This window comes from Hyla sarda, chromosome 4, assembly GCF_029499605.1.
Source record: "Hyla sarda isolate aHylSar1 chromosome 4, aHylSar1.hap1, whole genome shotgun sequence".
Taxonomy (NCBI): Eukaryota; Metazoa; Chordata; class Amphibia; order Anura; family Hylidae; genus Hyla; species Hyla sarda.
The window spans coordinates 118,709,728-118,781,816 of NC_079192.1; positions in this window are offsets into that span (position 1 = coordinate 118,709,728).

Sequence of the window (72,089 nt, forward strand, 5' to 3'; positions counted from 1 at the left end):
TAAATGATATAAAAAGTGACCAAAAATGCACTATATTGGACTTTGGAATTTTTTTTGCGTGCACGCCATTGACCGAGCGGTTTAATTAATGATATATTTTTATAAGTCGGACATTTCCGCACGCAGTGATACCATATATGTTTATTTTTATTTACACTGTGTTTTTTTTTTATTGGAAAAGGGGGGTGATTCAAACTTTTAATAGGGGAGGAGTTAAATGATCTTTATTCACTTCTTTTTTTCACTTTTTTTTGCAGTGTTATAGGTCCCATAGGGACCTATAACACTGCACACACTGATCTTCATCATTGATCACTGGTTTATCATAAGAAACCAGTGATCAACGATTCTGCCACATGACTCCTCATGCCTGGATCTCAGGCACTGAGCAGTCATTCGGCGATCGGACAGCGAGGAGGCAGGTAGGGGCCCTCCCGCTGTCCTGTCAGCTGTTCGGGATGCCGCGATTTCCCGCGGCTATCCCGAACAGCCCGACTGAGCTAGTCGGCAACTTTCACTTTCACTTTTAGCCGCGCGGCTCAGCTCTGAGCGCGCAGCTAAAGGGTTAATAGCGTGCGGCGCCGCGATCGGCGCTGTGCGCTATTAGAGGCGGGTCCCGGCTTCACTATGACGCCGGGCCCGCCGTGATATGATGCGGGGTTACTGTGTAAACCCGCGTTATATCAGGAGAGCAGGACCAAGGACGTACCGGTACGTCCTTGGTCCTTAAGGGGTTAATGCAAATTTCAACAATGATCTTTAAATTCTCGGCGTTCTGCCAGGTCCTTCTCCTACCCCACCAGGGCCGATCCGAGGACCTCACTAAACCATCCAATCGGTAGTAGAGACATGCAGTGTGTACAAAGGGCAGGGACTTAATGAACCCGAGCTTATGACCCGCACTTAGTTGTGATTCTTCTTTCCTGGCAAATAATTGCAGTCCCTGATCCCTATCGCAAACGGGGTTCAGCGGGTTAAACACATGCTGGTCCGTTCAGTATTTTGCGCGTGCAGCCCAGGACATCTGAGGGCATAACACACGTGTTATTGCTAGATCTCGCAATTGATCTTGCAATGTAAGGGGTTATTGAAGCCTCTTGGGTACTGCTGATGCCTACTCCTGACTGTTCCTGTGTCTTTCTGGAACTACTTGACTTCATGATGCTTCTGGGCTTGGGCCTTCAATTTTAGGATTTTTGAAATACATACATACATGCTTAATTAAAATGTCAACATTTATGGTGCAATGTATTGGGTTACTAAACACTCTTGGGTAGTGTTTTTTTCAAATTATCTGATAATTATCACAGTAATAAACTTGAATCTTCCAGAATAATAACCATTACACCATTGATCGCTTGTTGCGTGTGATTTTTTTACGTAACATTTTCAAAAAGAATACGGAGAGGGATGAACTCTGCTTCTTTATTTCATAAAAAAATATTTTATAGAAGAATGTCTTTTGGTGGTCCAGCGTCCTGCATTATAGAGTCTTCTGGACTCTTGGATATGCGCTTGTTCTTAAACAAAAGTACAAAAAACAAAAATGGCTGGTCAGGGCTATGGAGATGTTGCGCCTACATCTTACGGCCACATGAGCCCTGTGGGTACTTGGGAGATTAGGTCGTTTGTACCCACAAATAAATACAAATTTAGATTTAAATTTCAAATAAAAAATCACACATTTCAATGGTCTCCTCATGCTGCAGCCAACTCCAGGCTGCATCATTCTGGTAATATATAGAGAGCATTCGCTGTCCTAAATTTTCGTAAAAAATTTTCGGCAAAAATGTTTGTCTCTTTTATTAGGGATTGTGAAGCTTTGGTGCGTACTCATGCATCAGCCAACTCCAGCCTGTGTCATTCAGGCAATATATAGGTAGCCCCCGCTGTCCAAAATATTCTTAACTTTTTTTATAAAAATGGTTGTTTTTTCTTTGGGATTCTGAAGCCCTGGTGTGTACTCAATGCTGCTTCCTGCTACACTCGATCAGCCTGTTGGTCCTGTGACAGTGTGCTACTCCGCCTCCACATCCTCCACTGTGTCTTAAACCTCCACTGCTCGGACAAGTCTCAGTGGCCCTTCAGCATACCATGTGTGCAGGGCACGGCGGTGTCACACTGTTCTTCACATGGTTTGCCTTGGCGAGAAGTCTTGGAAACAATGGCCGGTCAGGGTAATGGAGACGTTGCGCCTACATCTCACGGCCACATGAGCCCGGTGGGGGCTTATTGCATTTGGTCCTTCGTACCCACACAAAAAATGATGGTTCTTTTTCAAAAATTTCTAAAATTGTGGTTTTTTTGGGGGGAATTGTGAAGCCCTGCTGTGTACTCATGAATCAGCCAACTCCAGGCTGTGTCATTCAGGCAATATATACCTTACTGATGTTGCTGTGGGGGCTTGTTGGATTTGGTCCTTCGTACCCACACGATGGGGTCCGAGACACTCAAAGTTTGTTTTAATTTTCAAATAAAAAAAATTATGGCACTGCTGGGCCTGGGTCTGGTAATTTCAAATTTTCTCTTAGGTAGCACCAGCTATCCAAAATCTTTTTCAAAAATTGTTGTGTTATTGGGGGGGATTGTGAAGCCCTGCTGTGTACTTGTGCATCAGCCAACTCCAGGCTGTGTCATTCAGGCAATATATGGGTTATTGATGCCGCTGTGGGGCCTGGGTCTGTGAATTTCAAATTTTCTCATAGGTAACACCCACTATCCCAAATTTTTTTCAAAAATTTCTAAAATTGTGTTGTTTTTTGGGGGGAATTGTGAAGCCCTGCTGTGTACTCGTGCATCAGTCAACTCCAGGCTGTGTCATTCAGGCAATATATGGTTTACTGATGCCGCTGTTGGGCCTGGGTCTGGGAATTTAAAATTTTCTCATAGGTAGCACCCGCTATCCAAAATCTTTGGTTTAAATTTCTTAATTCATCTTTTAATCTTAGGGATTGTGAAGGTCTAGTGCCTACTAATGCTGCTGGCAACTCCGGGCTGTGCCATTCATCCACTATATGGTCTCCTCATGCTGCCAACACCTCCACGCTGTGCCATTCAGCCACTATATGGTCTCCTCATGCTGCCAACACCCCCATGCTGTGTCATTCAGCCACTATATGGTCTCCTCATGCTGCCAACATGTCCATGCTGTGTCATTCAGCCACTATATGGTGTCCTCATGCTGCCAACACCTCCTCATTGTGCCATTCAGTCACTATATGGTCTCCTCATGCTGCCAACACCTCCTCATTGTGCCATTCAGTCACTATATGGTCTCCTCATGCTGCCAACACCTCCACGCTGTGCCATTCAGCCACTAAATGGTCTCCTCATGCTGCCAACACCTCCACGCTATGTCATTCAGTCACTATATGGTCTCCTGACACTGATGCCACCACCAGGCTCTGTCATTGTACTGCTGTGCGGCAGTGATTCTAAAAGCAATGCCGGTAAACTGCTGAATAACAGTATTATTTCACTACCCCAGCACACTCCATATGCATTTTTGAACACATCAAAGTGTTCTATACCCCTATAGAGGCTGTATGTAGGCTAGAAATAGCCTTTTTTTTTTTTTAGATTTGCCGCAAAAAAATTTGGATCGAAACAAACTTTTTCGGAAAATTCGGCGAATCGGCCAAATCAAATTTTTGAAAAGTTCGCTCATCTCTAGATATTGCTTTTTTCAAGTTCTATAAAAATATTATTACGTGTAGCAGTCTATTCAGCAACAAAATTGTGTGAAGTATGTAGAAATAGCATTTTAGACAAAACTGCTGCTACTCCCATTCACACATCGATGATTGACAGATTTCTCCTTAAAGGGGATCAGAAAAACATACTTAATTTATTCCAAAAACTGCACCACACCTGGCCTTAGGTTATGTGTGGTATTACATCTTGGCTCTGTCCACTGCAATGAAACTAAGCCGCCAGATCAACTAAGAACAGATGTGGTGCTGTTTCTTGAAGAAAGCAGCTATGTTTCCTAATCCTGGATAGCTCCTTCAAGTCCAGTGATATAAAGAAATCTGTTAATCATTAGTGGGTAGGGATCAGTAGTAAATCTTCTCTGGCCACCCACTGCCTGCCTTCAGGTGTAGGATATCCTAATCTACAGTACATTATGGTGTAAGGGACAGACCACTGAAAACAACATGTCTGTCCCTACGTTATGCTGCAGTCAGATAGGAAAGTGACAGGTTCACTTTCAACCAATTGTATTATTTTCAGACATACAAACAAACTGCTTTCCTATTTATGCCTATGTTATTAAAAATAGATTTTCAACAAAACCAATTTAAATAATTTAGTCATATTAGCAATGGTTTGAAAGATTCAGATATGCATTGAAAGCTTACGAACATATAGAGAAGAGTCTGCTATCTATAGGATCAAGCAGAAGTCCTTCATTTAAAAGGCAAATCAGATGATACTATATATATATATATATATATATATATATATATATATATATATATATATATATAAAATCACTATTATACACAAAGGAATCTACAAACTATAAACCGAGGTGATAAAATAAAAAAATAGCTACTTATGTGTGTAAACCCAGCCATCAATAACAAGTGATGGTCAGTATCATCTTTTGTCCAAATCTCAGACAAACATGTAAATTACAGTAATACTTCATGAAGAAGGTGGAGCAAAGACAACTGCTACTCCCCCATCCTCCATTTCTGTACTTTACAATGTGTAACAGTACAGTACACTGATCCCTCAAAGTACAATTGTCTCATGCTACAATTTTAAGCACACAATGGTCTTTTCTAAACCATTTATTCAACATACAGTGACACAGACATTGGTGATCTGTGCTTTACTGGGAGATACAGCATATCAGCATGGTGAAACACTTTTATCATTGAAGTTCAGGAAATTGGCTCTCTAGTAGTACCTCTAAAGTTCATGTCCTGTGCCTGGATAAGCTGTTTCGTTGGACACCAAATGTGTGGGGCTCCATATTACATTTCTGGTACACTATATATACTGTACCGGGCCCCAGAGAAGCCCTGATCTCTTTACAGCTTCCACCAGGTCTTTCTGAATTTTATATTTAGGGACTTAAAGGGGTACTCCACCCCTATCACGAGCATAGGGGATAAGATGTCTGATCACGGGGGGTCCCAGTGGCTGGGACACCGGCTTTGGGGCTTCCATGTTCGTGACATCACCACAGCCGTGCCCCCTCCATTCATGTCTGTGGGAAGGGGTGTGACAATGCCCCCTCCAGTAGGCATGAATGGAGGGCACGCAATGGAGGGCACACGAGTTTGTTCTGTGCACCTGATTACTGGGGTGCTGTGCTGGAGATCACCGGGTGTCCCAACGGTGGAACCGCCTCAATCAGACATCTTATCCCCTAGCCTTTGGATAGGGGATAAGATGTCTAGGGGCGGAGTACCCCCTAATATCTAAATGAGTTAGTTTTAAGATTAATTACTAGTGTTCTTCATAGTCATGTTTTCTAATTATAATAGCTTTAATTTATAATGGTTATCCCAGAACTAATTAATATTGTAACTATGGGAACACAGTACTTGAATTTCTTTCAACAGAAGTTATGATACAGTTTAGGAAATTGTTTACTGTAATGGTGATTTTCAGGACTGACAATGATACATTCAAAAGGAGCTCAATGAGATGCAATGGTAACACACACACACACAAAAAAAAAAATTCAAATTTAAGTTTGCCTTCTTATGTATCTTTTCCAACAGATCACTATATACAGTATCATTGTTTTATAAGGGCAATGTAGGAGGAAGTCTGTTTACCTAGTTATAATGTGTTATTTAGGTTTTGTTTACACTGCAATGCAATATTATGCATCAATTACCAAAAACTGCAGATGTAACAAGCACCTGCTACCTATGCCAGCCATTGCCATCAACTTAAATCACAAGAAATGCTTAATTGGGTTCTCTCATTAAACATAACTTTTTTCATTAAATAGATTATGCATAAATAAAAAAATATTCTAATATATGTCATTTAAAAAAATCTCTCTTTCACCCTTTTATTTACAGTTGAAATACTGGCCACTAGGTGTCACCCTACATGGTCCAGGAATCATTCCCCTTCCCCCCCCCCCTCCCTTTGGGCACATACGGACCACTGCTGGCCGGGCAGCATGGTCCAACATGGTCCGGAATACGCGTCTTCAGCTCGCTTTCTGCCTGTATATGAAACAGGCAGAGAGCTAGCACAGTGCTCGTGCACCCGCGGCATGCGTAATTAAAATATCCCCACCCCCTGAATCTCCCCCTTCTCATTGCAGGGCACGGCAGGGCACGACAGCTCAGTCCTCCGACGTTCCTCCTCTCAATATGGCACTTGTATAGCCAAACAGAGAGGAGGAGACTGAGAGGTTGCCGTCCTGCACGAGCACTCCCGAGAGGGAGTGCAGCATACAGGAAGAGGGCGGAAGCCGGCCCTGGCAGGCCTCAGAGGATGTTGCTCCTGCTGGGCCCGCCCACTTCCTGACCTCGCACACAGCTCAACACTGAGCTACCGAAGATGCTATTAAAAAGGTATTTAAATGGGGTTTTACATAAAAATAAATGCAGGGATAGAAATAGTTAGTGTCAGGGACAGATGGGGAGGGGGATTAGGGAAAGTTTAGTTGATGATAGCTATTCTTGTGAAGTGAAAAGTAGTAATTTGTATGACAGCTTGTGCCATTTGTAAACTAGCTTTTAGTAGATTCTATGGAGTAATGCTCATTGTTGGCAATAATTCTAATGCTAATTCGTGCAATTGTGCAATATTTTCTATTAAAATACTCAACTAGTGCATAGTACAAAAAGTTACAAAGGTATCTGAACAAAATACATTGGTGAACTACAAACTACAGACAGCATGAAACATAGTCAGGATTCCTTATCACAATGTTGGACATAAGACTCTTTGAATGGCTGCTCTGTTTAATAAGTTTAGCCAAGTTATAGAGGTGGTCCCCAGCAAATTAAAGGGGTACTCCGATGGAAAACTTTTTTTTAAATCAACTGGTGCCAAAAAGTTAAACAGATTTGTAAATTACTTCTATTGAAAAATCTTAAAGGGGTACTCTGGCCCTGATACATCTTATCCCATATCTTATCCCGCTGGGGACCCCCACAATCTGTCATTGCGCACTCACCTTTGTGAGCTCTCTGCATCACTGGAGGCTCTGAGTGTGTAGTGTGATGACCACAGAGCCGGAGTATTGTAACGTCACGACTCTGCCCCTGTCTGATGTCACGCCCGCTCCCTCAATACAAGTCTATGGGAGGGGGCTCACAAAGGTGGGTGTGCAATGACAAATTGCAGGGTCCCCAGCAGCGGGATCGTAATTCAGGGACAATCAAACACAAATGTGTAAGAAAAAAGTACCAAAGGCACTGTGTTTATTTCCAATAACGTGTTTCGGAGGGTTAAAGAGGTACTCTGCCCCTAGAAATCTTATCCCCTATTCAAAGGATAGGGGATAAGATGTCAGATCGCCGCGGTCCCGCTGCTGGGGAGCCCCGGGATTGCCGCTGTGGCACCGCACTATCATTACAGCACAGAGCGAGTTCGCTCTGTGCATAATGACGGGCGATACAGGGGACAGAGCATGTCTAGGGGCGGAGTACCCCTTTAATCCTCTTCCCTCAGATTGGCATGATGTCAAACTGAGGAAGGAGGATTGATCCTCCGAAACGCATCACTGTAAATAAACACAGTGCCTTTGGCACTTTTTTCTTACACATTTGTGTTTGATTGTCCTGGAATTAGGAATAAGGTTTCTTTTTTCTGCTGCTCCTTTCATCGCTACATGGGAGAAGATTTGATCCTCTTCTTTTGGAACCTGGGCTTTGCAGTTCGTTCTTGGCTCCATGATAAGTACCCCTGAGGAGTGATATGCTTGTTTTACTGTCTATTTGGTGAGCGGCCATCTTGAAGAGATGACGCCTTCTCAGTCCCTCCTGGGACTTTGGTGTCTTGGTTAATACACAAGGTGCTGACCTCTCACCCCTTTTTTCTTTTTTTCACAAGTTCCTGACATGGACAGAGGTGTCAGAAGAAAGCACTGTGGACAGACAGAAAATAAATCCAAAAAGAAAAGAACTTCCTCTCTAGTATACAGCCGCTAATAAGTACTGGAAGGATTAAGATTTTTTTAAGACAAGCAATTTACAAATCTGTTCAACTTTTTGGCACCAGTAGATTTAAAAAAAAAGTTTTCCACCTGAGTAAAATGATAGATCAATCTCTTTATAGATCTATCAATTAAGGCAGGGGTGGGCAAAAAAAACCCTCTAGCATCTGATAAGGGAAGTCAGTATAGTCTGCATACAGCAACAGACACTGAGAAAGCAAAGGAACGCTTAAAGGGGAACTCTGGTACATAACCACTGGGACTCCCCTGAATCTCCTGCCTGGAGCCCCAGCTCTCCTCATGCACAGTGTGATCTCTGCTCCGTGCAAGAAGACTGTTGATCCCTGCACAAACCTGGGGTCAACACCCCTACCCCACTCCCTTCCATGCATCTCTATGGGCGAGCTAGAAATACACGAGCGCTGTATCTCCGGCTCTCACATAGAGATGCAAGTAGGGGGCTTGTCGGCCATGGCCGCTCCAAGCAAGAGAAGAGCTGATATTCTTAACACAAATGTGCAGAACAACGAAGCAGCGGGCAGGAGATCACACGGGTCAAAGGCTAAGTTTCCACTTGGTTTTTTCTGGCAGTTTTTGGAATACTGCCACTGCAGTTTATGAGCCAAAGTCAGAAGTGGATCCATAAAGGAGGAGAAGTGTAAGCCCTTCATTTATATGTCCCATTCCTTTTGAATACATTTCTGGCATTGGCTCAAAAACTGCAGTGGCAGTATTCCAAAAACTGCCAGAAAAAAAAAACAAGTGGAAACTTAGCCTAAGCGGTCTGACCTCCCATGATCAGACACATCCTCTGTCCTGTAAATAGGGGATAAGATGTTATATACTGGAGTTCCCCTTTAAGAATGCCAACAAGGTAAAGCACAAAAATTGAAAAACACATGGCTACATTCTTCTGAAAATTGTGTCACACTTGTCCATGAAGTGTTTCTAGTTTTGCAGCTTCACTTCATTTAAGTGAATAGGGCTGAGCTGCAATACCAAATGCAACCTGTGGATAGGGATGGTGCTGTTTCTGGAGAAAGAATCCATGTTTTTCTAAGCCTGGACCACCTCTATTATCTGGAATTGAAGGTAGAGAACAGACATTGTTCATATGATGTGCTAAACATGAGGTGATGTTAACAACATCTTCCTACAGCATCAATACTAACCAGGTCATCACTGAAATAAGTGGTAAGGAACTAACATGGTGGCTATGGTTGTCATCTATCCGTGTTCATCAGCTTCAGGGCAAACCTCTGCAACACATTATATTTTTTATGGCTAACAAACAGTGGTTCTATTATGTTCCTATTGGGAAATATATCTTATATAAAAATATATAATAATGAATAAATAAATATATAAATTACGATTGTGAAATGTATTAATTGGAAATAAATAAATGTGTCATCTGCACTCTACTCTTATAGAGGACTTTGGACTAAATCTACTACTTTAGTTTTTCTTATATTGTTAGCACATTGTATGAGTAAAAGGAAATGCAATATTAATAAATATTTTGCTGGGCTATAAATATAAAACATTGTACCCGCCTAAAATATTACAGGTTGAGTGTGTATATCAGTGTTTTCCATACAGTGTGTCTACAGCTGTTGCAAAACTACAACTCCCAGCATACCCGGACAGCCTTCGGCTGTCCGGGCATGCTGGGAGTTTAGTTTTGCAACAGCTGGAGGCATGCTGTTTGGAAAACACTACATTACAAAGGAGTTAAAGTCATTATAATAGTCGTACATGGATTACTGCACACTAGATGGCGCCAGAAAGCTAGTATACCAGTCCCAGATTCAGGATAGAAGTCTACTAGCCTGTAAAGTTAGAAGCTGCTGGTTTGTTAGGCTTTCAGTCAGGGTGAAATTAGGAATGAAATGCAACACTCACGGCACATACAGCAGCCCAGTTTTATGAGAGCGCAAAGTAATAATAAATAGAATCTATCATAAAAAAAAAAAAGGGTCCATGGAATTTTTCCACTGAACATTTTTGATGCTATTCCTGATCTAGAGCGACAATGAAGTGGTGAGGCGGTACCATGTAGTATCTGCAGCCTGGAACAATCCTAGACATTACAAGAAAATAATAATAATTATATATATATATATATATATATATATATATATATATATATATATATAAATATATATATATATTGCCATAAAACCATAAAACTCCTTGAATGCGCACATAATTCTGCTTTGAATGCACGCTATATGAAATCAGGGTCGAAGAGAATAAAAAGTCCTACAGACATGATTATGTTTTTACCTTGAAAGCTGGATTCAATGCTAAGCATCATGAATTAAAATGATACATATTGAAACTATTTATTTAAATGGCCACTGTCAGCATTAAAAAACAAAAAAAAACTTTTTTTTATATGTTGTACATAGTGGCAAAATATTAACCTGTCTAATATACTTCATAAAAACATGTTATCTCCTTTTTAATGGTAATCAGGGATTCTAAAAAAAAAAGACCACTAGGAGTCACTATACCATCTAGAAAATGATCCTCTCCGGCTGCAGCATCAGCTTTATCCCAACGTAAGCACAGGCCGGGACAAAGTCCAGTAAGTGAGGGTGGAACTAGCACTCCTCTGTGCTCACTCCTGTCCTATCAGACTGCAGCATGAAAACAGAGAGGAGGGGGTTACACAACAACCTGCTGTGATTGGATGAAGAGACCCAGCACAGCAGACTCAGGGAGGAAGTGAATGCGTGGTGAGGCAGGGCACGCTCAGTGCTTGCCTTGAACATGCCCCTTCCAGAGCAGTGGTTGTCAGAATGAGTGAGCAGCAGAATGGAGGGATTTGTCAGTCAAATTCAGAAGCTAGACACATAATAAAAACATGTTAAGAATCTGCATGACTTAGTGAGTGATGTATATAATCATTTATATATATATATATATATATATATATATATATATATATATATATATATCAAGGCTCACCAGAAGATACATTTTCCATTAGGCCTAATTTGTACTTTTGTATAGTTGAGTCTGTATTCTTAACATTCATTACAAAACATTGCTTATACATTGAAAAAGTGTATTCATTTATTATGCATGTTTTAATGCACGCGGCATTCTTTTCAATACCCGTCTAAAAATAGATCCAATGCAGAATGACTTATGGAACAAATTGTTTCATCTAATGAATGTGATATTAGCAGGATCATTGCAGAATACATGTTTTATTGGATACATGTAGCATTCTGTAATACAGAGACTAGTGGAATAAACTGCCTGTATTATAGTTATTCATAGCAGTCAGAGCAGCAGCCACATTTTGTACTTACAGAAATACTGCTATTTTCTTGCTTATTTGCAGTGGCAAGAGGAAGTGAAGAAAAATATATATATATATATATATCTACCTCTTTTTATATGTTATAATAACATATGTATTGCACACCATATTACTGCATGTGAATTAGTTGAATTAGTTGAAAGGTCAACTTTTTTAATGGTTGCCTAGGTTTATGACTTAAGTAGTTCAGCTTCATCTTGCTGGTCGCACATGCTCTAGTTGTTATATTAGTAAGAGCTCAGCATTCATATCTTAACCTGCTTTGGTAAAATGAGACTTCTGACTGGTTGCTATATGCGACAAAGATGGATTTGGTACATAAGGCACTGAGCAGAAGACAGTGAAATACGAGGAAAACAGCCTGGAGTAGATAGCAATGCATGGTTGGAACCGTAGTCTGCTACCCTCATGAGATGCTGCTGAAGCCCTACTCACTCAGGCACATAGAGCACATAGGGAGCAACATGTATCAAAAAGGTAATGATACATATTTAAGATATAGGATTAGTGATCTACTGTTGATCTGTGTACAGCGACCGCTGACCCTTGGAATACTCCTTTAAATGGAAGACAGTTCTGGGTAATGTCAGACTGTGTTGTGAAATCATGTATAGTTGCTCATACAACATCATGATGCTTGACGGCGTTTGGGCCCAATGCAGGTATACTTTGAGCTGAAAAGGAGTTTCAGGGTACTCTTCACCATATGGTCCCGGACCTTACCACCTGTACATTACCTGTCTATTTTCTATCACTAGTATCCTCACAAACAACAGAGTTAGGCTTTGTTTACACTATATTTTTCAACTACAGTTCCCGCATACGTTTTCATTAGTGAAAATGTATGAAACGGTATTGAAAACCGTATACATAGGCAAAGCATTGCAAACCGTATGCATCCTGATGCATACGGTTGCGTACGGTTTGCTTCCAATACGGTTTTTAACAGTACTCCAGTGTTCAACCACGGTTTTGACTCCAGTTTTAAAACCGTATTGCAACCGCATACCTTTTTTTTTTAACATGGACGTCAATGGGAAACTCACATGTATACGGTTTCATACGGCAAAACCGTATGCGTTTTTTCTTTGCACATGCGCATTTGCATCCTAAAGTCCCAACCAAATACCCCTCCCATTAAAAATGGACAGAATTTTCAAAAACGTACGTTTTTTTTTTTATAAAAACGGACGGAACAGTATGCACTTTTAAAAAAAAGTATACTGTTTAAAAACGCATACGGTTTACTTTTTCCCATACTGTTCCATCCGTTTTTTCCCCATATGGTTTTTGATAGAAAACGTATGTGGGAACCGTAGTTGAAAAACGTAGTGTGAACCCAGCCTTATCCTCAAGAATGCCAGGTTTCCTCAAAAGAGCACATCAAAACTCCCCCATGTGGCACCCCTCCCGAACAAAAAAGACTTCCTCTTAAACAGCCCCATTAGATACAACCTCTTTTAAAACATGCCCACCAGGGTGTTCAGTTGATCACCCGGGTCATGTTCATGGTATTCCCTGAAAAACGGCTGATTTTGCCTGGGGAAAGTGCGACCAACCAGGAATTCTCTTACCATGGCCACTCATAGTGAAATTTCCATTCACTGCTTATAGACATTGCGATCTAGCACATGTCTTGAGAGGAAGCCATAGCTAGGCAGTGATGATGATAGGCAACAATAACAACTCCTCTCTTCCAGCCGTAAGGATCATCCATCAGATATTCACGAGTGACTTTTATGGCTATAAGTCACATTGTAGCCAACGTGGTAATAATGAGCTCATGTGAATGGGTGGCTAAAATGCTTCCATGCTGATTTCTATGATTACATTGAAATATTTGACATATGTATAATACCTTTTATAATCATTCTCTTTCTCAGTATGAAGTCATTGACCTTTGATGTAACTTTTGGTTTATAATGGACTTGATGAGAGACACATAGACCACATATAAAGAAAATGTACCTGAATACATATCTAACATGCACAATTATTGGACACAGACTATCGGTCATTTGGAGACCCTACTATTGAATGTCTGTATGTCTACATCTACACGTATATCCCAATATAGAACAGAGAGAGCGCTTTCACAGGGATGTATCTGGACAGTGTGATCCCACTTTCTGATACAAAAGACAGGTAAGAGCAGTGTATTGAGCCATCAGTGTACACATTGTGCATGTTTGGGCTGGTGCTGGAAGCCCAATAACCAAATATTCACAGCACGGTGCTTATAAAAAACCCTTTTCATACATCACACAGAAGAACAGTTGTTTGTGGGCCCAAACCTCTCCCCTCCCACCCTCACGTCTCTTCCCATCTGGGGACGCTTGTCTGTTTGAAATATATGGAGGCCATAGTGAAACACGGGCAGTCGTAATGAAAGCGAGGATTGACGACTACTGTTTAGATGCAGCTCTGGGCTGAGATTCAAATGCAGCTCTGAAGTATGGTCTGTGACTGAGCTCCTGTGGGGAGCAGGGGCACAATCTCATCAAGGAGATCTCTGTAACCCGCTGACGCCAGCAGCACTCAAGGGCTGGAGAAACCTTCCAAGCAGAATACACAGATGTGACCATTATACATGAAGCTCTGCGTAAACCAAGATGCTTTATTTCTCAATACATCTATGAGGCGCTTCTTTTTTTTTTCTTTTTTTTCTAAAGAACCCTGGCTGCACGTCAGCACCATGTAGGCAGCTTTTTTGCAGATGCCAATAAAGGCCCATGTTTTGGAGCAGCAGGGGTGTAAAACTTTATTTTTCTTAAACAATAAGCAATTAGGCTGAACAAACTGTTTATCATGTCCTTCTGCATACCTGCAGACTCTCCTGGGCTCTGCAATCTGCTTCTTATTCCTGTGTTTGACAGGCCGGTAAAACAGAATTTATTATTAAGGTAGTGCTGCCATGTTGGGCTTTAAAAAAGTGTTTCTTAAAGTTCTGTCAGACTACAAATGCCAATCTATACTGCCAATTAGGATGCCCTTACATCCTGCTGAGTTCTTCAAACAACATAGAGCTACCTGATGTTGTAGATTAGGCATGTTGGTGTTTCTAGATCTGGTCAAGAGCTCCTATTGTTCAGGCTGATGTATTGAAGTCAGAGCAGAGATTGTATAAAAAAAAAATGTTTTCTCCCTTTTTAGAGCCACTCCTGTCTTCAGAATTAGATTAGAAAGCAACCCTTTCACACAAACCTAAATGCAACATATCTTTAATATTTTGTTCTATGGATGAACCTAACCCTGTTTTGAGGCCCACAACGATTCCTGCTGTAACCATTTCCTGAGGTAGACTGTTCCATACCCTTGCTTGCTACCACTAATAATCCTATTCTCCATTATGTATTCCTGCCCCTTATGAGCCCCTTACATAGTGTTAACACAATGGAGGTTATGGTTACTGGTCTATAATTACCTGGGGAAGATCTAGAGCCCTTTTTGAAGATTGGCACCACATTCGCCTTGCACCAGTCCCTCGGCACAATACCAGACACCAGAGAATATCTAAATATCATGAACAAGGCTACAGAAATAACTGAAGCTCTTGGGTGTAATATGTCTGGCCCCGGAGCCTTGCTTACATTTATTTTATTTTATTTACCTTGGATCCTATCTACATTAAGTCAGTTCAGTACATTGCAGTAGCTCTGCCTTCTCTTGATTACCAGTGACAACCTCCCAATTATCATTATTTAGGAGAACTATATGCTCTTTTTTTTTCGGTTGCATTTAGATTTTTTTTTTTTTATAAATTGGAATTTGCTTTGCCTTTTTTTTCCACCTGCCTATTATTTATGAATTTCTGCTGCTTTTATCACTCCTTTACAGATTTTAAGTTCTTTGTAATTTTTAAAGGCTAAAGCTGACTCCTCTATTTGTATTTTTTAAATGCTATTTTTTTGTTGTTGTTTATTGTTATTTTAACATCAGTTGTCAGCCATGTAGGATTTAGATTTAATCATTTATATGTGTTTCCCATAGGGAGAAATTAAGCTGTATAGTTATTCAGTATTGAATTATAATTGTCCCATTTACCGTCTGTATTTGAGAACACCCCCTCCCAGCCTATGTCCTGAAGTGCAGCTCTTAGCCCAGGGAAATTTGCCTTTTAAAAAAATCATATGTTCTTGCCCTCCCAACCTGTCTTTGTTTTCTACACTTTAAGCAAAAGGTAACTATATTGTAATCACTATTACCAAGGTTTTCACACAGTTACATTCCGAACCAGCTCTGCCACACACTGGACCCAGGTGCTTCCTAGGCCTGACACGTAAGGCTGCTGCTCAAGAAGACGCTCGCTGCAGGCCTGGATCAGGACACCAGAGGCATTGCTGGAGGGCAGGAGGTGAGTAAAGGTTTGTTTTGTTATATACTACAGAACAGATATGCCAGTGATTCCCAACCTCTCCGGGGTACTGCAACGTTCTGGCAATTTTTTTTAAACCCCTTAAGGACTCAGCCCATTTTGGCCTTAAGGACTCAGACAATTTAATTTTTACGTTTTCATTTTTTCCTCCTCGCCTTCTAAAAATCATAACTCTTTTATATTTTCATCCACAGACTAGTATGAGGGCTTGTTTTTTGCGCGACCAGTTGTCCTTTGTAATGACATAACTCATTATATCATAAAATGTATGGCGCAACCAAAAAACACTATTTTTGTGGGGAAATTAAAACGAAAAACGCAATTTTGCTAATTTTGGAAGGTTTCGTTTTCACGCCGTACAATTTATGGTAAAAATGACATGTGTTCTTTATTCTGAGGGTCAATACGATTAAAATGATACCCATTATTACATACTTTTATATTATTGTTGCGCTTGAAAAAAATCACAAACTTTTTAACCAAATTAGTACGTTTATAATCCCTTTATTTTGATGACCTATAACTTTTTTATTTTTCTGTATAAGCGGCGGTATGGGGGCTCATTTTTTGCGCCATGATCTGTACTTTTTTTTGATACCACATTTGCATATAAAAAACTTTTAATACATTTTTTATAATTTTTTTAAATAAAATGTATTAAAAAAGTAGGAATTTTGGACTTTTTTTTTGTTTTTTCGTTCACGCCGTTAACCATACGGGATCATTAACATTTTATTTTAATATTTAGGACATTTACGCACGCGGCGATACCAAATATGTCTATAAAAAAAAATTACGCTTTTTGGGGGTAAAATAGGAAAAAACGGACGTTTTACTTTTTTATTGGGGGAGGGGATTTTTCACTTTTTTTTTACTTTTACATTTTTTTACATTTTTTTTTACACTTGAATAGTCCCCATAGGGGACTATTCATAGCAATACCATGATTGCTAATACTGATCTGTTCTATGTATAGGACATAGAACAGATCAGTGTTTTCGGTGATCTTCTGCTCTGGTCTGCTCGATCACAGACCAGAGCAGGAGACACCGGGAGCCGGACGGAGGAAGGAGAAGGGACCTCCGTGCGGCGTTATGAATGATCGGATCCCCGCAGCAGCGCTGCGGGCGATCCGATCATTCATTCAAATCGCGCACTACCGCAGATGCCGGGATCTGTATTGATCCCGGCACCTGAGGGGTTAATGGCGGACGCCCGCGAGATCGCGGGCGTCGGCCATTGCCGGCGGGTCCCTGGCTGCGATCAGCAGCCGGGATCAGCCGCGCATGACACGGGCATTGTTCCGATGCCCGCGGTTATGCTTAGGACGTAAATGTACGTCCTGGTGCGTTAAGTACCACCGCACCAGGACGTACATTTACGTCCTGCGTCCTTAAGGGGTCAAATCTCCTGGCCCGGCCTGTGCGCCTGTGAATCACAATGGTGCAAGGGGAAAGGAAAGGGAAGCCTGTGTGCGCATTGCTTGTACGTGCGCACAGCTTCCCCCTCCCCTGCAGCCCCGTGAGTGAGTCACAGGCGTGCAGGCCGGGAAGGGGATATGTGTAATGGGGATGGTGCGCCGGCCATCCTCCCAGGAACATCTTCCGGGCCCTAGGACCAATCTCCCGGCCCCAGTACCATCCTCCCGGCCTCTGTACCATAATCCCGGTCCCAGAACCATCCTCGCGGCCCCAGGACCATCTTCCTGGCCCTAGGACCATCTTCCTGGCCTCCTGCAGAAGGACACTGAAAAACAGCTCAGCTTAAATAAGGTACTGCACCCTCTTCCCTCTGTTACCCCCTTTCACCCTTGTCTACTTTCCTGTCATCCATGTTCACCTTGTCCGTCCTTGTCACCCATGTTTACCACCCCTCTGACCCCCATCCTCCCGGCCCCTGTACCATCCTCCCGGCCCCAGAACCATCCTCCCGGCTCCAGGACCATCTTCCTGGCCCCAGGACCATCTTCCTGGCCTCCTGCAGAAGGACACTGAAGAACAGCTCAGCTTAAATAAGGTACTGCACCCTCTTCCCTCTGTTACCCCCTTTCACCCTTGTCTACTTTCCTATCATCCATGTTCATCTTGTCCGTCCTTGTCACTAGAGCGGCATAGGCCATATTCGAATTCGCGAATATTCGCGAATATATGGACGAATATTCATTTATTTTTATTTTAAATGTTTATTTTCGTATATATGAATATTAGCATATACAAAATTAGCATACGCGAAAATTCGCATATGCGAAACTTAGCATATGCTAATTTTCGCATATGCGAATTTTCGCACGCCAGTCTCACACAGTAGTATTACAGCCTTCTTTACACCACACAAGCTGGAAGCAGAGAGGGGTGATCACTGTGATGTGTACTGTGAAAAAAAAAAAAAACGAATATTCGTAATTACGAATATATAGCGCTATATTCGCGAAATTCGCAAATTCGCGAATATGCGATATTCGCGAATAATATTCGAATTGCGAATATTCGTGATCAACACTACTTGTCACCCATGTTTACCTCTGACCCCCAGTCTACCCCCCATCACCAATGTCCAACCCCCACTATTCACCCCTCTGTCCTTTTGTCACCCCTGTCTACCCCTCTGTTACCACCTAGTCATTCCTGTCCACCCCTGTTTAACCCCCTATGCCCTGTGTCACCGATGTACAATCTTCTACACCCATCTGTCACCCATGTACACCCCTCAACCCCCCTCTGTCAGCCATGTACACTCCTCTACACCCCCAACATCCATGTTACCCATGTATACCCCTCTGTCACCCCCTACGCCTCCCTGTCACCCATGTGCACTCTTCTATACCCATGTACACCCCTCAACACCCCTCTGTCACCCATGTACACTCGTCTACACTCCCAACACCCCTGTTACCCATGTACACCCCTCTGTCCCCCCCTTCGCCCCCTGTCACCCATGTACTCTTCTACACCCCTCTTTCACCCATGTACACCCCTCTACACCCCTGTTACCCATGTACACCCCTCTGTTACCCCCTATGCCCCCTGTTATACATGTACACATTTCTACACCCATGTACACCCCTCTGTCACCCCTACACCCCCTGTCACCCATGTACACTCTTCTACACCCATCTTTCCCCCATGTACACCCCTCAGCACACCTCTGTCACCCATGTACACTCCTCTACACCCCCAGCACCCCTGTTACCCCTGACCCCCAGTCTACCCCCCATCACCAATGTCCAACCCCCACTATTCACCCCTCTGTCCTTTTGTCACCCCTGTCTACCCCTCTGTTACCACCTAGTCATTCCTGTCCACCCCTGTTTAACCCCTATGCCCCGTGTCACCGATGTACAATCTTCTACACCCATCTGTCACCCATGTACACCCCTCAACCCCCCTCTGTCACCCATGTACACTCCTCTACACCCCCAACATCCATGTTACCCATGTATACCCCTCTGTCACCCCCTACTCCTCCCTGTCACCCATGTGCACTCTTCTATACCCATGTACACCCCTCAACACCCCTCTGTCACCCATGTACACTCATCTACACTCCCAACACCCCTGTTACCCATGTACACCCCTCTGTCCCCCCCCTTCGCCGCCTGTCACCCATGTACTCTTCTACACCCCTCTTTCACCCATGTACACCCCTCTACACCCCTGTTACCCATGTACACCCCTCTGTTACCCCCTATGCCCCCTGTTATACATGTACACATTTCTACACCCATGTACACCCCTCTGTCACCCCTACACCCCCTGTCACCCATGTACACTCTTCGACACCCATCTGTCACCCATGTACAACCCTCAGCACGCCTCTGTCACCAATGTACACTCCTCTACACCCCCAGCACCCCTGTTACCCCTGACCCCCCAGTCTACCCCCCATCACCAATGTTCAACCCCCACTATTCACCCCTCTGTCCTTTTGTCACCCCTGTTCACCCCTCTGTTACCACCTAGTCATTCCTGCCCACCCCTGTTTCACCCCTACGCCCCCTGTCACCCATGTACACTCTTCTACACCCATCTGTCACCCATATACACCCCTCAACACCACTCTGTCACCCAAGTACACCCCCAACACCCCTGTTACCCATGTACACCCCTCTGTCACCCCTACGCCCCCCTGTCACCCATGTACACTCTTCTACACCCCTCTTTTAACCATTTACACCTATATGCCCCTGTATTCCTCTTCACTTGTAAAAGGGGAATCTGGAGGCTGATGAAGGAAAAGTGTGGATCCCAATAGGCTTGTTTTGCAGGTTTAGCAGTGAAGAATTGTGGCTGGAAGAAATCGTTATGATGACCCGGAGAAGAGAAGGGAACGACACTGATTTTAGAAGACGTCACTTGTGAGTTGCTGTATAAATCAGCACTGTAATATACATAGCCAAAAGATAAATTGATGTTGTGCATTGCAGCTATTTACCCCTCGTCAAATTGTCCCATCAAATTCAGTAGGGGTACCCCGTGGAAATTTTTTTTTCCAAGAGATTCCCCAAGCTGAAAAAGGTTGGGAAACACTGGGATATGCTTTTAAAACCAGATCCCAAAGTCAGACCCCAAACATATTATAAAATGAATTTAGACCTCATCCTGACATCATACTGCAGACCCGACCTAAATAAACCAAAACATTTGACCAGGCCATAAAAGTTATTTCAGTCCCTAGATCAAACTCTAAATTAACACAAACCCCAATCTAAGTAATACAGATCTCAGTCCAGACCCTAAACCTAAGTACAACACCAGACATGACCCTAAAATTTATACTTTCGGCAAGACCCCCCCCCTAATTAAAACAAACCCCAGATATAGCCCCTCAAGACACTGCTCAAAAAAATAAAGAGAACACTAAGATAACACATCCTAGATCAGAATGAATGAATTATTCATATTAAATAATTTCGTCTTTACATAGTTGAATGTGCTGACAACAAAATCACACAAAAAAATTATCAATGGAAATTAAATGAATCAACCAATGGAGGTCTGGATATGGAGTCACACTATAGATTAAAGTGGATCAAAAACCACACTACAGGCTGATCCATCTTTGATGTAATGTCCTAAAAACAAGTCAAAATGAGGCTCAGTAGTGTTTGTGGCCTCCATGTGCCCGTATGACCTCTTGCCTGGGCATGCTCCTGATGAGGTGGCGGATGGTCTCCTGAGGGATGTCCTCCCAGACCTGGACTAAAGCATCCACCAACTCCTGGACAGTCTGTGGTGCATGGAATCGAGACATGATGTCCCAGATGTGCTCAATCGGATTCAGGTCCGGGGAACGGGCAGGCCAGTCCATAGCATCATTGCCTTCCTCCTGCAGGAATTGCTGACACACTACAGCCACATGAGGTCTAGCATTGTTTGCATTAGGAGGAACCCAGGGCCAACCGCACCAGCATATGGTCTCAAAAGGGGTCTGAGGATCTCATCTCAGTACCTAATGGCAGTCAGGCTACCTCTGGCATGCACATGGAGGGCTGTGCGGCTACCCAAAGAAATGCCACCGCAGACCATTACTGACCCACCAACAAACCGGTCATGCTGGAGGATGTTGCAGGCAGCAGAATGCTCTCCACGGCGTCTACAGACTCTGAAACATCTGTCACATGTGCTCAGTGTGAACCTGCTTTCATGTATGAAGAGCACAGGGCGCCAGCGGCAAATTTGCCAATCTTGGTGTTCTCTGGCAAATGCCAAACATCCTGCACGGTTTTGGGCTGTAAGCACAACCCCCACCTATGGACGTTGTTCATACCACCCTCATGGAGTCTGTTTCTGACTGTTTGAGTTGACACATGCACATTTGTTGCCTGCTGGAGGTGATTTTGTAGGTCTCTGTCAGTGCTCCTCCTTGCACAAAGGTGGAGGTAGTGGTCCTTCTGCTGGGTCGTTGCCCTCCTATGGCCTCCTCCACGTCTCCTGATGTACTGGCCTGTCTCCTGGTAGCGCCTCCATGCTCTGGACACTACACTAACAGACATAGCAAACCTTCTTGCTACAGCTCGCATTGCACTACCTGAGCGACTTGTGTGGGTTGTAGACTCCGTCTCATGCTACCATTAGTGTGAAAGCACCGCCAGCATTCAAAAGTGACCAAAACATCAGCTAGGAAGTATAGAAACTGAGAAGTGGTCTGTGGTCACCACCTGCAGAACCACTCCTTTATTGTGGGTGTCTTGCTAATTGCCTAAAATGTACACCTGTTGTCTGTTCCATTTGCAAAACAGCATGTGAAATAATTGATTGTCAATCAGTGTTGTTTCCTGAATGGACAGTGTGATTTCACAGAAGTGTGATTGACTTGGAGTTACACTGTGTTGTTTAAGTGTTCCCTTGATTTTTTTTGAGCAGTATATGTAAGTTAAACCAACAACACAAGATGAAAAATAAAAGTAGAACACAGAAATACCTTCAGATTACACAGTCAGAGGCAGACATACACTTGGTCTTGTAGTCAAAGACAGGTGTATTGTACCACCATGTGAAGACCAATGTTTGAGGAGGTTGTGTGTTCTGTTAAGGGGGGATTGTGTGTGTTGAGAAAAGGGACAATGGATTAGCACAATAAAGAACAAGCAACAATGGGTTCTTTACATTGGCATTTGGTACAGAGGGTGATCTGTAGGGTCTTGTACAAGAATTAAAGGGGTTAGTGTGCAAATGTTTTGGAAAAGCGAAAATACTCCGACCATTTCTCTACATTGATAAGAATGAAATCCTAAAAGTGGTGCTGGAAAAAATTTCAACTGGTGCCAGAAACTGGTGCCAGAAAGATAAACAGATTTGTAAATTACTTCTATTTAAAAATCTTAATCCTTTGCTGCAATTCACAGTCCTATTGATTATTAGCTTTCCAGGACAGAATTTTGCTGAAAAAATCAACATGTTCATTCTTTCCTTGGAATCCACATACTCGTCAGAAGTTCCACTATGGTTCCATACTGTGCACTGAGCAGCTGAATCCAACTGAAATCAATGGGATTCTGCTGCAAGTGGATTCTGCTCAGAATAAATTAAAACATTTTTGGAATTGTGAACACTGGCGCCTATAACATTTTCATCCTTGATGGCATCAGGACCCATTATGATTGCTCCCAGAGCTGAAGAGGAGGTCAGTAGTGAATCACTCCCCATCTCCTTAAAGGGGTACTCTACTGGAAAACATTTTTTTAAATCAACTGGTGCCAGAAAGTTAAACAGATTTGTAAATTACTTCTATTTAAAAATCTTAATCCTTCCAGTACTTATCAGCTGTTGTATGGACAGAGGTTTCAGCAGAGAGCACTGTGGTCATACAGAAAGGAAATTATGAAAGAAAAGAACTTCCTCTGGAGCATACAACAGCTGATAAGTACTGGAAGGATTAAGATGTTTAAATAGAAGTAATTTACAAATCTGTTTAACTTTCTGGCACCAGTTGATTTAAAAAATGTTTTCCAGGGGAGATGTGGATTGATTCACTACTGCCCTCCTCTTCAGCTCTGGGAGCCGTCATAATGGGTCCTGATGCCATCATCAAGCATTAAGATGTTATAGGTGCCAGTGTTCACAATTCCAAAACAAATGTTAATTTATTCTGATCAGAATCAACTTGCAGCAGAATCCCATTGATTTCAATGGGATTCAGCTGCTCAGTGCACAGTATGGAACCCTAGTGGAACCTCTGACGAGTATGTGGATTCAAATGAAAGATCGAACATGTTGATTTTTTTTTGTCGGATTTCTGTCCGGAAAAGCCGATAATCTATGGGACTGTGCATTGTAGGGAATAATTTCCACTGCAAACTTTGAACGAAATTCCACGTTATGAAAGAATTTGCCTTCTGTGCATGGGTCCTTAGCACACAGCTGCCACTTGGCCTACCATTGCTGCCCACCTGCACGGTTCTACACAAGGACAAGCAGTTTAAACAAGAGTGGCAAGTTCTGGGAATATTGCTACTGTAACCCCCATATCCCCATATTGTGCTAGAAAATACAATACAAAAAAAAAAACCATAGAAACAACACATAAGTGAAGTGAACTACTCATTTTATATGTCAAATTTTCAGGCCTTAATTTTTCTGTTACATTTGCAATTTCTCTTAATTATTATGAATTTTTATGTCATACGTTACTTTATGTTCTGCGTGTGTGGTATTAAGTACTATTAAGTAGAGCAAATGTCTTATTACTGCATTCAGACACGTAGTTTACACAGGTTCAGACCTTTCCCCCCAACATAAAATTTTTTTTTCCATGATCTTTTTTTTATTCATTGCATGAATGAATAGATTGAAGCTGACAATTTCTATTGAAATTATTTCTCGTTTTCCTTGCATAACAAAGCAGAGTAGACTAAATCTAAAGCATTTCAAGCATTTCTGTCAACAAAACATTGATTGACTAACATATTGTAATCCCATCAGAATCTCTAATTTCTCTACCCCCCTCCCCCCCAAGCCGGCATATTCTACCACTGTGTATAGTAGAGTGATTTTAATCCAATTCCGCAGCGTTTCATTGTATGACAGGGGCACAGCGGGTGTCCTTTTACCTCACTCGGCAGGGTACAACTACATGGAGAGGGTTAAATGTGTGCCTAGTCCCTCTGCAATTTCGCTCTAGTAGCCCCCCTGCATAATGACATGAATAGAATTGCATGGTATGACAGCAGTCACTTTCACATATTGTAACGGTTACTATGGCAGCAGATGTGGATTAAGGCAGTTGTGTACCAGGTTACTGGATGGAAATCAATGCTGGTAATGTAGTTGTAATAACAGCCTTGAGATGCACACAACACATGGGCCGCTTTGCGCTCTTTCCACACCTTTCCATATATATATATATATATATATATATATATATATATGTGTGTGTGTGTGTATTTTTACTGTAGTAACTATTTGTTACCTGTATGACTTGATGAGTACGGTAGAATACTTTATCCATGCCTTTGTGCCCCCCCCCCCCCCGACATCTGCAATGTAAAAAAGGCAAGAGCATGACAGAATGAATAAATAATGAAATCACAATAATTTATGGAGACGTAGCCTATTAGCTCCTAATGATTCTTAAAATTCACACGGAGAAAACATTTATATTCACATTCTTGCCTATTGCTTGCTACAAGCTAAAGAACACCTTCCATTGCTGATCAAAAGTTGTCTCCCATTGGGACCTCCACAGATAGCAGTGCCTAGCGCTGTGACCTCTCCAGGCTTTTACAAGACACAGCACCACTCTAGCCAATGGCCTTTGTCTTGTGTTGCAGCTTTTTGTGAATGAGAAGCAAACTTAGGCTATGATCACATGGCAGAATTTCTGTGATTCCACTCAAATTTAATTCTGCAAAGCTGTCTGCGGATTTTTTGCAAATTGTGCGTAGAATTTATGTAGAATTTTTGTGCATTCAACACACAGATTCTGTCCGGAAATCAGAGCCCCGAATGCAAAATGCGAAATTTCCGCTGCAGAATTCCGCTGTGTGAATGGGACACTGGAATCCCCATTCAACACAATGGCTCTGATGTACTAAGAAAGGAGTGTAGTTTTCTTTGTGATATATTTTTCGTGACAGGTATTTTTTTCTAAATTTTGCTTTTTTTTACAACTGCTCTGAGATGTCAGGTTTTCCAGAGCACAAATCCACCACATTTTATGTAGAATTATTAATAAATTTCTTGGGAGATACACCCCCTTTTTAGCGGCCATGCCCCTTTTCCTGGTGGCCACACCAAACCGAGAATTGGTAAAATTTTTAGAATTTTCTTGGTAGCAAATTTTGCAGAATTTCCAAGCTTAATTTTTCCAGCTGATTTAAAAAAAAAATTCCACCATTTAGCTTTTTAAGGACGCCGGGCGTATGCATACGCCCTGCATCCCGAGTCCTTAAGGACGTGGGGCGTATGCATACGCCCATGGGAATTCCAGTCCCCGCGGCTAGCCAGTTGGGGACCGGACCAGAATGCCAGCAGGCATCCCGGCACATCTCCGAGGGGGGTCCTGAGACCCCCCCATGCCGACTATTGCAGAAAAAAGATTTTCTGCCATTCCGGGCTGATCGGGTCTCTGGTGACCCGATCAACCGGAAAATAGGGATGATCTGAGCTGTCAGTGATAGCCCTGATCATCCTGAGGGATAGGAGTGAGGTCGCAGTGCTGCGATCTCCTTCTATCCCCTGACATTGGTCAGAACTGATTCTGACAAATGGCAGGGCAGGACGGTTCTGCCCACCCCTGGATGTCGAGGGGAACGTGGGGAGAAGATGGAGGCCGGTACCTGGAGAAGAAGATGCCTGGGGACCCCCGATCGTCGCTGGAGACTGCTGGATCCTGGCTCAGGTAGGGAAACCACGTTGGGGGGGGGGATGAAAGTGAAAGTAAAGTGATCTTTACTGTGGCAACCACTAGGAAGGCCAAACTGCCACTCCCAGCATGCCCAGACAGCCAAAGGCATGCTGGGAGTTGTAGTTCTGTAACATCTGTCCCTTCAGAGTTTGCAATTTTCTTGAATTTTTTGAAAATTGCTGCCCTACTTTGAAGCCCTCTAATTTTTTTCAAAAAACAAACATAAAAATAACATTTATTGGGAATATCCATTTTCCTTACAAGTAGAGAGCTTCAAAGTTAGAAAAATGCAAAATTTTCAAAATTTTCATGAAATTTTGGGATTTTTCACCAAAAAAAGGATGCAAGTAACACCGAAATTTTAACAACAAAATAAAGTAGAATATGTCATGAAAAAACAATCTCAGAATCAGGATATTCGGTAAAAGCGTTTTCGAGTTATTAATTCGTAAAGCGACGGTGGTCAGAATTGCGAAAAAGGGCTCAGTCCTTAAGGTGAAAAAAGGCTGCATCCTTAACGGGTTAAATATAGCTTTATGCAGATAATATGTCAAAAAAGCCTTTTTGTTATCGTGATAGGCACAAATCCAAGTGTTTAGACTCCCACTAGTCTCAAAGTGTTGCCAGAAACACCCCCCTCCCTTTAAAAAGGATCTATTAATTTTATATTCTCCATAGCATAATTCATATATGATAACTGATATTGGGGACTGCATCCTTATCATTCTAAATAATGCAAACTATAAAAGAAAAATATAATAACACCTCTTTTGCAGAACTCTTTGTGGATAAGCAATTAATTTAAATAACTTTTTTTTTTTAAACCTTTTTTAAAATAATTTTTTGCATATTAACCCCTTAACCCCTTAAGGACCGGAGGTTTTTCCGTTTTTGCATTTTCGTTTTTTGCTCCTTGCCTTTAAAAAATCATAACTCTTTCAAATTTACACCTAAAAATCCATATGATGGCTTATTTTTTGCGCCACCAATTCTACTTTGTAATGACGTCAGTCATTTTGCCCAAAAATCTATGGTGAAGCGGGAAAAAAAATCATTGTGCGACAAAATTGAAAAAAAAAACGCTGTTTTGTAACTTTTGGGGGCTTCCGTTTCTACGTAGTACATTTTTCGGTAAAAATGACACCTGATATGTATTCTGTAGGTCCATACGATTAAAATGATACCCTACTTATATAGGTTTGATTTTGTCGGACTTCTGGAAAAAATCATAACTACATGCAGGAAAATTAATACGTTTAAAATTGTCATCTTCTGACCCCTATAACTTTTTTATTTTTATGTGTATGGGGCGGTATGGGGGCTCATTTTTTGCGCCGTGATCTGAAGTTTTTAACGGTACCATTTTTGCATTGATAGGACTTATTGATCACTTTTTATTCATTTTTAAATGATATAAAAAGTGACCAAAAATGCACTATTTTGAACTTTGGAATTTTTTTGCGCGCACGCCATTGACCGAGCGGTTTAATTAATGATATATTTTTATAATTCGGACATTTCCGCACGCGGTGATACCACATATGTTTATTTTTATTTTTATTTACACTGTGTTTTTTTTTTTATTGGAAAAGGGGGGTGATTCAAACTTTTAATAGGGGAGGAGTTAAATGATCTTTATTCACTTTTTTTTTTCACTTTTTTTTTGCAGTGTTATAGGTCCCATAGGGACCTATAACACTGCACACACTGATCTTCTATGCTGATCACTGGTTTCTCATAAGAAACCAGTGATCAACGATTCTGCCGGATGACTGCTCATGCCTGGATCTCAGGCACTGAGCAGTCATTCGGCGATCGGACAGCGAGGAGGCAGGTAAGGGCCCTCCCGCTGTCCTGTCAGCTGTTCGGGATGCCGCGATTAGCCGCGGCTATCCTGAACAGCCCGACTGAGCTAGCCGGGAACTTTCACTTTCACTTTTAGCCGCGCGGCTCAGCTTTGAGCGCGCGGCTAAAGGGTTAATATCGCGCGGCGCCGCGATCCGCGCTGCGCGCTATTAGAGGCGGGTCCCGGCTTCACTATGACGCCGGGCCCGCCATGATATGACGCGGGGTTACTTTGTAACCCCGCGTTATATCGGAAGAGCAGGACCAAGGACGTACCGGTACGTCCTTGGTCCTTAAGGGGTTAAGGACGCAGGACGTAAATGTACGTCCTGGTGCGGTGGTACTTAACGCACAAGGATGTACATTTACGCCCTGTGCATAACCGCGGGCATTGGAGCGATGCCCGTGTCATGCGCGGCTGAACCCGGCTGCTGATCGCAGCCAGGGACCCGCCGGCAATGGCCGATGCCCGCGATCTCGCGGGTGTCCGCCATTAACCCCTCAGATGCGGGGATCAATACAGATTTCAATGAATGAACGGATCGCCCGCAGCGCTGCTACGGGGATCCGATCATTCAGAACGCTGCACGGAGGTCCCCTCACCTTCCTCCTTCCGGCTCCCAGCGTCTTCTGCTCTGGTCTGAGATCGAGCAGACCAGAGCAGAAGATGACCGATAACACTAATCTGTTCTATGTCCTATACATAGAACAGATCAGTATTAGCAATCATGGTATTGCTATGAATAGTCCCCTATGGGGACTATTCAAGTGTAAAAAAAAATGTAAAAAAATTTAAAAGTAAAAGTAAAAAAAATGTGAAAAATCCCCTCCCCCAATAAAAAAGTAAAACGTCCGTTTTTTCCTATTTTACCCCCTAAAAGTGTAAAAAAATTAATTTAATAGACATATTTGGTATCACCGCGTGCGTAAATGTCCGAACTATTAAAATAAAATGTTAATAATCCCTTACGGGGAATGGCGTGAACGTAAAAAAAAAAAAAAAATCCAAAATTGCTACTTTTTTAAATACATTTTATTTAAAAAAAGTTATAAAAAATTTATTAAAAGTTTTTTATATGCAAATGTGGTATAAAAAATACAGATCATGGCGCAAAAAATTAGCCCTCATACCGCCGCTTATACGGAAAAATAAAAAAGTTATAGGTCTTCAAAATAAGGGGATTATAAACGTACTAATTTGGTTAAAAAGTTTGTGATTTTTTTTAAGCACAACAATAATAGAAAAGTATGTAATAATGGGTATCATTTTAATCGTATTGACCCTCAAAATAAAGAACACATGTCATTTTTACCATAAATTGTACGGCGTGAAAACGAAACCTTCCAAAATTAGCAAAATTGCTTTTTTCTTTTTAATTTCCCCACAAAAATAGTGATTTTTGGTTGCGCCATACATTTTATGATACAGTGAGTGATGTCATTACAAAGGACAACTGGTCATGCAAAAAACAAGCCCTCATACTAGTCTGACGATGAAAATATAAAAGAGTTATGATTTTTAGAAGGCGAGAAGGAAAAAACGAAAACGTAAAAATTAAATTGTCTGAGTCCTCAAGGCCAAAATGGGCTGAGTCCTTAAGGGGTTAAACACACACCACAAAGTATATTATTGCAAAACATACGAGCAAACGGCCTTTATCTTAGGACCGATTCCGAAAGAAGTTTCGAATAACTGCAATAAGAGCAAAGCAAAAATCACAACATAGAAACCTACAACAAAACAAAAGAAAACACCTCCCCAACCCTTAATCCCCTTCGCTATGCTTAGACTCATTAGCTACAACAAAAAAATAAAAATAAACATTAAAAAGGCAGTTTTAAAGGGATTATCCAGGAATTGAAAAACAGAGCCTGTTATTTTCAAAAAACGCTCCCCGTCTGTCTCCAGATTGGGAGCTCAGTCCCATTCAAGTGAATGGAGCCAAATTGTAATACCACACCCAACCTGGAGACGGGGAGTGGTTTTTGAAAGAAATTACCTCTGTTTTTCAAATCCTGGATAATCCTTTAATTTAGGGGATAGAGAATTTGCTACACCCCAAATTTTATAGAGTTTTGTCAAGGTATTTCTATGATTATAGACTTTAAATTTTAACTTTACAACCCACTCCATTTTTTATAATCAACTAGCTGAGTTGCCCATAGCAACCAATCAGATCGCTTCTTTAATTTTTCACAATGCCTCTGCAAAATGAAAGAAGCGATCTGTTTGGTTGCTATGGGCAACTCAGCAGCTTTTCCAGGAAAAGCTGCTGAGTTGCCCATAGCAACAAATGAGATCGCTTCTTTCATTTTTCATAAGGCTTCTGCAAAATGAAATAAATGATCTGATTGGTTGCTATGGGCAACTGGACAACTTTACCTTTGCACAGGTTTTGATAAATCTCCCCCTATGGGGAGATTTATCAAAACCTGTCCAGAGGAAAAGTTTCTGAGTTGCCCATAGCAATCAATCATACTGCTCCTTTCATTTTTGAAAAGGCCTCTGAAAAATGAAGGAAGCAATCTGATTGGTTGCTATGGGCAACTCAGAAACTTTTCCTCAGGACAGGTTTGGAGAAATCTCCCTCTATGGGGAAGATTCATCAAAACCAGTGTAGAGGACGAGTGGTGCAGTTGCCCAAAACAACCAATCAGATTGCTTCTTTCATTTTTAACAAGGCCTTTGAAAAATGAAAGAAGCAATCTGATTGGTTGCTATGGGTAACTGGGCAACCTTTACTCTGCACAGGTATTAATAAATATCCCATTATGTTCCTTAACCTCCCATTCATTCATTCATTCATTCATACCCAGCCTTACACATTACATCCAGTTTCAATTAACCCCAATACCCATATTTGGTACCCCATTAATCTAGTTCCCACAGTTCAAAGGCTTTCTTAATTACCAATTGACCTACATTTGTCAATCGCGAGTAAAAAAAGTTAAACCACAAAACTGTAACACTCCATCCAACTCCCGGAATCAAACCGCATGGTCTCCCATCCACTGTACTGCCGAGACCCTCCTGCTTATCTTACAGTTTTGCATACCATGAGATCCCCATAGACCACAATGGGCCTATTGGTTTCAAGGGGCAAAAAAATCACAGAGTTAATGTACTAGTGTAGTGGTCTCCAACCTGCGGACCTCCAGATGTTGCAAAACTACAACCCCCAGCATTCACGGACAGCCAATATATAGTGCTATATTCGCAATATTTGCAAATTTGAATTGTGAATATTCGTGAGCAACACTAGACCTCATATCCTGTCCCCATATCACAACTAGAGATGAGCGAACTTTTGAAAAATTTGATTCGGCCGATTCGCCGAATTTTTCGAAATAATTTGGTTAGATCCGAATTTATTCATGGCGAATCTATATTAAAAACAGCTATTCCTGGCCTACAGAGAGCCTCAATAGGGGTGTAAAACACTTTGCTGTGTTCTAACACACAAATGGAGTGTGCTGGAGTTGTGAAATAATACTGTTATTCAATATGACATGCAGATTACAGGCATCGCTTTTAGAAGCACTGCTGCAGAGCGGCACAATGACAGAGCCTGGAGGTGGCATCAGTATGAGACGACCATATAGTGGCTGAATGACACAGCGTGGAAGTGTTGGCGGCATGAGGAGACCATATAGTGGCTGAATGACACAGCGTGGAGGTGTTGGCCGCATGAGGAGACCATATAGTGGCTGAATGATACAGTGTGAAGGTGTTGGCAGCATTAGGAGACCATATTGTGGCTGAAGGACACAGCCTAGAGCTGGCAGCAGCTAGTGGACACTAGGGCTTCACAATCCCTAAGATTAAAAGATGAATTTTGAATATTTTTTTTTTTAACTGTAATTTTTATTAAGAAGTTTTGCAAAGACATTAATACAAAAACAAAGTAAGTAAGAACCATCACAGCGGCCAGGCCCAACACCTGTAATGGGTTACAATAACAGTACCAGGGCCGAGACCCAGCAATAAGTAGCAGAACAGGGATCAGAGACCAACAAAAAGTACTGCCGAGGCATGCAATGAAACCATAGGCAAACTGGAGAAAGCCTCCTGTACAAAACCATGATGCTACCAAGACCGTAACACAAAACATATGGAACACATATGCATGGGCTACCACATACCACCAACAAGTCCACAAGACGACAAAGTCCACAGACAAAAAGGAGGGGATTGGGGTAGGGAAGACAAGCAACGAAACACAAAGACAAACATAGAACAACCACAAAAGGTACAAGAGAGAAATGGGATAGAGAAAGAGAAGGAGGGGGGAGAGAACATGAGAGAGAGGAATATCAAGGCTGACTCAGGAGGGGGGAGAGTCCTCTTCCAATGCTTGGCTACCAGGGTTTTGGCAGCCAAAACAACACGTTGGAAGAGCTTGAAAAGCTTCTTAGATAAGGAGGGGTGAGAAATATGGAGGAGGTAAATAAGGGGGTCTAAGGGGACCAATATACCTAACACATCATACAGCAATCTCTGCACCCTTTTCCAATAATCTGTTAATAGGGGGCATGACCAAAATATATGGAACACTGTGCCCAGTCCCACCCCACACCGCCAACACTGAGGAGGAATATCAGGGTTAAGTCTGTTCAATAATTCTGGAGTATGATACCAGCCCATAATCAACTGATACTGAGTTTCTTTATAAGCCATACAAATTGAAGCCTTAGAAGCCCTCTTCCAAATAGCCTGCCACTGAGGGAGGGCAATAGAAGTGTTGAGAGCCTCCTCCCAGCGACCCATATATCGGTGCGTCGGTGGGGCTCCCCCAGTGGGATGGAGAAGCAAGGAATAGATGTCAGAGAGAAGTCCCCTCGCCTGAGGCCCATACGGGCATAACCTTTCAAATCCAGTAGGCAATGACACCACAGTAGAGCCATGCAGAGATGACATATAATGTCGCAACTGCAGGTAGCGAAAGCGCTCAGATGAGGAGAGATCCCAACGACTCATCAACTGGTCAAAGGGCAGGAGAGAACGTGAGAGAGGGTCAACCACATCAGCCCAGCAGAAATGCCCCTAGAACCTCATTCCCTTACCATAGCAGAAGACATACCAGGGGGAAAGCAGGGCGGTAAAGAAAGGAACGCAAAGGGGAAAAGGGAAAAAATAGTCTGAACTTCACAGAGCAGTATCCCCAGACATATTTAGAGAATGCCATAGGGCCTAGCAGAGGAGGAGAGGAGACAGTAGAAGCCGAGGGAGACCAGAGAAGGGTGTTAGGATGTATGGGGGCTAACCAGAGCTTCTCCAGCTCCATCCAACGGCTATACGCACGATAAGGGGACCAAGCTGCGCAAATGGGCAGCCCAATAATATTTGCCCACGTCCGGGACCGCCAGACCCCCCCAGGCCCTACTGGCCATCCAGTTCAATCTTTTTATTGTTATTGTTATCCATTACCATCAGCACACAAATAATTCCATATTAACAGTTATCCACCTTTCCCCTTACTGGGCCCTCAAAGCCTTGGCACCGGAAAGGGAGAGGAAGCCAAAGAAAATATATCAAAAGAAAAAAAGAAAGAGAAAGGAAAATAAAGAAAAAGAGACAGATTATTTATTATGGTTCAGGATTTCAAAGTGTATAGCCAAGCTAGGATTTAGGCATAGTTTAATCTCATATTTATATCCCATATGAAAAGAGGGCGAATATTAATTAAAACTCAATACTAAAGAATATATAAGCAAACTAAAATATAGGTATGATTCACCTCACATTTTGGTGAGTTAGGTATGTGCCAATCTATCTACTTCTAATCTCTTCCACTCTTGCCAGACCCGTTCTGTAGCTATAACATCATTTTCTACCTGTGCTATTGCCTTCTCGTATTGATATGCTAATTTAATATGGTTTATTACTTCCCCTTTTGATGGAATAGAGGCCGTTTCCAATATCTTGTTATCGCAGTTTTTGCGATAGCCATTATTTTACAGCTCAATGTTCTCTGTCTGGAGGGAATATGTTGGATGCCTATCCCCAATAGAGCCAATTGAGCTGTTAGTTTAGGATATGAACTGAATAAATCTCTTAGAAGAGTCTCCATTCCTCCCCAAAATTGCAGAAGCAATGGACACTCCCACAATATGTGTAACATTCTTCCCTGTCCCTCACACCCCCTCCAACAATTTTTGTTTGCATTTTGGTACATCGTATGTAACCTCATAGGGGTTAAATACCACCTCAACCTGGTCTTTAACATGGACTCTAGATATCCACTTCGTCGATTCTTGACATTCTACCTGTGTGATTGTGCAGTTTAATTCCTTCTCCCATATAAGGTAGGTACTAGCATTATATGCGGGTATAGTATCATCTAACATTTCATATATTGGCTTCAAGCCCCCCTTACGAGTCTGGAAAATGCGGAAAGCATTCTGTAAATATATTTTCCCCACATTCCCTTTCCTTAACAACAAATGGCGTATTTGCTAAAATTTATAGAAATCAGATCTATGAATATTATATGTTAAGTTCAAATATTCAAATGAATGTAAAAATTCTTGATTATACAATTGACTAATCGTATTTAAACCTTTTTGTAACCAATCCGTGATGTTTAAATCTGAAATCAAGTATTGCATTATTGTTAATGGGGTGTGGGGAAGAAAGTTTGTCTGAATATTACATTTTTTATTGTGTAATTTCTGTCAATATTTAAGACCTATTTCTGTTAGTGGAGAGGATGTGTTAGGTAGGGGTATTCCGCAAATATGTAGATACAGCAAGGTCTTTGATTCCCTTACTCCTGCTAGCTCCCTTTCAATATGTAGCCATGGCATATCCAAAGCTGGGCAATCGTAGTAGCCTTGTGATACCTGTGGAGGTCGGGAAGGCCTATCCTTCCTTTTTCCCTGCTTCTACTAAGCAATTTATATGTTATTCTAGGGCTCCCCAACTTCCATATATACCCCAATAGATCCTTTCTAACTTGTTTAAAAAAGGTATCTGGAAGGTGTATAGGTAGGGTACGGTATAGATATAGGAGTTTTGGTAGTATCATCATCTTAAATGCAGACAGACGTCCTAACCAATATACTTCTACTCTTCCTAGTTTCTCTAACTCCCCTCTTAGAGTCCCAAGAAAAGGAATATAGTTATATTTATATACATTTTGAAAAGATGCTGGAATCTTAAGGCCCAGGTAATCTAAAGCATCATTCCGCCAATCTAATTGATAGTTCTCCATCAACATTCCGCGTACATAGCTAGGCAGATACTGTCCATCATTACGGACATAGGGAGTCGGTGCCTCTTCCCGTCCCAGATGAAATGGAAAATAGTCGACTGAAAAGAACGAAGGGCAGACAGAGGCACACGAGTCGACAATGTTTCGAAAAAATAGAGGAGTTTCGGGAGAATCGTCATCTTAACCGCCGCAATACGGCCAAAAAAAGGATATGTACAACGAGCGCCACTTCTCTAAGAGGGCTCGAAGTTCCCGAAAAAGCAGATGATAGTTGGTAGAGTAGAGGGAGGAGTAGCGAGAAGTAATGTGAACCCCCAAGTATTTAAGAGCAGAAGAAGACCACTTGAAGGAATAGTTAGAACGCAAGAGAGTGGAAAGGGATATAGGAAGGTTGAGAGGAAGTGCGTCCAATTTAGAGAGATTCACCTTATAGCCTGAAACCACCCCATAGTCATGAAGAGCCTTGTATAGAGTAGGAAGAGAAAGCAAAGGACGGGGGAGCGTGAGAAAAACATAGATGAGCGAACAGAGATGAGCGAACTTTTCAAAAATTCGATTTGGGCGAATTTTCTGAAAAAGTTTGTTTCGATCCGAATTTGTTCGTGGCGAATCGATATTAAATTAGGCTATTTCTAGCCTACATACAGCCTCTATAGGGGTATATAACACTTTGCTGTGTCCTAAAACGCATATGGAGTGTGCTGGGGTAGTGAAATAATATTGTTATTTAGAATAGCAAGCAGATTACCGGCATCGCGCTTAGAATCACTGCCGCACAGCAGCACAATGTGGAGGTGTTGACAGCATGAGGACACCATATAGTGGCTGAATGGCACAGCGTGGAGGTGTTGGCAGCATGAGGACACCATATAGTGGCTGAATGACACAGCGTGGACACGTTGGCAGCAAGAGGATACCATTTAGTGACTGAATGGCACAGCGTGGAGTTGGCTGATGCACCTGATACACCAGGGCTTCACAATCCCCCCCCCCAAAAAAAAAAACAACACAATATGAGAAGTTTTTGACAAATATTTCTCATAGGTAGCACCCGCTATCCAAAAATTTGAAATTCCCAGACTCAGGCCCCACCTCTGCGGCATCAGTAACCCATATATTGCCTGAAGGACACAGCCTGGAGTTGGCTGATGCACCAGTACACACCAGGGCTTCACAATCCCCCCCTCCAAAAAGAACACAATGAGAAATTTTTGTCCAAGATTTCTCATTGGTAGCACCTGCTATCCAAAAATTTGAAATTTCCAGAACCAGGCCCCACCCCTGCGGCATCAGTAACCCATATATTGGCTCAAGGACACAGCCTGGAGTTGGCTGATGCACCAGTACACACCAGGGCTTCACAATCCCTCCCCAAAAAATAAGACCTTGAGAAATGTTTCACAAAGATTTCTCATAGGTTGCACCCGCTATCCCAAATTTTGAAATTCACAGACCCAGTCCCCACCTCTGCGGCATCAGTAACCCATATATTGCATGAAGGACACAGCCTGGAGATGGCTGATTCAAGAGTACACACCAAGGCTTCACAACTCCCCCCCAAGAACAACATAATGATAATTTTTTGACAAAGATTTTTAAATTTTTTTTGATAAAAACTATCTCAAATGAACGAGTTGATGAGGCCCCAAAATTAAGGACGGTGGACCACCAAAAATCATAATTTTAACCAAAACAGATGAAGAAGCAGAATTAATCCCTCTTTGTATTTTTTAGTAAAATTTTACGTAATAAATCACATGCAACAAGCGTTCCGTTGTGTAATGGTTATCCTTCTGGAAATTTCAAATTTATTACCCTGTTTCCCCAAATGTAGGACATCCTCGGAAGATAAAACTTACTATACCATACCAAGACAAGCTGGCTTGCAATGGCATCTTGCACGTTACCCTTTATTTTAAAACGTGCATCCCTGCAAAAAAGTTTCCAGAGAACGTTTGATGCCCTTCAGAAGATTGGCGTGACAGATGCCCTGAAGCTAGGCATGAAGGATGCCTGCGAGAAAATGGTCACCAAAGCTGCACGTTTCAGAATAAAGGGTAAAGTGCAAGATGCCCGAGAGATGTTGAATTCTAAAAAGCAGCAGGTGGGTTTTGCAGTAAAACCGCCATAATTGATGGATGCCCGGGAAAATATCAGCCTGAAGAGGAGTGCATCGGCCATCACTATGAACTCCGCCATGGCTCAATGGTCCCCATCCATAAACATTACCAAGACCATCCAGATTTCACAGCAGAAAACCATTACCCCAGGTCTTAGTAACAGCGTTGAGGGAATGCAAATAAATGTTGTCAACCATCAACTGAATGGCACAGCGTGGAGGTGTTAGCAGCATGAGGACACCATATAGTGGCTGAATGGCACAGCGTGGAGGCGTTGGCAGCATGAGGCACCATATAGTGGCTGAATGGCACAGCATGGAGTTAGCTGATGCACGAGTACACTACATACCAGGGCTTCACAATTCCCCCCAAAAAACAACACAAAATGAGAAATGTTTGACAAAGATTTCTCATAGGTAGCACCCGCTATCCAAAAATTTTTAATTCCCAGACCCAGGTCCCACCTCTGCAGCATCAGGAACCCATATATTGCCTGAAGGACACAGCCTGGAGTTGGCTGATGCACCAGTACACACCGGGCTTCACAATCCGCCCCAAAATCAACAAAATTGTATACATTTTTTTTTTAAATGTATACCTTTGTGTGAGAACATGCGCATATCCAACATTTCAGAAGACTCTATAATGCAGGACGGTGGACCACCCAAAGACTTTCTTCTCAAAAATAATAAACCACACAATGTTAGAAATTATTTTTAAAAAAGTGCATCTGTCTCCAAAAGATCAGATCACCAAAGGATTTTTTTCGCCAAAAATTATTAAGCAGAGTTAATCCCTCCCTCACAAGCGTTCCGTTGTGTAACGATTAGCATTCTGCAAATTCCAGTTTTATTACTGATAAAATTATCAGTAAATTTAACAATAACACTATCCAAGAGTGTTTAATTACCCCATACATTGCACCAGGAACAGTCAGGAATAAGCCTCAGCAGTACCCAAGGGGCTTTAATAACCCCTTACATTGCCCAATCAATTGCGAGATCGAGCAATAACAGGTGTGCAACAATTGCGAGATCGAGCAATAATAGCGCTAAACTGAACGGATTAGCGTGTCTCTATCTTTCAAGGACAGGTGCGTGTTACATGCTGAAACCAGTTCATGATAGGGATCTGGGATTGCAATTATTTACCCTTAAAATGAGGAATTACCAGTAAGTGAGGGTCATAAGCTCGCGTTCATTAAGTCCCTGCCTTTTGTACACACCGCCTGTCGCTACAACCGATTGGATTGGTTAATTAGGTCCTCAGATCGGCCCAGGCGAGTAGGAGACGGCCCTGGCAGGGCACCGAGAATTTAACGATCATTGTTGAAATTTGCATTAAGCATGTATTTAGCTACTGCTAAACATCCAAAAATTTAAGGCCCAAGGCCAGAGGCACCAAGGAGGCAACTAGTTTGTGAAAGACACAGAATGAGTCTGTAGCAGTCAATAGCAGTATCCAAGAGGGTTTCATAACCCCTTACATTTAAAGATCAATGTTTACATTTGCATTAAGCATGTATTTAGCTACTGCTAAACTTCAAAAAATTACAGGCCCAAGGCCAGAAGTATCAGTTTCCCCATATTAGGAGCATAGTTGTCCCCCAGATTAGGAGCATAGATGTCCCCCAGATTAGGCAGCATAGATGTCCCCCAGATTAGTAGCATAGATGTCCCCCAGATTAGGCAGCATAGATGTCCCCCAGATTAGGAGCATAATTGTCCCTCAGATTAGGCAGCATAGATGTCCCCCAGATTAGGAGCATAATTGTCCCTCAGATTAGGAGCATAATTGTCCCCCAGATTAGGCAGCATAGATTTCCCCCAGATTAGGCAGCATAGATGTCCCACAGATAAGGAGCATAGCTGTCCCCCAGATTAGGCAGCATAGTTGTCCCCCAGTCAGCGCGGGCCGGTCAGAGCCAATCAAAGGGCCATATGTGGCAAGCGGGCCGTACAATGCCCAGGTCTGCCCCAGAGGGTTTCATAACAAACCGTAATAGAGAAAATTTTGTTGTAGGAGCATGGTCAATCTACTCAGACCCATCTGTCATTGGTGGCTGGAAATCTTGGCTTATCCATCCCTGATTCATCTTGACAAACGTCAGTCTCTCCACATTTTTAGTGGACAGACGAGTTCGCCTTGGGGTGACTATGGCCCCGGCCGCACTAAACACCCGCTCTGATGGCACACTACTGGCCGGGCAGGACAGCTTTTCCAGGGCAAACTCTGCTAGTTGTGGCCATAAATCAAGTTTGGCTGCCCAGAAGTCCAGCGGTTCTTCAATGGTTGTTGGCATGGCCATTTCAAGTTAAGCCACCACCTGCTGGTTCAGGTCCTGCCCCATGTCTACCTGCTGCTAATGAGTTGCTTCACTATGCGGGTGAAGAAAGCTCATCAGCGACTGTAGACTCAGGCTGCTCCGGATTGAGCTGGTACTGCTCCTCCCACCCCTCCCCTCCCCAGCAGCCATGGCAGTGGAAGGTGAGCGCAGAGGGCCCCCCGAGTCAGACCTGCGAGTGGATGGACCACGTGGCCGATAGGCATCAGCCAACTGACTACGTAGAATCTCTCTGTAGTAGGTCAGTTTGTCCTCCCTCTCAGTGGGTGTAAAAAAGGCCCCCATTTTGGGACGGTAGTGAGGGTCTAATAAGGTGGAGATCCAGAAGTCATCCCGCTGACGAATTTTGACAATTCGGGGGTCACTACGCAAGCAACTGAGCATGCATCGTGCCATTTGTGCCAGTGACTCGGAGGGACTACCTGCCTCCATCTCCACTGCATACTGCCACGGTGTGTCTGGGTCCTCTGTCTCAACTTCCTCATAACCCTCCAGCTCCTCTGGCTCTCCTGTCCGAAGACTAGAAACACCTGCCATCTCATCCAACCTAAACTGTGCTCCGCTCTGCCCCTCATAATCCTCCTCCTCCAGTTCAGCCCCCACAGGGCTCATGTAGCCTTGAGATGTAGGCACAATGTCTCCATTGCCGTGACCAGCCATGGTTTCAATCATTTGTTGTCGGAAATGTAGGAGTGGAATTACGTCGTTCATGGCGTAATCCAGGCGACTCACAAATAATGTGGCTTCCTCAAAGGGCCTCAGCAAACGGCAGGTGTCACGTATGAGCTGCCACTGGTTCACATTGAAGTTACACAGGGGAGTACTCCTATCTGCTTGGATCATAAAGAAATCGGTGATGGCTTTTCTTTGTTCGTATAGTCTGTCCAACATATGGAGGGTGGAATTCCAACATGTGGCAACGTCACAAATAAGACTATGTTGTGGGATACCGTTCTGACGCTGCAGCTCAAGGAAGGTGTTCTTGGCGGTGTATGAGTGGCTGAAGTGCATGCACAGTTTCCTTGCCATTTTCAGGATATTTTGCAAATGGGGTGAAGACTTGAGGAAGTGCTTGAGAACCAGATTCAACATGTGTGCCATGCAGGGCACATGTTTCACACTTCCTTGTCGCAGCGCGGACACGATGTTCTTCCCATTGTCTGTCACCATGGTACCCATTTCCAGATTTCGTGGAGTAAGCCATACTTGGATTTCTTTATGAATAAACTTTCTCAGTTCCTCCCCTGTGTGGCTCCGTTCGCCAAGGCAAACTATGTGAAGAACAGCTTGACACGCCGTGCCCTACACACATGGCACGATGAATGGCCACCTAGATTTGGACGTGCAGCGGAGGCCGAGGACACGGTGGAGCATGAGGAGGCGGCGTCGCACACCGTAACAGGACCAACTGCCTGGGAGCGAGAGCGTGGAGGAGGAAGCAGTGTGACCTGTCCAAGTTGCTGTTGTGGCTGTGCAGGAGCCACATTTACCCAGTGAGCCGTAAAAGACAAGTATTGTCCCTGCCCATAGTTACAGCTCCACACGTCGGCGCTGCCGTGCACTTTTGAACACCGACAGGCTCAAGGAATGGCCCACCTTCTCTTGTACAAACTTATGCAGGGCTGGTACTGCCTTCTTCGCAAAGAAATGACGGCTTGGGACTCTCCACCTCAGCTCGTCACAAGCCATCAATTCTCTGAAAGGTGCAGAGTCCACCACTTGAAAAGGGAGGGACTGCAATACCAGCAACTTGGACAGGAGCACATTCAATTTCTGCGCCGTTGGATGAGTGGGCGCATACTGTTGTCTCTTGGACATGGCTTCGCCGATGGATTGTTGGCGAAATGGCTGACTAAAAGCGGGAGAAGCAGGAGCGACAGAAGGAGGATTTGACACACAGCTCCCTTCGGCTGAGGTGGTGGAGCATTGGCTGGATGAAGGAGGGAGCAGATGGCACTGGGTGATGCAGCAGGCTGGACCACTGCATCGGAGCCACGGTTCTCCCATGCTGCTTTATGGTGGCGAAGCATGTGTTGATGCAGGGCCGTGGTGCCGAAATTGGGACCCTGGCCACGCTTCACCTTCTGCCGACAGATCTTGCATGTGGCTACGTGAACCTCCTCCGGATGCCTTATGAAAAACTTCCACACCGCCGAGTAGCTGATTTTCCCAGCCGCAGTCTGCACTAATTGACTGCTACTGGCGCCGTCTCCAGGAACCCCTGTTCCACTACCTCCCAGAAAGGTAGGCTGCCGTGAAGCAGGTGGTCTCCCCTGGGCACGTTTGGCTCCTGAATTTCCACTACTGCCACCACGCTGACTGCCAACCGTGCTACCGCCTTGCTGCCTCAAGGGCAACCTGCAACTCTCTTCTCCTGATGATGATGAAGCCCCTTCTTCATCATCATCAACAGTTGTGTGCACGTCACTGATGTCCTCCTCAGGTTCCCCAACAGTGTCTGCTTCAGGACCTTGAACACTTGCAACACCGCCTCCCATGTCACTCTCCGCATCACTACTTGGCCGCCTAGTGGAGCAAGCGGCGCATGTCTCCTCCCCTTCTTGGCTGTCCAGTAGCTGCTGACTGTCCTCTATTGGATCGTCCTCAGTAAATAGTGGAGCTGAACCCACAGCATACGATACTTCTTTAGGAGCGGGAACAGCATAGGACAAAGGCAATGGGAGGACACGGACTGCTCCCGGGCCATGCCAACTGAGGGTTGTGTCTGAGGAACCCACCGACTGTTGACTGGGGGTGTCAGATGTCACTTGTGATGATGGGGATGAGCGTGTTAACCAATCGACAACGGCAGATGGGTTGCTGGTGGAGACACGACCGCTGGCTGATAACGGGAGCTCAGGCATCTCGCTGCGACTCCTGCTGCCACTCGCCCCAAGTCTGCTGCCAACTCTGCCTGAAGTATTTAGGCTTCTGCCACTCCTCTTTGCACGTCCTGGCACTTCTCTGCCTGACATACTTAGTGCGTTTATGAGGGTATTACAATACGCTACACTACTCTTTAAACAGTATTTGTCTAGAACAGCAGCAGGTGATTACTTACGGCTATCCTTGAACAGTATGTAGGCCCTTGACAGATTAACAGGTACCAGATGGTACAATACTTGGATGTACGTATGCGGTATGCACTGATGAGGGCAGTAATATGCCTAACTATTAGCAGAAAAAACTCTGTATTTTTGTAATACACCAGCTGGTGGATACTATTGTTTGGACTTTGACGGTTTGGAGCACTTTGACAGCTACTAAATGGTACAATACTTGGATGTACGTATGCGGTATGCGCTGATGAGGGAAGGGATATGCCTAACTATTAGCAGAAAAAACTCTGTATTTTTGTAATACGAATAAGAAATAAAGTTCTCTCAGCTCACCTCCTCAACGGTCTGCAAGGACCCGAGCCCGGCCAGGCTTGAAACTTGTAATTAAATGAAGAAAAGTAGTCCAGCAGTCCCTTAAAACGTAGATCCTTTATTTCACTTTTCTTTAAAAGTACAGAGCACACACCATCCACCTTCACCTCGTCAGCAAACAACTCCTATGGACGCGTTTCGAACCCATGCGCGTTCTTGATCACCACACCACCTGTGTGTTCCTCACCTCCTAAATACCAAGTTCAAGAGGGAGGAGCACCAGCTTCAAGAAGACTTGTATGAAACACCATTCGTGTACTTTAAAACTTCTTACAAAAACAGGTAACTATTAAAACTTACTATTGCATGAAAAAAATTTTTTTTGAAGAGACAGAGGAAAAACTGTGTTGTCAAATTCTGCTCGGTGTGTTTTCTGAATCAACCAATTAGGGTTGTATGTGTTCTACACAGCAGCAGAGTTGACAGCAATCGCACTGTGTGTACTGGTTCTGAAAAAACCCTGTGATTTCATTCATGAAAGTTCACTTGCTGAAAAGTTTTTAATAATGCAACATTAATTCCTTCCGTATATTCAGACCGTGCGGTATTCTGGTGCGCAGGGTGTACTGCCAGAAGGCTTCACGGTTGAACAATTTTCTTTGTATGTCACCACCTCTTATGGGTTTTTTCACCTTCTCAATGCCATATGCTATGAAATTATTTGTATTTCCATTATGTGTCTGTGCAAAATGTGTGGATGCACCCGATTTATTTCTGTTACTTTCCATTTTAACCGCGTCATATAGGTGCTCGCGGATCCAAATTTTTAAGGGACGTGAAGTGCATCCTACATATTTTAAATTGCAGGCAGTGCATTCAATTGCATACACGACATTTGTCGTATTGCAATTTATGTACTGTTTGATATCATATCTGTGGTTGTCTGTACTGTCAGCAAAATCTTTGCAAACCCTGGCAACATTGCATAGTTTGCACCGATTTGCTCCACATTTGAAGAAACCTTTGTTACTTAACCATGTGTTCACACACTGCGTTTCTGAGATGACTAGACTCGGGGATAGACTATCCTTTAAATTGCTAGCTTTTTTTGGCACTACAGCCACTCCTTGTGCCAAAAGACCTGCCAAGATCTCATCTTCCTTTAAAAGGTGCAGGTTTTTGTAAATTAAACCACGAATGTTTTTGAAATATGGATTGTGTGTGATAGCAAGTACCGGTTTTTGTGTTGTATTATTGCACAATGCTCTACACATCGCAAACCCACATCAGGAAACACCATTTTACGGGCCAATAGTAACCATCCCACACAAACCATAAGAGCTATTCCAGTCGGAGAACTTACCAGGTTGAAACGCAATTGCACTTCACATTCCACATTCCAGGAAGAGGCAAAACAATTAAAGGACAGGCTCATGAAAAGAGGCTATAGCCACACACAATTTGATAGAGCCATGAAAATTGTCCAAAATAAAAATCGAGAAAATCTTGTGACAAATAAAAAGAAAACATTGTGCAATAATACAACACAAAAACCGGTACTTGCTATCACACACAATCCATATTTCAAAAACATTCGTGGTTTAATTTACAAAAACCTGCACCTTTTAAAGGAAGATGAGATCTTGGCAGGTCTTTTGGCACAAGGAGTGGCTGTAGTGCCAAAAAAAGCTAGCAATTTAAAGGATAGTCTATCCCCGAGTCTAGTCATCTCAGAAACGCAGTGTGTGAACACATGGTTAAGTAACAAAGGTTTCTTCAAATGTGGAGCAAATCGGTGCAAACTATGCAATGTTGCCAGGGTTTGCAAAGATTTTGCTGACAGTACAGACAACCACAGATATGATATCAAACAGTACATAAATTGCAATACGACAAATGTCGTGTATGCAATTGAATGCACTGCCTGCAATTTAAAATATGTAGGATGCACTTCACGTCCCTTAAAAATTTGGATCCGCGAGCACCTATATGACGCGGTTAAAATGGAAAGTAACAGAAATAAATCGGGTGCATCCACACATTTTGCACAGACACATAATGGAAATACAAATAATTTCATAGCATATGGCATTGAGAAGGTGAAAAAACCCATAAGAGGTGGTGACATACAAAGAAAATTGTTCAACCGTGAAGCCTTCTGGCAGTACACCCTGCGCACCAGAATACCGCACGGTCTGAATATACGGAAGGAATTAATGTTGCATTATTAAAAAACTTTTCAGCAAGTGAACTTTCGTGAATGAAATCACAGGGTTTTTTCAGAACCAGTACACACAGTGCGATTGCTGTCAACTCTGCTGCGGTGTAGAACACATACAACCCTAATTGGTTGATTCAGAAAACACACCGAGCAGAATTTGACAACACAGTTTTTCCTCTGTCTCTTCAAAAAAATTTTTTTTCATGCAATAGTAAGTTTTAATAGTTACCTGTTTTTGTAAGAAGTTTTAAAGTACACGAATGGTGTTTTATACAAGTCTTCTTGAAGCTGGTGCTCCTCCCTCTTGAACTTGGTATTTAGGAGGTGAGGAACACACAGGTGGTGTGGTGATCAAGAACGCGCATGCGTTCGAAACACGTCCATAGGAGTTGTTTGCTGACGAGGTGAAGGTGGATGGTGTGTGCTCTGTACTTTTAAAGAAAAGTGAAATAAAGGATCTACGTTTTAAGGGACTGCTGGACTACTTTTCTTCATTTTTGTAATACACCAGCCAGTGGATACTATTGTTTGGACTTTGACGGTATGGAGCACCTTGACAGCTTAACAGGTACTAAATGGTATAATACTTGGATGTACGTATGCGGTATACTCTGATGAGGGCAGTAATATGCCTATTAGCAGAAAAAACTCTGTATTTTTGTAAAACACCAGCCGGTTGATACTATTGTTTGGACTTTGACGGTTTGGAGCACCTTGACAGCTACTAAATGGTACCATACTTGGATGTACCTATGCAGTATTCACTGATGAGGGCAGTAATATGCCTAACTATTAGCAGAAAAAAACTCTGTATTTTTGTAAAACACCAGCCGGTGGATACTATTGTTTGGACTTTGACTGTATGAAGCACCTTGACAGCTTAACAGGTACTAAATGGTACAATACTTGCATGTACGTATGCGGTATGCACTGATGAGGGCCTACTAGCAGAAAAAACTCTGTATTTTTGTAAAACACCAGCTGGTGGATACTATTGTTTGGACTTTGACGGTATGGAGCACCTTGACAGCTACTAAATGGTACAATACTTGGATGTACGTATGCAGTATGCACTGTTGAGGGAAGTAATATGCCTAACTATTAGCAGAAAAATCTCTGTATTTTTGTAAAACACCAGCCGGTGGATACTATTGTTTGGACTTTGACGGTTTGGAGTACCTTGACAGCTACTAAATGGTACAATACTTGGATGTACCTATGCGGTATGCACTGATGAGGGCAGTAATATGCCTAACTATTAGCAGAAAAACGCTGTATTTTTGTAATACACCAGCCGGTGGATACTATTGTTTGGACTTTGACGGTATGGAGCACCTTGACAGCTTAACAGGTACTAAATGGTACAATACTTGGATGTACGCATGCGGTATACACTGATGAGGGCAGTAATATGCCTATTAGCAGAAAAAACTCTGTATTTTTGTAAAACACCAGCCGGTGGATACTATTGTTTGGACTTTGACGGTATGGAGCACCTTGACAGCTTAACAGATACTAAATGGTACAATACTTGCATGTACCTATGCGGTATGCACTGATGAGGGCGGTTATATATGCGTAACTATACGCAGAAAAAAATGTTTAAAAAAAAAACAACAACCTGTGAATAGTATTGTTTGGACTTGCACAGTATGTAGATAGCCCCTTGACAAATTAACAGGTACAAAATGGTGCAAATGCACTACAGTCCACTGAACAATCACGTATTTCTGAACAGCAGCAGGACCCAACAGTGCAGCACCACAAAAAAAAATCCAGGGATTAAACCCTAAATTGCACTCTGTCACACAATTCTGAGCAGCAGAAGTTTTGTGGAGCAAATAAACTCAATTGGGCTGAACAATGAGGAGATAAGATGCTTCAGAAAGTTCAGGCAGCTTGGAGATCTGTATGAGGCAGCTGACAGCTATCTGCCCCTCTCTGCTGCAATGCTCAATAACGTGAATAGGAGGTTTAGCAATCAATGATCCTTCTATGTTTAACAGCACAGCACTCTGCACTCCTGCCTTTCCCTAATGCTGATGTGAGTAGCAGTTGCAGTGTAACGCTGTGGTATGAGCTATTCACACACACGCAGTCCCGTCCTCTCCATCTGAGTGCATAGATGAAATGAAGAGAGGCAAGATGGCCACCGATTATATAGGGGCTGTGACATCACAGGGGTCAGTGAACACTGATAGGCTGCATCTCACATGTGATTCAGGGTCAGCCCGCCTACCTTCTTTCCTGCCGCTGTTTCCCGCCCTCCCATAATCCCCTGCCCCATGTACTCATATATGGATCCGCCATCTTAGGTCCCCAATAGCCTGGGACGCTGTAAAATGGAGTTTAATGAAGCGAATCACACGATAGAATTGCGGCGATATTCGTATTCGTTCGCTCATCTCTAGAGAACATCATCAGCAAACAAGTACATTTTGAACTCTCTGTCATGCAAGGTGATGCCAGTGATGTCTGGGTCCCTCCTAATCATAGCGGCCAAGGGCTCAATGCAGAGGGCAAAGACCAAGGGGGACAGCGGACAACCCTGACGAGTACCATTCAGCAGAGGGAAGGTTGGGGAGGGAGCATGGGGGAGCTTAAGAGAGGCAGTAGTGGAAGAGTAAAGACCCCGCAGCGCAGTTATAAAATTGCCCGTAATACCAAATTTCTGCAAAGAGAAAAGGCCATCCCAATCCTTCAAATGCCTTCTCGGCATCCAGGCTAAGAAAAAGCGCCTGCTCAGATCTCCGATTGACCAAGTCAACGAGAGCTATTACCCTCCTGGTGTTGTCACCGCCCTGACGGCAGGGAATAAACCCAACCTGATCCTTATGGATAAGAGATGGGAGAAAAGCACAGAGTCTAACTGCGAACACTTTAGAAAAAAATTCAGATCTGAATAAAGAAGGGCAATAGGTCGATAATTGGAGCAATCATGCGGATCCTTACCGGGTTTAGGTATCAAGGTAATCAGGGAATGTAAAAAAGACTGCGGGATCCCCTCCCCCCCATGAAAGAATTGAAAAGAGGGAAAAGTTTAGGAACAAGGGCCCGGGGAGCGACCAGCAGGCAGGGATTTGAGAACCTCTAAAAGTTCCTCCCCAGTGATGGGTGCATTGAGAGACTCCCGATCGGCCGCAGACAAAGAAGGCAGGCCCCATCTGGAGAGATACCGCTACATGCTCCACCGGGTCAGACGGAAGCTGAGAAGAAAGAGAGTAAAGACCCTTATAGTAATTAACAAAGAGGCAGGAGATATCAGCAGGATGATAATGGAGGACACCAGAAGAGTCTTTCAAAGCAGACGGGGATTGAGCTACCACTCGGTCACGTAAGCGCCTGGCCAACATAGTGTGTGCTTTATTACCCTTTCATAAAAACGTTGCTTGGCAAACAACAATTGCCGCTCAACCCTATGAAGAGCCAGGTCACCTAACTGCGCCCGAGCAGCCACCAAGCGCCGTAAAGTAGTTAAAGAAGGAACAGACAGCAAGAGAGCTTCCAGACGAGCGATTTCCGTGCAAAGTTCCCGGGAGCGACTCAAGGCATCACGCTTGAGTCGTGAACCCAAAGCAATACAGTGCTCCCGCACCACAGACTTGTGAGCTTCCCAGAGAACAGCTTGAAAGGAGACTGAGCCCTCATTAGTGGCAAAATACTCAGCAAGACAACCCTGAATCGACTCCTGGGAAGGCAACGATTTAAGAAGAGAATCATTCAGCCGCCAGTGGCAGGAGCGAATAGAGGAAGGGGAGGAAGAGAAAGAGAGGAGAATAGGGCGGTGGTCAGACCAGGAAATAGGTTCAAGAGAAGAGGTAGAGAGCATGCGCACCATAGGGAGGTTGCCAAAAAAGTAGTAAATGCGCATATGCAATTTGTGGGGGTGGGAATAAAAGCTAAACGAACGGTCCGTCGGGTGGTTTATCCGCCATAAATCATACAAGGATGAGGCCCGCACAACCCGCCGAAAAATGGAAGCCAAGCGCAGTTGGGCAGGGGTAGGGGGAGTAGCCGAAAGGGAATGGCGATCCAAAGAAGGAGAAAAGATAAGATTAAAGTCCCCCCAACAACCAGGCAGAGGAGGGGTATTCGTGGAGTCTAGCAAGTACCCTACGTAGAAATGGAATCTGAGAGGTGTTAGGGGCATAAACGTTACAGAGTAAAAGTGGGACCCCGCCTAAGACCCCCTCCACCACCACATACCACCCTTGGGGATCTAGAAAGGAAGAAGAGACCTGTAAAGGGCAAGACCTAGACACCAAGATAGCAGCCCCAGCAGTTTTCGTATCAGAGACAGCAGAAAAAGTACATGGAAAGTGATGATGGAGGAATTGAAAGGATCCAGAATGGTCAAAGTGCGTCTCCTGTAGAAAAACTATGTCAGCACGTAAAGCAACCAACTCCCTCTGGAGCAAACGCCTCTTAGAGGGGGAATTCAACCCCTTAACATTCAAGGAGACACACCTGACCATCGGGGATAGTGAAGGAAAGGTACATGCACACAAAGAAACGTACTCACAAAAATGTCCAAAAGTGCCCCCCCGAGGTGAAGAGTCAGCAATCCCAGAGCGTGAATACCAAAGGAAAAAATCCGGGAGAAGCAACCTAAAGAGAAAAAAGGACAAGAAAGAAAAGGGAGAAAAGGGGAACAAAAGGGGACACAGACAAACACCAACCTGACAAAACGACGAAAAACAAACAGGAGACAACACAACACAAATGAGAGAACCATTGGCCAAAAAGCCAATGCGGAAGTCAAGACCACCAAGGTGGACTAAGTACCAAGGCATGGGCGGTCCATTGCTACGACCTCGAGAGGGGACATGGAAGTTCACCACCAGGAACAGCCACCAAAAAGGGGATGGGCACCCCCACTCCGAGGCCTCAGCAATTGAGTACAAGCTACAAACTAAACCAGTAGTGACCAAAGAAAGCAACATTACAAAAACAGTAAAAAATTTGCAAAAAACGAATGGATCGGCTGCCACACAGGAGGTAGAGGGGGAGGTGGAAGTGCCAAATCCCAGTCCATCAACTGCGGCACCGGTAACTCCAAGGTTGAGCAGAAGGCCTGAAGATCAGAGTAGGAACGTAGAACAGCAGAGCGTCCATCCCTATTGGCGTGCAGAGCAAACGGGAAGTTCCATCGGTAGGGCACATCATGGGAGCGGAGGACCCCCAGGAGAGGTTGAAGCATCCAAAGCTTCCGGAGGGTCAGCCAAGACAAGTCCTGGTAGAGTTGAACAGGTGCCCCATTGAAGTCAAAATTCCGCAGTGATCTAGCTTTGGCCATGATAGCTTCCTTGACTTGAAAATCGTGGACACAGCAGATGACATCTCGCGGAGCTCCTGCAGTGGACTTAGGCCGGAGTGCCCGATGAGCCCGCTCCAGCTTAATCTTGTGAGAGGAAGGTTGCCCAAGGATAAGGTTGAAGATGGCCTCCAAGGTTATAAAGAGATCCTCCTCACGGGCAGCCTCCGGTAGGCCATGCACCCTGATGTTATTACGCCTCCCCCTATTGTCCAAGTCCTCCACATGGGCATGTAGATCACTGAGAAAGTCAGTTTGAGAGGCAATTGTAGACTGCAGCTGAGCGACATATGCCCTGGTAGTGTCATGAGCATCCTCCAAGCCCTCCACCCGATCTGAGACATGCTGTAGATCCTGGCGTATGGGAGGCATCCTTGACTTCTGCAATGAGTAGCCGAAAATCCTCTTTGGTAGGAATTTGGGATAGTAGCTGACTCGGCATCACTATCAGGTTTGCAAATATATATATTTCCTTTTTTCTTGGTACATCCTTTTACCAGTATTCTTGTTTTAATAAATCCATGCTGGATTTTACTTTATAGTGCGGGATACCACACCGCCATAGAGCACAATTCTATCACCAGCATCAGGTGTTGTTCTTCCTACCATAAATATCTCAGGTAGGATTTTCTTTTGAATTGCTGCTTGTTTGTATCTAACTGGCTTATTCTTTATAAAAGCTCACTATACATTGTAGTTATGTCATGTTCTTGTCTTGATCTAGTGATCTAGAACTCTAGACTAACGTACATCTGTTTATACTGGATGTGCCTTACATCTAACTGCATTCTGGCCTACTATCCAGGTGAGCCGTACATAGATCCTTGTTAAACACAGTGTTCTTTTGACATCTAATGGGGGTTCATCATTAATTTTTTCTATTTTCCATCTAATTATTGCCATCTGTAGGAATCTGTGGTCATGTATATGGTTATATGAATAATATATCTGGCAGCCTGTTGTGCAATATCCAATTTTGGGTAAGCCCTCTAAACGCTTTATGAGTAATATTATTAATTTCTACCTATGAATATATTTTTTCTAAGTGAGATTTTCTCTCTCCTTTTTTTTCATCAACAGTGCGGCTGTTACCTTTTGTATGCACAATACAGGCTATTATTTGTGTAATACCCTCTGAAGCCATCAACTTCTATAGTGGATGTGTATCATTAATGCTTCTGTATTACATATTGGATATATATGTTCACTATATCTGCATCATCCTTTATGTAAATTGCACTATATTTCTAAGACATATCTCTGACTAAGACTGACACAGACTTCTTCTCTAAGACGCCTGCTAATTTCTGCTACTCTTTATCATATTATTGATCACTTTATTGTATATGTCCTATCAGGTACACCCATTCATATCATTTATGTTTTTGTGGTTCTCTTATCCCTGATGAGTCCCCCCTTCATTAAGGAGGGCGAAACGCGTAGGTAAAAGAGACCTACCACAATTTTAAGATTGTATTGTACTACCCCCCTCTATATTGTTCTTTTTCTATTTCCACACTTATATTAGGAGTAGAATTGATTAGGGACGCTTAGAATAGGGTTTCACCTGTACCCCCTTTTTTCCTTATGCCCCCAATTTATGTGTGTACCCCTCATTATTACCATTTTTTACTAATATCAGTAAAAGCTATGTTTTAATCTAACTCGAATGGTGTTTAAACTAAGTGGTGCTTGAGCTGGAGAGGGCACAGGGTGGCCCGAGTATGGGAGCTCAGCATCAGAGTGGGCATCCCAGGATGGAAGGGGAGCCCCAGGTTGAGCAGGCATCTCCAGCCCAGGAGAGAGATGAGGTGGTCCCAGGGGGGACAGGTGAGGGGCACCAGAGGACATCACAGTGCCCTGTCTGAGCCTTTGCGGCTTGGGTGAGCAGGAGGCAGAAGGATAAGCAGCCAGGGGGAGTGATGGGGTGGAGAGAGGGGGGGGTTGATGGAGGAGAGGGACACCTGCCCTGATTGAGAGTCCCGGATAAGCTCAGCTTGGCTCCCAAAACAGGAGAGCTCGGTGAGGGGGTGGCTGAGCGGTGGGGAGCAGCTGCAAGAAACAGGGGACTATGGTGGGAAGACGGCATTAGGCACTAATGACGCCCAAGATGGAGTCTCCGGTCCCTTAGGAGGAGAAGGAGGAGAGGAGGCCACGGATGGAGGCAGCAGGGGAGGCAGACAATCCCCCTCAGCAACAGGCGGAGGATCAGAGGGCACAGGAAGTCCACTCACCACCGGGTCCCGAAGCTGGAGAGCAGGAGGGCCGACAGCCAGCACGTCAGCAGGCGCAGAAGAGTCCGGGAGCTGCACGGCAACGCCATGCAGGTACGACTGGGTCCGGGGTGCTGATGCGGCCGGAGCAGCGGAGGCAGACTGCAGCAGAGGAGATGAGGTCCCGGATGATTCCGGCGGCAGCAGAGAGCCAGTTGGAGGATCACCCCGGTGTACAGAAGTACGTCCCTCAGAGCGGGAGCGCAGTCCCTGTGCAGGGCCCGTAATGGCGGGCTGTGAAGAAGGCGCCGAGGCCGGGGTCGGCTGTAGAAAGCGCCTAATGCCTCCGGGGGCCTCAGAAAGCAGCCAGGCAGCAGCAGGAGTGGTTCGGGAGCGTCGGGAGTTCCTCCCCATAAGGGTCACCAGCAGGGTTTTAAGCAGATTTAGGGGGCCAACAGAGCAGGAGCTTCCTTAATGTGCGGCCATACTAGTCGGCGCCAAGCCACGCCCCCCGAATTTTGAAATTGAAATTGAAGATTTATGGTAGCTAGTGCTACCATAAAAAATTTTTAGGTCAAGGTCCAGGCCCAGCAGCATCAGTAAACCCTATATTGGCTGAAGTTGGCTGAAGCATGAGGAGACCATATAGTGTCTGAATGGCACAGCTAGGAGTTGGCAGCAGCATGAGTAGACACTAGGGCTTCACAATCCCTAAGATTAAAAGATGAATTCTGAAATTTAAACCGAAGATTTTGGGTAGCTAGTGCTACCATAACAACATTTTTTATTCCCAGGCCCAGCAGCATCAGTAAACCATATATTGCCTAAATGACACAGCCTGGAGTTGGTTGAAGCATGAGGAGACCATATAGTGTCTGAATGGCACAGCCAGGAGTTGGCAGCAGCATGAGCAGACACTAGGGCTTCACATTACCTAAGATTAAAAGATGAATTCTGAAATTTGAACAGAATATTTTGGGCAGCTAGCGCTACCATAACAAAATTTTTATTCCCAGACCCAGGCCCAGCAGCATCAGTTAACCATATATTGGCTGAATGACACAGCCTGGAGTTGGCTGAAGCATAAGGAGACCATATAGTGTCTGAATGGCACAGCCTGAAGTTGGCAGCAGCATGAGTAGACACCAGGGCTTCAAAACCCCTAAGAAAAAAAGACAAATTTTGAAATTTAAATTGAAGATTTAGGGTAGCTAGTGCTACCATAAAAAAATTTAGGCCCAGGCCCAGCAGCATCAGTAAAGCATATGTAGGCTGAATGACACAGCCTGGAGTTGGCAGAAGCATGAGGAGACCATTGAAATTTATGATTTTTAAATTTAAGATTTTGAAATTGGAATTGAGGGCTCTGAAATTGAACTTTTAACTCCCATGTTTTAGTGCCCCGGGCCCCGGCGTGTGGGTAATAAGGACCAAATCTAAAAAGGAGTCACATGGCAGCACAATGACAGAGCCTGGAGGTGGCATCAGTAGGAGGAGACCAAATAGTGGCTGAATGGCACAGCCTGGAGTTGGCTGAAGCATGAGAAGAGACCATATAGTAGCTTAATGAGACAGCCTGTAGGTGGCATCAGTATGAGGAGACCATATAGTGGCTGAATCACTGCCTGGAGTTTGTGGGAGCATGGGGAGACCATATAGTGTCTGAATGGCACAGCCTGGAGTTGGCGGCAGATGGGGAGACAATAGGGCCTCACATCTCTAAAAATAAAAGATGAATTTAGAAATTTCCATTGAAGATGTATGACACCTCGTGCTACCATAAACATATATAAGTAATCTCTTAGGCCCTGCAGAATCACTAAACCATGTAGTTGCTGAATGACACAGACTGGAGCTGGCTGAAGCATCAGTAAACCATATATTGGATGAATGGCACAGCCTGGAGGTGGCTGAAGCATGAGGAGACCATATAATGGCTGAATGACACAGCCTGGAGTTGGCTGAAGCATGAGAGGAGACCATATAGTGGCTGAATGAGACAGCCTGGAGGTGGAAACAGCAGCATCAGGAATCCTGAAAGTGAGTGGTGTGGAGGGTGGCAATACCAGTACTAGGTGATGAAGGTGGGTGAAAAAAGGTCTGATGCAGAGGAATGTTTGTAACTGGGGAGCAGCACCTTAAATCTGTTTGGCACTATACATATTTGTGAAGCGTTGGTGTGGCACCATGGTCAATCTACTCTCATGCATCTGGCATTGGTGGGTGGAAATCCTGGCTGATCCATGCTGATCCTTGGGGTGACTATGGCCCCCACCGCACTATACACCCACTCTGATGGCACACTAAAGGCCTAGCAGGACAGCTTTTCCAAGGAAAACTGCTAGTTGCTGCCACAAATCAAGTTTGGCTGCTCAGAAGTCCAGCGGATCTTCAAGGTGTGTTGGCATGGGCATGTCAAGGTATGCCACGACCTGCTGGTTCAGGTCCTGCTCCAGGTTTACCTGTTGCTGTTGAGTTGCTTCACCATGCGGGTGAAGAAAGTTACTCATCAGCGACTGCAGACTCAGGCTGCTGCTGATGGAGCTGGTAATGCTCCTGCCACCCCACCCCTCACAGCAGCCATGGCAGTGGAAGGTGAGCGCAGGGGGCCCCCTGATTCAGACCTGCGAGAGGACGGACAATGGTGCCGATAGGCATCGGCCAACTGACTACATAGGATGCCTCTGTAGTAGGTCATTTTGTCCTCCCTCTCAGTGGGTGTAAAAAATGCTCCTATTTTGTGGCGGTATCGAGGGTCCAATAAGGTGGAGATCCAGAAGTCATCCCGCTGCCGAATGGTGATAATTCCGCTGTCACTACGCAAGCAGGTGAGCATGCGTCGTGCCATTTGTGCAAGTGACTCGGAGGGAGTCCCTTCCTCTGCATACTGCCAGTGTGTCTGAGTCCTCTGTCTCGCCTTCCTCATAACCATCTAGCTCCTCTGGCCGCTCTTACTCCTCCTCTCCTATAAGATCACTAGAAAAAATGCCCATTTGGCGAAACCTAAACTGTGCTCGACTGTGCCCCTCCCCCTCCTCCAGTTCAGCCCCCACAGGGCTCATGTGGCTGTGAGATGTAGGCACCACATCTCCAGTGCCCTGACCAGCCATCTTGGAATGAAGCAGTGGAATGATGTTGTTCAACCCGTAATCCTGGCGACTTACTAATAATGTGGCTTCCTCAAAGGGCCTGAGCAAACGGCAGGTGTCACGTATGAGCTGCCACTGGTTCACATTGAAGTTACACAAGGGAGTACCCCTATCTGCTTGGATCATCAAGAAATCAGTGATGGCTTTTCTATGTTTGTTCAGTCGGCCCAACATATGGAGGGTGGAATTCCAACAAGTGGCAACATCACAAATCAGACTATGTTGTGGGATACCGTTCTGATGCTGCAGCTCAAGGAGGGTGTGTTTTGCAGTGTACGAGTGGCTGAAGTGCACGCAAAGTTTCCTTCCCATTGTTGGGATGTCTTGCAAATGGGTGGAACACTTCAGGAACTGTTTCCCAACCAGATTGAACACGTGTACCATGCAGGGCGCATGGCTCAGCCTTCCCAATCACAGCGCATGCAAGATGTTCTTCCCATTGTAAGTGACCATGGTTCCCATTTCCAGTTTTCATGGAGGAGCCATGCTCCGATTACTTTACGAATGACTTTTTGCAGTTCCTCCCCTGTGTGACTCTTTTCGCCAAGGCAAACCATGTGAAGAACAGCGTGACACCGCCATGCCCTGCACACATGGTCTGCTGAAGGGCAAATTAGACTTGTCTGGGCAGTGGAGGCTGAGGACACGGTCGAGGATGAGAAGGCTCAGTTGCACACTGTCACAGCACCAATGGGCTGAGAGCGTGGAGGAGGAAGCGGCGTGACATGTCCAAGTTGGGGTTGAGGCTGTGCAGGAATGAACCACATTCACCCAGTGAGCCGTAAAGGAGATGTATTGTCCCTGACCATAGTTACAGCTCCAGACGTTGGCACTGCTGTGCACTTTGGTACACACCAACAGGCTCAAGGACTGGACCACCTTCTTTTCCACAAAATTGTGCAGGGCTGGTACTGCCTTCTTAGCAATGAAATGACGTCTTGACACTCTCCCCCTCGGCTCGGCACAAGCCATCAGTTCTCTGAAAGGTGCAGAGTCCACCTCTTGAAAAGGGAGGGACTTCAGCACCAGCAACATAGACAGGAGCAAATTCAGCTTCTGCGCCGTTGGATGAGTGGGCTCATACTGTTGTCTCTCAGACATGGCTTTGCCGATGGATTGTTGACGGAATGGCTGACTAAAAGTAGGAGGAGCAGGAGCATCTGGAGCGACAGAAGGAGGGTTTGACACACAGCTCCCTTTGGCTGAGGGCTGAGCCTTGGCCGGCTGAAAGAGGGAGTGGCGTGCCACTGGGTGATGCAGCAGGCTGGACCACTACATCGGAGCCACGGCTCTCCCAGGCCGCTTTATGGTGGCGAAGCATATGTTGACGCAGGGCCTTCTGCCGACATATCTTGCATGTGGCTATGTAAACCTCCTATGGATGCTTGATGAAAAACTGCCACACCGCAGAGTAGCTGATTTTCCCACCAACAGTCCGCACTAATTGACTGCTACTGGCGCTGTCTCCAGGGACCCCCGTTCCACTACCTCCCGGGAAGGTAGGCTGCTGCGAAGCAGGTGGCCTCCCCCGGGGATGTTTGGATCCAGAATTTCCTCTTCTACTGATGATGATGATGAAGCCCCTTCTGCACCCAGCTCCCAATTGCGATCAGCTTCATCATCATCTAGTGTCTGCATGTCACTGTTGTCCTCCTCAGGTTCTTCAACAGTGTCTGCTTCTGGACCCTGAACGCTGGCAACACCACCTCCCACGTCACTCTCCTCATCACTACCTGCCTGCCTAGCGGTGGAAGTGACAGATGTCCCCTCCACTTCTTGGCTGGGCAGTAGCTGCTGACTGTCCTCTATTAGATCATCCTCACTGAATAGTGGAGCTGAACCCACAGCATAAGATACTTCTGTAAGAGAGGGAACAACATAGGACAGAGACAATGGGAGGACAGGGACTGCTCCCAGGCCATGCCAACTGAGGGTTGTGTCTGAGGAACCCACCAACTGTTGACTGGGGGTGTCAGATGTCACTTGTGCTGAAGTGGATGATCGTGTTAAACATCCATGACGGCAGATATGTTACTGGTCGAGACATGACTACTAGCTGATACCTGGGGATCAGGCCTCTGGCTACGACTCCTGCTGCCACTCACCCCTAGTCCACTGTGACCTCTGTCTGGGCCTGATGAATTTAGGCCTCTGCCACTCCTCTGTGCACGTCCTGGCACTTCTCTGCCTGACATGCTTAGTGCGTATATGAGGGGAGTACAATACGCTTCACTGTGCTTAAAACAGTATTTGTCCAGAACAGCAGCAGGTGTGTACTTTTGGCTGTCCTTTCACAGTATCTAGGCCCTTGAGAGTTTAACAGGTACAAAATAGTACACCACTTAGATGTAGGTATGTGGTATGCACTTACGAGGCAGAAAAATGTGCTACAGTATGCTTAAAAAAGTATTTGTATACAACATCAGCCGGTGAGTACTTTTGCCTGGCATTTTACTGTATCTAGGCCCTTGACAGATTAACAGGTACAAAATAGTACACTACTTAGAAGAACGTATGTGATATACTATTGTGAGGGCAGAAAAAAGCGCTACAGTACACTTAAAAATGTTTTTGAGTAAAACACCAGCCGATGATTACTTTTGCCTGGACTTTCACAGTATCTAGGCCCTTGAGAGTTTAACAGGTACAAAATAGTACACCACTTAGATGTAGGTATGCACTTATGAGGCAGAAAAATGCGCTACAGTATGCTTAAAAAAGTATTTGTGTACAACATCAGCCGGTGAGTACTTTTGCCTGGCCTTTTACTGTATCTAGGCCTTTGACAGATTAACAGGTACAAAATAATACACTACTTAGATGAACGTATGTGAAATGCTATTATGAGGGCAGAAAAATGCGCTACAGTACGCTTAAAAATGTATTTGAATAAAACACCAGCCGATGATTACTCTTGCCTGGACTTTCACAGTATCTAGGCCCTTGAGAGTTTAACAGGTACAAAATAATACACTACTTAGATGTAGGTATGTGGTATGAACTTATGAGGGCAGAAAAATGCGCTACAGCGCACTTAAAAGAGTATTTGAGTACAACACCAGCCGGTAGAGAGTAGAGAGTACTTTTGCTTGGACTTTCACAGTATCTAGGCCCTTGAGAGTTTTAAAAAAATGTGCTCAGTGGCCACTAGATGGCAGTGATGCTTTAAAGTTACAACTACTGTGTACTTTTTACATTCCTCTAATCAATTTCTTTTGAGTCTGTTACACAGACTATTTGGAATGGACTGCTGGGTATGTATTATACCATCTACAGACTAGTATAACCAGCAGACCATTTGTTTTGGAAAAAAGGCACAGAGTTGCGCTAAAAATGTATTTCTCCCTCCTCTCCTAATGTTTCTCCCGCTGAGCCAGCTTGTTCAAACGTATGAGGCAACACACAGCTCTCTGCCCCTCTCTGTAATACAACACTGTAGACAGTGACTGGGAGGTTAATCCCTGCAGTAAGAATTATTTTCTGTGAAAAATACACTGCTCTCTGTCCAACAGAATGCTGACGTGGCTAAGAGGTGGAACACTGCTGGAAAAAGCTTTTCCGTGTAACACACAGTGCTGTCTGTCCTATCTCTCTGCAGTGAAAGGATGAAGTGACTAGCTGTAATATGGCTGACGATTATATAGGGCCATGACAGGCGGCATCCTGCATGTGATTCTGGGTCATCCCAGCTACCCTTGTTCCCGCCTTTCCAGGATTCCTTGCCCCATGTCCTCACATGTGGATCTGCCATTTTAGATGCCCTGGACCACACTAAATGGAGTTTAAACCCTTAAAGGAAATCTGTCATCAGAATCATCCGCACTAAACCTGTTACACAGGCTTGTAGTGCGGGTGATCCTGATTAAAACGCTCCTTACCTGGTTAAAAATGGTTCAGCGCTTCTTAAGATATCTATATTTTTAGTTTTCTGTTATTCCCTGGCTTGGGACGTCATTCTAGCTGGGCGGAGCTGCCGCACGGCTCATGAATATTCATGAACTTATCCTCCCGGTCTAATTCTTCTTTCTTGGTCTGGTGTGGAGGGCCACGCATGCGCCGCGTTCCGCACACCCGGAAGCGGCGTTCTCCCCCCGGCTTCACTCAAGCTGCGGCCCTATACAGGTAAGAAGACGGGCTGCATAAGTGAAAAGCCGGGGGAGGGAGGAAGGGAGGGACGGAGGGTGTATTTATTCACAAACAGACCGAGAAAGAAGAATTAGACCAGGAGGATGAGTTCATGAATATTCATGAGCCGGGCGGCAGCTCCGCCCAGCTAGAATGACCTGTAGCCGAGTCCCAGATGATAACACCTCCCACTGAGTCCCAAGCCAGGGAATAACAGAAAAATAAAAATATAGATATCTTAAGAAGCGCTGAACCATTTTTAACCAGGTAAGGAGCGTTTTAATCAGGATCACCCGCACTACAAGCCTGTGTAACAGGTTTAGTGCGGGTGATTCTGATGACAGATTTCCTTTAAGGACTGAGCGTTTTTCAGTTTTTGCACTTTCGTTTTTTCCTCCTTACATTTAAAAGTCATAACCCTTTCAATTTTGCACCTAAAATTCCATATGATGGCTTATTTTTTGCGCCAGCAATTCTGCTTTGTAATGACATCGGTCATTTTACCCCAAAATCTACGGCGAAACAGAAAATAAAATCATTGTTGGACAAAATGGAAGAAAAAAACACCATTTTGTAACTTTTGGGGGCTTTCGTTTCTACGCAGTACATTTTTCCGGTAAAAATGACACCTTATCTTTATTCTGTAGGTCCATGTGGTTAAAATGATGCCCTATTTACATAGGTCTGAAAACAGAAAAAAGAGACCAAAGGGGGGCGCCTCGTGTGTTACCACTAAAACAATTGACAGTAATGTGACAGGTGACGTCACCAGGCGAGAGTTGCCCTTAGGTAATGGCCGCTTACCAGAAGTGAATAGGAAATTTGCATATCAACCCAATAAATGGGTTTACAAAGAAGAGGAGTGCCAGCTGCGGAGCCCGGGTCCCAGGAGAAGGAGTAATCCAATCCTGATAGAAGTCAAATGTAGAGGAGAAAAAACGACCCTTCCAAAAGGCGCTGCTGGTTCAGGCAAGTAGATCCAAGAAAGGAGTATTGTAAATCACTTGAGTGGTTTATTAAGCAAAAAACAATGAAATAAACAGAGAGGACGTGTTTAGGGGGAGACACCCCCTTCCTCAGATGAGTCTCAGACTGATCTGAGGAAGGGGGTGGCTCCCCCAAAACACGTCCTCTCTGTTTATTTTATTGTTTTTTGCTTAATAAACCACTCCGATGTTTTACAATACTCCTGGCTTGGATCTACTGCATGCCTGAACCAGCAGCACCTTTCGGAAGGATCGTTTTTTTCTCCTCTACATTTTACTAACATAGGTTTGATTTTGTATTACTTCTGAAAAAAATCTACATGCAGGAAAATGTATATGTTTAAAATTGTTCTATTCTGACCCCTATAACTTTTTTATTTTTCCATGTATGGGGCGGTATGAGGGCTAATTTTTTTGCGCCGTGATCTGAAGTTTTTATCGGTACCATTTTTGTTTTGATCAGACTTTTTGATCGCTTTTTATTTATTTTTTATGGTATAAAAAGTTACCAAAAATACGCTATTTTGGACTTTGGAATTTTTTTGCACGTACGCCATTGACCATTCGGTTTAATTAACAATGTAATTTTATAGTTCAGACATTCACGCATATGTTCAACATACCACATATGTTTCTTTTTATTTAAACTGTTTTTTTTATTGGGGGGGTGATTACATAGTTACATAGTTAGTACGGTCGAAAAAAGACATATGTCCATCAAGTTCAACCAGGGAATTGAAGGGTAGGGGTGTGGCGCGATATTGGGGGAAGGGATGGGATTTTATATTTCTTCATAAGCATTAATGTTATTTTGTTCCAGGAATGTATCTAATCCTGTTTTAAAGCTGTTAATTTTTCCTGCTGTGACCAGTTCCTGAGGTAGACTGTTCCATAAGTTCACAGTTCTCATGGTAAAGAAGGCGCGTCGCCCCTTGAGACTAAACTTTTTCTTCTCCAGACGGAGGGAGTGCCCTCTCGTCCTTTGGGGGGGTTTAACCTGGAACAGTTTTTCTCCATATTTTTTGTATGGACCATTAATATACTTATATACATTTATCATATCCCCCCTTAAATGTCTCTTCTCAAGACTAAACAATTGTAACTCCTTTAATCGCTGCTCATAGCTAAGATGTTCCATGCCCCATATTAGTTTAGTCGCACGTCTCTGCACCCTTTCCAGCTCCACAGTGTCCCTTTTATGGACAGGTGACCAAAACTGAACAACATATTCCAGGTGAGGCCGTACCAGTCCTTTATAAGGGGGGGAGTATTATGTCCCTGTCCCTTGAGTCCATGCCTCTTTTGATACATGACAATATCCTGCTGGCTTTGGAAGCAGCAGCCTGACATTGCATGCTATTCTGTAGTCTGTGATCTACAAGTACACCCAGATCCTTCTCTACCAGTGACTCTGCCAGTTTAATCCCCCCTAAGACATACGACGCATGCAGGTTATTAGTACCCAGATGCATAACTTTACATTTATCCACATTGAACCTCATTTGCCAAGTGGATGCCCAGACACTTAGTCTATCCAAGTCATCTTGTAACCTATACACCTCCTCTATAGACTGTACCGTTCTACAAAGCTTGGTGTCATCTGCAAAGATAGAAACAGAGCTGTTAATGCCATCCTCTATATCATTGATAAATAAATTAAACAACAGCGGTCCCAGTACAGAACCTCTGGGTACACCACTAATAACCGGGGACCAATCAGAGTACGAATCATTGACCACCACTCTCTGGGTACGATCCATGAGCCAGTGTTCAATCCAGTTACAAACTAAAATTTCCAAACCCAAAGACCTTAACTTACCTGTCAGACGTCTATGAGGGACAGTATCAAATGCTTTAGCAAAATCCAGAAATACTATATCCACAGCCATTTCTCTGTCAAGGCTTCTACTCACCTCTTCATAAAAGCAAATTAGATTGGTTTGACAACTTCTATCCTTAGTAAACCCATGCTGGCTATCACTTATAATACTATTATCCCCTATGTATTCCTGTATGTAATCCCTTATAAGTCCTTCAAACAATTTACCCACAATGCACGTTAAACTTACCGGTCTATAGTTTCCTGGGGAAGACCTAGAGCCCTTTTTGAAGATTGGCACCACATTCGCCTTGTGCCAGTCCCTTTGCACAATACCAGACACCAGTGAATCTCTAAATATCATTAACAGGGGTACAGATATTACTGAACTTACCTCTCTAAGAACTCTTGGGTGCAATCCATCTGGCCCTGGAGATTTGCTTACATTTATATTACTTAACTTACCTTGTACCATTCTCCCATTCAAACTTTTATTAGGGAAGGGGTTAAATGATCTTTATTAACTTTTTTTTTTACTTTATGTTTCCAATGTTATAGCCCCCTAGGGGACTATAACATGCAGTACATTGATTCAATACACTGATCACTTCCTTTGCATTGCAATGCAGTGATCATTGTTATCGGCAGTTGATTGCTCAAGCCTGGATTTTAGGCTTGGAGCAATCAATCACCGATCAGATGTGCAGGAGGCAGGTAAGGGACCCTCCTGTTGCCTTCGAGCTGATCGGGACATTGCAATTTTGCCACAATGGTCACGATCAACCCAACTGAGCTGCCAGGAAGCTTTTACTTTCGCTTTCAACTTTGATCGCCACGTCTAAAGAGTTAATGCCGATCAGCAGCCCGATCGGCGATGTCCGGCATTAGCCACGGGTCCTGGTTGCTTATAGCAACCGGGACCCACTGGGTATGAAGCACGCTCACCTGCGTCATACCTCGGGAACCACATATGGAGGTTTATAAATGTCCATATGTGGCAAGGGGTTAATGAAGCGATTTGCGCAATAGAATCGCGGTGATATTCGTATTCGTTACGAATCATATTTTTCATGAAATTCGTCAGATTCAATTCGCTCATCTCTGTATATCATTTTACCATTAATCTGTACCAGCTGTACTTTACCACTGTTCAGTCATCAACAAGATGGTGCGGCACAGTGGAATTTCTCCCCCTTCTCTTGCACAGTCACAAGAGGATGGGAGGTGTGAGGTCACCAGTGTGGGTCAAATTTGCTGCAGCCAAGTTTCAAGTTACTTTCTTTTCACATTTTCATATTTTCTGACAAGTAATTTTTTTTTAAGATCTCCAAAAATATTTAAAACATATAAACAAATGTATTGAAAAAATATAATTTGGTAACACATTCCCTTTAGAGTACCTATCATTAAGTGGTTCCCCTCCCCCTCTTCCTGTTCATTCCCCCCACCCTGCTATCTACCACCCCCTCCCCCGTCTTAATTTTTTTTGTGTGTTTTTAACCTTCATTTTCTCTCTAGTCTTCGGCTCATTGTAGTGAGCAGGGAGCAGGAGGGGGTGTTCCCTGGAAGGCACAACGTCATCTGAAGCCGTGCCGGGGTGAACATCTGCCCTCGCTCAGTCACCGCAGACTGTTCTCTCTCCTCTCCTCTCTGCATGTTTATCGCAGAGAGGAGGGGGATGAGAGCAGACCTGCAGCGATTGGTTGCACACAGCATTCGCTCTGCCCTGCATGATCGACAGGGCAGGGAGCAAATGCAATATTTAGCTGATGCCCGCCCACACTTTCTGACTTTTCTCTTATGCCCAGCCGGCATGAGACAAAATTGTGACCAGAACTAGGAAGGACACCCCTAGTGGCTGGATTTTAAAAGTTGAAAATAATTTATAAATAGTGAAAAATTTATTAACAAGTATATTAGAAACATTATTATTTTTAATAAAGGAATACAATATAAAACATTTATTTTAATGACACTGGCCATTTAATTGGATAAAGAGCTCCATTACTCTCAGATATTTTAGAAACACACAAAAATGTTTAAATAAATAAATAAATGCATATATAAAACCAACAAAAAAAACAAAAAAAACAAATAAGGACCTTACGCAACGTAATCAATGAGCATAACAAACTGGCTTTAGACATCATGGAAATTTTCCTATAATTTTCTCTCTGATTTTAATAGTACCTGAGGTAAACGTCTATGAGTACTTATTGGACAATGAAATTCTGGATATAAAAGAAGATAGAAAGTGCAGGACAAGAGAGATGGAAAATATATGTACAGCACTTGGAGATTAGGAGAATGAAGATATACATGGTTAACAAAATAGGGATACGAGAAAAAAATGTATCATTATATACATGTCAGATCATGAATCACATAATTATATATTTCTTGTACACATAACTAAGTGGGGCTCAAGTTTGTGGCCCTGTGATAACGTGTTGTGCTCATGGATACAACTGTATATGAACAATACTTTAGGTAAGTACAGATTACATGGGCTGTTAATCCTGTTCTTCCTGAAACAAAACGCTGGCTTGCACACAGTCTTGAATTCAAACCAGAGTTCAGAAGGATATATTTAGTGGTGTGGGGTAGAGGGCATTAGACGACCACAAGACTACTGTAATGTAAGCATAAAGTAATAAGAGGCATGTCAAATTGGACTTCAATGGTTACAAAGCCATGCCAGCTTCATAATGTCAAGATTTCCTTCCCTCTAACCACAAGGGACCTAAGCCTAAGACTGATTTAAAACATCTGTATTGCAAATTCTTATCCAGCTTGCAGAATAGTGCCTTCATTGTAAAAGTGGGTGTACGGCAGATGATGAAAGGGCATATTTTAGCTTTGTCAAAGAAAAAGTCTCCATTAGTGAAAATGTAATGTTTGCTGGAAAAATAAAGACCAACAAAGCCGTACTATTTGGAAACATTGCTCATTTCTGATTCATTAGTTTCCCTATCACTGAATGATAAAGTGCTTGCATGACCACTACGTAATGGATGAAGCCTTCAGTATTCATACACTTCTAGGTCTTTTACCTGGTTAGTCATGTCAAGTCATGGGCTTTACAACATGTCGTTCTCAATTTGTTTCTAAAGGCTTTGCTCTATATTTTTTGTGTCTCTGCTGTCACTCTTTTTTGGCAGCTCTTTTTGAAGCTTTCCTTATACCCTTCATGGAAATTATTTTTGCCATAATGTATCCATTTCACAGTGTATGTCATGCAAGATTATTAAAATGTCTCCAAAATTTATCATAACTGATTTATAATAGACACACGAAAGCCATAATATTAAAGCTACTAAAAGGGTAAAGTATATGACATTGACTGCCTTGTGATAATAAAGTCTGTTATATCCAACCATCCAAAATTAGAGAAGCACCAATTCCAAGCTCCAAAATATCATTATGCCATCATACATGCAACGTTTTGGCATTGCCATGATACCTTTTTCAAGCAGGAAGACAAAATGTCAGACATCCAATTATATATGCCAGACCCTTCACAGCATTGGTGACAACACAAGTGCAATTCATCAGTTGCCATGTTGTCATACAATGCTGCATCAGAGGTTTAACCGAGTTGCATATAATCCTTTTAGGTATGGATTGCACCTGAAAGGCAGGGCTCCAGTTGGGAAACACACTCTTCTTTTTTGTTTCATCTATATTTGTAATATTTTTCCTATGAATATTTTTTTTAAGACCCTACGATTAGTGAGACTGAATAAGCTGTAGATATTAAAATGCAGCTGTCGTGTAGAATAGGCCTGTGAAGCTGCACTATTCTTCACAAACCTATTCTAGGCATATCTTTGCTTTAAAAATTAGCTGCTATATACTTACAAGAAAAAGCTTTGTTATCTCGTCCTACAGTCATTCAACTAGTCGGAGAAGTGGGGCCCGGGGTCCGCTATTAACCATGGAAGTATTGCATCTTTCCACTTGCAGGCCACACTGGTACCCTTTAACAGCTGTAGTCCCGCTTCTGACTTCTAGGGTGAGATATAGGTTGAAAACTTCTCCTGAGTTTGGACCTAAGCTGAACCAATTGAGTAGCACAGTGATTCCACATTTATTGGAACATGACAAAGAATATGTGTGAATTATGCTGTTAAAAAAATTTCCTACTCACAAGTGATTGCCTCAAGTGAACCTGAATCAATGGTTTTCGTCAATTAAATATTGTGTATTTCCTATTTTGTAAAGCTATATTGACTAATAGTAAAAGACAACTATGTTTTGATTAGATTGCAATGTGTAAGGCTAAGTTTAGATTGCTGTTTTGCTCCATATCCCTAAGGGCCAGTTCAGCCCTTTTTTTCTTCTTAACAGACCCCAAAAGACGTCAGAGCATAACAGACTCCACCAGGACCCCACCGAGTCCCCACAGATCGGTGGTTTTCTTTAACTAATATTTGTTTATTCCCTATTTTGTAAAACTGCATTGACTTATAGTAAAATGACAATTATGTTTTTATTAGATTGCAATCTGTTAGGCTAAGTTTACATTGCCGTTCGGCCCTTTTTTTTTTTTGTGCCAAACAGACCTAAAACGTGTTGGTGCATAACAGACTCGTCCTGGTCCCCAGTCAATCTCTATGGATCCCGTTAACTTGAACGGGGTCTGTTTGGGATCCTGTATATTCTCCACTAAACTCTGGTCATTCCAACAGACTTGCCGACATAGCTTCACATAACGGAGCCTGATGACAATGTGAACGAGCCCTTAGTTGACAATGACTAGCTCTATCTCTGCTATATGGAGTAATAAACCTCAAGGCCATGCATTGCACTTTATGATGAAGCTATACAATCAATGCAGTTACTTAGCAATTTACTACATTCATTGCCTTCATTTCTATACATACTTAAGACAATGCTTTAAAGAATCTGCAGAAGAGACATTTTTCATACTTATAGCCTCATAATAATTAAAGGGGCTCTCTGGCCCAAAATAAAGAGTGGCAATTTTGTATATTCATTTTCAGCTATATCATCTAGAATAATTGCTCAGAACATCTGTAGTAGTTTTTCAATGCTGAGACACATGAATCAATCTCTTATAAAGTAGATTAACCCTTAATTTTAATTTTTAAAGCTCAGGCCCAATTGCTTTCATCTTGTATTTAAAATTGCCTTTAACCCAATTTTTGTTTTTGCATCTTCGTTTTTATCTTCATGCCTTTTAAGAGCCATAACTCCTATTTTTACTTTGACTGAGCTACATGAGGGCCTCGTTTTTGCAAGAGCAATTGTACTATATAATGACATCCTTCAGTATATCATAAAATGTACTGTGAAATAATATGAAATCATTTCTGGGGCTTATTCTTATGCTGTTTGCTGGACAGTAAAACTGACATGCTAACTTTAGTACACATTTCAGGACTATTAGATTAATACCCAATTTAGGTTAGGTTTCCACTTGTTTTTTTTTCTGGCATTTTTTCTGTCATTTTTGCCTTTGAGTGGAAATTGCATTTCTTTGGCCCCTTTGGCATTTTTTGTCTTTGCTGGGAACCATAAAAAAATAAAAAATAAAATTAAAAGAATGCAGTAGGGATGGAAAAAAATATATTTAACAAACTGTATCTTTTTTACAATTAAATTTTGATTAATATTTAAACAGGGATCAATTTATGTGGGTGGGCAGGGGACTAAAAATGTAGCAGACAATAATAAAAATATAGAAAGGGGCCATTTAAATGTAAAAATAATGTATTTTTTATAGTTAATTTTGTAAAATTTTTTATTAGTAATGTATTTTAATAACATGTCTAATAAAGTGTGTGTGTGTATTTTTAACTTTTTTCTTTATTTTTTTAAATTTTTTAGCTAGTGCTACTACTCCCATCATGGAACACACTGTTCCATGATGGAAGTAGTAGTTCCCGTACCAATAAACAGATCACCCTGGTTGTCCTATCTATTGCAGAGTTGCGGAGCAGCTCTATACAGCGCTTCGCATCTCTGCTCTGTACTCTGGCCGGCCAGTAATGTGAAAAGAATTCACATCATTCATTCCTATTTTCCACTCTCTGCAGGAAATATGAATGAGTGAGTGGCTGGCAGGAGAAAGCTGCTCTGCATCTCAGGGATGAAGGATGTCAGGAGTGACACCCGCTGTGATCTGTCCTTAACTGCAGTTACTACTGCTCCCAGCATGGTGCACACTCTGCTCCATGCTGAGAGCTGTAGTACCTGCATTAATAGACAGATCACAGCCAGTGTCACTTCTGACACCTGTTTCAATCTGTCTATTAATTCAGGTACTACAGCTCCCAGCATGGATCAGAGTGTGCTCCATGTTGGGAGCAGTTGTACCTGCAGGTAAAGTACAACTGTCACGGAGTTTAACCCCCATAAACTAGCCCCAGGATGACAAAGTTGTTCAAAATTACAGTTCAAACATACATTTTGCTGCTTTCTAGTAGCTTTAATCTGGCAAAAAAAAAGATTTTTATGAAAGTCAGCAACCGTTGGATATCCCCTCTATGTCAGCGCTGGGGCCGCTGTGTAATTGACACACAAGTCCCAGCGCATAGGCCCCTTATTCTTATATGTGGATGGTGAGTTTTTTTACTGTAAACGAATAAACACTGCCTGTTCTCCTGTGCACAGCAGTGATGTGATGCAGGTGGCCAGCTCTCACAGCAAGCACTTGCTCCCCATGGGCAGCATAATGCAGTAGTGTAATAAGCTGGCCGCGCGCATCGCATCACCAATGTGCACTCTAGGAAGACAGTAATATGGGCGGCCAGCTCATTCCGCTATTGTATTACACCGCGCATAAGGCCTCAGGGACCGAGCGCACGCAGAGAAAGTGAGCGCTTGCTGTGGCCGCCCGCATCGCATCACTGCTGGGCACAGGAGAACAGGCACTGTTTATGCGCCACCCGCATATAAGAAGAATAAGGGGCCTATGCGCTGAAACCTGTGTGTCAATCACAAAGCGGTCCCAGCGCTGGCATACAGGGGATATCCGACTGTTGCTGACTGTAATAAAAAGCATTTTTTTTAACCTGATTAAAGAAGAAAAAGGTATGCTTGAACTGTAATTTCTAACTACTTTATCATCCATGGGTTAGTTTATGGGGGTTAAAATCCTTGACAGTTTCGCTTTAAGGAAAGATCACAGTGGGTGTCACTTCTGACACCCGTTCCGATCCTCCCATATAATGTGTAGATGCTGGTCTATGGTCCCTTGTAGAGATGAGCAGATTTAAAAAAAAAATTGATTCGGCCGAATACATTTGCGGTGAATTAGTAATGTATTTAAAAAATGTGTTTAATAAAGTGTGTGTTTCACTTTTATCTTCTCTATTTTTAATTTTTTTTTGGGTAACAGACACAAACTATGTTCAGCTCTCACCCCCTGCCCGCAGCACCAGGACCGGCATGGGCAGCACCTAGCAAGCAGGAATCAGGAACAAACGAATGTCCAGTGCAGTGAGGCGGAAATGGAATACTTTATTACGGTACTTCAGCACATGGATGACAGCGATACAGGTGACGCGTTTCGGCCCTGGAGTTGGGCCTTAGTCAAATGCGTGTATGACTAAGGCCCAACTCCAGGGCCGAAAAGCGTCATCTGTATCGCTGTCATCCATGTGCTGAAGTACTGTAATAAAGTATTCCGTTTCCGCATCACTGCGCTGGACATTCGTTTGTTCCTGATTCCTATTTTTTTTAGGTAGTACTATTACTCCCAGCATGGAACAGAATGTTTCATAATGGGAGTAGTAGTACCTGTGCTAATAAACAGATCACCCCTGGTGTCACTCCTGACACCCGTTGCGATCGTCCTGTATAATATATAGATGCGGGCAGCTTTCTCACATCTCTGCAATAGATAAGACAATCACATTGGGTGTCAAGAGTGACACCCGCTGTGATCTGTCCCAACATGGCGCATACTTTGCTTCATGCTGGGAGCTGTAGTACCTGCATTAATAGACAGATCGCAGCTGCTGTCACTTCTGACACCTGACATACTACAGCTCCTAGCATGGAGCAGAGTGTGCTCCATGTTGGGAGCAGTAGTACCTGCAGGTAAGGAAAGATAACAACGGGTGTCGTCCTGTAAAATGTATGGATGCGGGGGGTGGCCGCTCTTCTCTGGTCCCACTGTAGTATGAATATATGCTGCATATATACCTATTATTCATATTTCCCGGTAGAGAGCTGTGATTGTCTGGAACCATCTGGCCAATCAGAGCTCTCAGCGGGAAATATGAAGAAGTGATGGGAATTCTATTCACATCACTGGCCAGCCGGAGTATAGTGCAGAGATGCGAGGGCAGGAGAAAGCTGCTCCATCTCTGCAATAAAAGGATGATCGCATCGGGTGACACCTGGGGTGATCTGTCTATTAGTACATGTACTACGTCTCCCATCATGGAACAGTCTGTATCCATGTCCCTAAAATGTACCTAAAAAATAAAAAAAAATTGAGAGAAAAAAGTGAAACCACATTCACACACACTTTATTAAACACAATGTTAAAATACATTACTAATAAAAAAAAAATGTAAAAAAATTCTTATAAAAAATATATTATTTTTACATTTAAATGGTCCCTTTCTACATTTTTTATTATTGTTGGTTACATTTTTAGGTCCCTGCTCGACCACATAAATTGATCCCTGTTTAAAAAATTTTTTTTTTGTCTTTCAATTTTTGGGAGCGGCCAGTGCATTTCATAATTTTTTTTCCTAGTTTTCGTTCTACATCATAATTTATTTTTCACTTTACTCTTTAGCCCCATTTATTACATTTTTGGGGGCATTTAGATGTGCTGCCATGAATAATCACTGGGATCAGAGATGAGCCGAGGACCGGGACATCAGTAATATGTATAATACCTATATATATGTATAATTTTTAAACAGGGATTAAAACACTTTTTATGTTTTAGAAAAACCCATTGAAAGTTTCATGCACATAATTAATATTGTTATACATCATTACCTTACTCTACATATAGCTATATACAAGATTTATGCACAGTTATAGGACAAAATTCTATGTTATGTACATATGTAAAATTTCACAGAGAGCTCGGCATCCAGCAGGCATATGCGCAGGCGCCGAGTCAGCAGGCTGGGGTTGACGGGGCCCATATGACATACTCGAGTCACATGACAGTCAT